Raw genomic sequence first — 72,089 nt, 5'->3', positions numbered from 1 at the left:
ATTCCTGATCAGCGAAAAATATGTATGTCTGTCTTTCTATCGTAATCACTTTAGCCTCTAAACGAATTGAGATAGATCGCCAAAATTATGCATAGAGTCGTCTTTTGTGTGCAGGCAAGTCAATTTCGTTTCGGTCCACGTTTAGGTATAGCTCCCATATAAGGGTACCCCCCAAATTTCAGTATTTTGGGGTTCTAGAGCGCGTTTTTCAACCGAATTCGCTGAAATTTGGTACACTGCGTTTTTATTGGGTACCAAATATCTCCACTAAAAATTATAAATATAAGTTCATTTTTTCTGGTAGCCCCCATATAAGGGTATTCCCAAATTTCGGTTTTTGAGGTTCTTGAGCGCGTTTTTTAGGTGTAGTCCCCATATAACCCCCTTTTTATAACCTTCACCCCACTGTGGTACAGGGTATTATGTCTTTGTGCATATGTTTGTAACAGGCAAAAGGAATCGTATGGTTCCTTTTGAAAATATGCATAGAATCACTTTCTGAGTCGATTTCCGTCCATGTATTTTTGTGACCAGAGTACAGGTCGCATTTATGATCCGATTTATACGAAATTCCCTTATTAGGCCCAAGGACGAAAACTATTGAAATTGGAGAAAATCGGTTCAGATTTAGATATAGCTCCTATATATAGTTTCGTCCGATTTTATGTGAATGATGCACCAAACTACCAAAAAATCGGTTCAGATTTAGAATTTAGCACAGCGTACTGAATTAGGTCCAGACTAATGTCTGCGAAGTTTTGTTAAAATCGGTTCAGATTTAAATATAGCGCCCATATATATTTTCGTCCGATTTTATGTGAATAATGCACCAAACTCCCAATATTTGTCCAATTGGGACAACATTTTGCACAGAGTACTGAATTAGGTTCAGTCTAATGTCTGCGAAGTTTTGTTAAAATCGGTTCAGATTTAAATATAGCTCCCATATATAGTTTCGTCCGATTCGATGTGTTTGATGCACCAAACTCCCAATATTTGTCCGATTGGGACAAAATTTTGCATAGAGTACTGAATTAGGTCCAAACTGATGTTTGCGAAGTTTTGTTAAATTCGGTTCAGATTTAGATATAGCTCCCATATATAGTTTCGTTCGATTTTTTGTGAATAATACACCATACTCCCAATATTTGTCCGATTAAGCAAAATTTGGATAGCGAATGCAATTGAGGAAAAAATGATGTGTGATAAGGTTTGTTGAAATCGGTTCAGATTTTGATATAGGTCTTATATATATTTTCTTTCGATTTTATGTGAATGGTGCACCGAAGGCCCTATGTATTAAATTGAATTTAGAATGATAACAAAAAACAAATGGTTGCTCAATTAGTCCATGGGTTTGTCAGTTTGTTTCAGCTTCACAATAACGTCAAACATACATCGAAATATATCAATGATTGGTTGCGGAAGTCAGAAATCAGTGTCAACAATGGCCAACACAATTATCAGATCTTCACCCTATGAAAAAATCGTTAGAGTATCATAGGCAGCAAAATCAAAACAAATTCAGAAACTGTCAAATATAACCTCTTCCCAAAGTTATGGATGCGAGGAATAGTATATCCAATAGTATATAGATGCAGTTCCTCGTAGGTGTGTCGTTATCAAAAATAATGTTTACGGTTCCGATTACAGTCGACTCCGCTTTACTGAAATGGAAAAAACCCTTAAGAAATTTGAATAATCTATTTTTTTCGAATTTAACGAATATAGATATAGAATATAGATAGAAATTAAAACTGGTTGGCATGTTCATTTCTTATGTGATTTTATTATGAACTGTCTTTTAATGTGCATTACTAAAATGAGCGGCTTGTAACGAAGTCCATCGTCTGCCTCTTGCAATGCTAAGATCTATTTTAAATATTATTTCTTCAATAATATATTATAATATTTATGATATATCTTAGATGGATTGATTTTAAAACCGAACGGAAAATATCGAACCATGTCTTTGAAAATGTTTCATATTACGATACTAGCCGATTTTAAGGCTATTTAACACCTGACTTGGCTGTAATATGCAATATGGGGTTGTGAATGACTAACATACGCCATTGCTAAATCTGTTCACATTTATACATTATTCCTATATAGAACTTGGTTATCATCTTGTAGCCTTTAAATAATCACTTAGAGTAGTTAAAAGTGGACAACCTCCTCAAAAGTTTGTTAATTTTATGGGAACTCGTATTGACCTTTCGATTATGAACGTACATTCTGTAACATATTTTGATACATCCTTGATTCTTGTATATAAAATATAGAAATGTGGAACGGTGTTTTTGGGTTCCTTTCGAAGTTTGGCCGGACAAACTTAACGTCAGATTTATATGTAGTTGACACACACGTTCCATATGTCGGTAATAATCAATAATTAGAGAAAAATATCTGTTGGGGTGGGCTTTGAAGATATTTATTCCTCAATGCAAAATACTCTGTAATTATCTCTCATCCTCATGACTTTCAGTAATGCGGAGTGTTTTCAAAGGAAATTACAATATTTGACTTCAAAAGATATTTCAGTTATCCGATATTTTCAGCTATGCGAAGTTTCACTTATCCGGAGTAAATTGTGGGTGACTAACCAAAATGAAATGGTGCAGGTAATCTATTTCTCTTATCCGATATTTTTCAGTTAAGCGACTTACAGTAAAGCGGAGTCGACTGTACTATCTAAATTTACTTATTTAAAAAAAAAATAAAAATTTTCCATAGAATATTTTTTATTTCAAAATAAATTTTGTGTTTATATTTTTTGCGTATGAAGTGAATAAATTATCTATTTATTTCTAAAAAAAAAATTTCGCTAAAAATTAATTTTTAAAAATGTTACAGTAGATTTATTCAGTTTGTAATTTTAGTTGCTTTAGTTTTGGCCACCACTCTATATTTAAAGGTCAACAACTCCTCATGGGTACTATATTTTCTCCGAAATAGTATCACGAAAATATTTTCGGCTTGGATATTTAACGTTCAGATGGACACAACTTGGCGGATGTTAAACACAAAACGGAACAATTTATGTTCAAGAAATCAATTACTTCGCTGAAAACCACATGCATCGAAGAAAGTTTGACGGGATGGATAGTAGCTAAATTTAATGGTAAATTAGTGTTATTTTACGTCACCCCTTTCTTCACATTGTATTTTCCAAATGTACAGGCCGATTGGTTTGGCTTAGACATTGATGTTGAAAGAAGTTGTTGTCTAAGAAAAGTGAGCGTAAACTGTGAAGATGGCAGACAAAAGTTTTTCTAATTTCGTGTTTTCTTTTTTTTCTTTTCTATTGCCACTTTCCAGTGATAGCAAAAAACCTGGCCCCTGAAATTGGCAGAAGAATGCAATTTTTTGTGTTAGGCAGTGGCGTCTTTAACGGGAGTATCAATTAAAACAATTTAAGAATTCCACTAGCTAATTTTTCAAACATGTGGAGTTGTGGACGACTGCTTTAAATAGACTTGGGTACTATATTTTTCACTACCACGGAGTCATTTATTAGACATACATATTAGGAGGTTAGACTTGTGCATTAATTTCCATAACTGTGACACTCTTTCTACAGAACTTCCTCCCCACTTTTCTTTTGCAATATCAATATCCTCAGCCCAACCTCGTTTTATATCATTTTTCTATTTCGTTAAAATACTTCCTTTCCACATTCTACGCCTCTGTGTTTTTTATCTTTGCCGCAAAAATGCCTGTAGACATCTAAACCAAAAAATCAAAGACAACTTTTTTGTAACCTCAAACCACATAAAAAATCGTTGCCAAAAATCTGTTTACTTTTTCCTAAAGAAATTCAATTATCGAAATCGACAACTAAATTAATGATAAGAAAATGTTTGCGTTTTTTCGAAGTTGACGCAGAAACCGAAATGAAAAAAAATGTAGCAAAGCAAATTGTCTGCAAAAAATCTGGCTTTGACAATTATCGAAAGAGAGTTTTTTTTCATTGAACAATGCAACAAAAAACCAGTGAGCGGAGCAGTATAGTCGGACGGGGCCGACCATATGATACCCTACACATCTTCCATGAACATCTAACTTTCTGTGGCACCACATTCTGAGCATGGGCAATATTTCGCGATGTTTGCACCCTCTTGACCCACTAAAGGTCAACAAATATTACTACTATTCAGTACATTCCTTCTAATTACTTGTCCAGATTCCCTTCAACGTGGGTTGTTTTGTGATGTTCGGCTTTCAACTGTGGACTGTAGATCTACTCGAAAAAGCAAAAAGATACGTTTTCGGTCCACTTCATCCCAATATTAGTATCTGATCATCACCAAAAATTATAGGCGTTGTCCTAGACCATATCTGGATACTAGTGAAAATTTCAAAGCGATGAGCGCTATATTTCCGCCCTCTAGTGTGGTAATGGGTTACTAAATAATATCTGAGTACGTAAGTACCTGTAAACATTTCAGTGTAACTCCCACATCCGAGTACATACGACAATAAAATTGGTATCAATTTAAAGGTCAACCACTCCTCTTGGGTATACTATCAACTTGCCGGGTCTATATCCTTCAGCGGTAAATCTATACGCTATAGGATACAAATTTGGTCATTTTTCACACAAAAGTCAGGGTCCATTAGACCCGCTAAATATTGACCGATCTTTATCAAAACAGGCATGCTTATCTTTTGGCCCGATCCCCTTCTCCGTGCAAAAATTCACGGTGTTTGGGCCGTAATTGCGGCCTCTGGAGCGACCAGAAAAACCGACAAAAATAAAGTTTTTGGTCCATTTCATCCCCCAAGCATGCATAGCCTAATGCGGCATAGTGTTTAGGCAGAGGACTAAAAGTTTGAAAGAATTTTCTAAAAAGCATTACCAGAATACTTATGGGATTTCCAACCTACTGGAGATGGTGATTAATGAGCGGCTGAAAGAACTAAACGTAATGTATGAGGTGAACATAGACAATTTCCCGCTGATAACGATTTTTTAGCGTAGCGGTATTTTAAGCAATTGCAAGACGAGAAAAAGTAAATAGAAATCACTATAATACCAGAATACTTAGTGTATGTTACGTTTAGAGACCTGCTGATGATGGCTTGGGCGAACTCCATAAGCTTCAAATTCCCTCCGTGAACATCATCGATTCATAGGAGCAATATGTCAGCACAGCACTGCAATATCTAAGAACATTATATACACAACTGCCACTGAACACTAACATTCCGCGGGTATTTCCGCCTATATACTTCGCAATAGCTACATCCCTTTAACCGATTAGAGCTTAACAGCTCCTTTTTCCTCGACTGGCATCTTTTCCGAATCAACAGGTAGATCCCCGTAAGTATTTTGGTATAACTCCCACATCCGAGGACATACACCAATATAATTGGTATCAATATAAATGTCAATCGCTCCTCTCTGGATCTTCATCAAGACAGTTATTCTTATTCTTTGGCTAAATCCCATTCTTCGTGTAAGACTGTGTGGTGTTCGGGTCATAATTAATAGGCTCGATAACGACCAGAAAAACAGACAAAAATGAAGTTTGCACCTATATCGGCTAAAGCCTTCATAATATTTAAAATAATGCGGATGCGTTACATGGGGACTACAATACCAAAACGGACCAGCTGTGGAACATGAGAACTACTGCTTCGAGGTAGTCAATAATTTTATATACCTTGGTAGCACCATAATTAAACAAATGTCTTTCATAATTAAACAAAGGTCTTTCAAATTCGAAGAGTAGCGCATAAGACCGACGAGTTTGAAAATCTTTTTAAAGCTCGTCTTATCGAACAAAGGTTCTGACATAAGCCAGATATGTAATCACATCACATTTTCCATACCAATCTTTGTAGGTGTAGTAGCATTTGATGTGCAAAATTTCAAACCTTCATCGGAAATATAATGAGCACTTTCGTGATATCAAAAGACAGACGGACGTGGGGTATCCGCTGAATATTTAAAATCATACACGTGCGACATCTTACGAATAGAAATGTCACTGACCACCGCCATGTTGGCCATTGTGAATACACAATAGTACAAGCTTAGACATAAACCTAACATATTAACAAAAGGTTTTGTAGATGTCGCTTGAGATCACTTCGCAACACCTTGAAATTTAAAATATTCACCTCAGACCAAATAAATTATTTCACTTCGCAGCACCTTGAAATTTAAAATATTCACCTCAGACCAAAAAAATTATTTATCTTAAAAAAAATATTTCAACACATTTATATTATTGCATTAAACCAAATTTTTATTTACATATTATTTACAGTCCGAAACATATTACACTTTCTTCACATCAACCCCCTTAAACAGCTTCAGCAAAACCAACACGGTTATTTCCGAAATCGAAAACAGTGTAATATTTGCCAATGAAGACATCACCCAAAATCCAGAAATCGGTACCCATTTCGGTGAACGAAGACATACACTGGCCATCGACCTCAACAATGTAGGCACTGGGAGGCAAAGTGAAGGTGGTACCACCAATAACGAAGGTGACATCGGGTAAGGTATCAACAGCCGAACAGTCAACATAGTAGGCGCCTTCATCTTCATTGTAGGTGCCACCGATTTCAGTGTTCAAGGTTTCATAGGCGGCAGAGGGGCATACAATCAAGCTGGTGCCGGTATCAGCAATAGCTTGGCAGTTATCACAAATGCTCTGGCCATTGATGGCACCAGAGGTAACTTCGAATTGCCAATAGCCTTGTTGGGAAACGGGAACATAGGTAATATCACCGGTGTACAAGCTGGAATCAACACCACCCAAAATCAATTGACCACCATCGGTAGAGGTACCATCACGGTTCAAGAGGAAGGAGAACATATCGGCATCAACTAAACCTTGCGAATACATATTGTAGAAGGGAGGCACAACATTGTCTTCAGCCAACGATTGATAGGCCATGCCGAAAATACCATCGAAATTGGAATCGGTGAAGCTGCTACCGGGTTCATTCATAGCCTCAGCGAATACTTGATTCTTAATGGTCAAACCTTCAACGGTTACATCATCCTGGGACAAGAAGCCGCTCATACTGCCGGAGCCATAAGAAATGGAGATTTGCTCGCCATTGGCGACATAGGTGCTGGAATCATCGTGATTGTATTGGTTGTGTTTCTTGCAGGCAATATCCCAAATCCAACAGCGGCTAGAGGGAACCCACAAATTGGAGGAGCCAGTATCGAACAACACAACAAATTTCTGGGGTGGTGTACCAATGGTGATGTCACCATAGTAGGCCATGTTCAAGGAGTTTTCCAAGGGTTCATCGGTGATATCACGGCGTTGCCCCAAATGATATTTGGTAGCCAATACAGATTTTTCAGCACGAATATCCTTGGCGGTCTTGACAAAATTCTCATGCTTGTGAATTGGTACACGGACCAATTCGGCACTGGCGATAGCCAAGACGATGGCTAACAAAGCGAAGTATTTGAACATGTTGAGAAACTGTAAAAAAGGAGTTGTATTAGAAATATTGAAATATTGTTTGTAGATTTATTATTGTATTACCTTAGTTTTAATTGAGGTTTTCCGAAAAGAAACAACCCAATTACTATTTTGTATTGTGGCGAATTCGCCATATTTATACCAAAAGGATAATCTATCAAATGTCTGGTATATTTCAGTATCAAAAGAAAGTTTGACACACTTTTCAAGATAATACATTCACAAAAAATGCACTTAAAATCACGATGATATCTAATTATTGTCATAGAGAACAATATGTTTACCATAGCAGACGCCAGATGATAAGATAACCATATGGGAAATTTCGATTTCCCAAAATAATGGGGTCAAATATTGGTTTGTTAAAAACAAATTATTTGTGAAATTGCAAGATAATTATTTTATTGTTTATATCTGCAGTCAGTTTGTGCACTTAATAATCAGGTACTAATTGATGATTAAGTTATATAGGGAATTTTTAATATATTTTAAATACCCTGGATAGATGCAAACATATGAACGCTTGATCCGGATCCTCTGATTACGAAAACCACACATATTTTCTTAATGTGCGAGAATTTTGTACGGCAAATGACCCATCAATTCCACTATTTATACACTACACAACTATGTTGGCAGGGTATTATAACTTTGTGCAGCCCCAAGAGTTTGTAACGCCGCGAAATATTGGTCCTAGACCCACCTTTAAGTATACCGATCGTCATATCTCGATCGTCCGTCCGCCCGTCTGTCCATTATAATTTGTAAACACGATACAGGCCACATTTATGGACCAATCATCACGAAAGTTTGCATGTAGGATGGGTTCTGACCCCTATTGCTTTTGGAAAAGATCCGATAATATTAAGGAAATGAAATGGACCAAAAACTTTATTTTTGTCTGATTTTCTGATCGCTCCAGAGGCCGCACTTATGGCCCAAACGTCGCGAATTTTCACATGTAGAGGGGGGTCTGGCCAAAGAATAAGCATGCCTGTTTTGATAAAGATCGGTCAATATTTAGCAGGTCAAATGGACCCTGACTTTTGTGTGAAAAATCACAAAATTTGTATTCTATAGCGTATATATTTACTCCTGAAGGACATAGACCCTAGAAGCCGATAGTATATCCAAGAGGAGTGGTTGACCTTTAAATTGATACCAATCATATTGCCGTATGTACTTGAATATGGGAGTTACACTTAAATACAGGTGCTTACATATACAGATATTATTCAGTAACCCATTACCACACTATATGGCGGAAATATAGCGCTGATCGCTTCGACATTTTCCATAGGGATACAGGTATGGTCAAGGACAACGCCTATAATTTTCGGTGATGATCAGATAACAATTTTGGGATGAAATGGACCGAAAATTTAATTTTTGTATTTTTTTCGAGTTATAGATCGACTCGAAAAAAAAAACAAAATTGAAAGCCGAACATCACAACACAACCCACTGTGAAAGGAATATGGAAAGGAATATCGTATGGTCGGCCCCGTCCGACTATACTGCTCCGCTCACTGGTTTGTTAGAGCCGTGGTGGGAGGCAGGGCTGCCATATTTGCCGATTTATCGGCATTTTGACGATTTTTCACTCTAAAAATGGAAAATGCCGATTTTCCGATTTTTGCCTCAGAATTGCCGATATTTCAACAATCGACACAAATAGTCTAACTTTTTAATTTAATACGGCGTTACCATACAATCATATAAAATTGACAGCTTTAAATCATTATAACTATCGGCGACTCGCCGCAGCCGTTTTCAATGGCTTAGATATCTGCATTTTTTGTCAGCATTGTACTCTGTCTAGTTTACATTTTACATCGAATAAGGCAAATCTTTAGACTCCGAGTTTAGGGAGTTAAACTTTCCGAATTTTGAAGAAATTTTTGAAAATGCAGAATATAATTTAAAAAGTTTTTGGAAAAAAATTTCCGAAATTAAACGTGGGGACTCCAATTTAGCTTTTCCAGTTTTGTCTAAATTTGTACAAAGAATTATGGTTCTTCCACACTCCACAGCAAATGTGGAACGAATTTTTAGTCAGGTAAACCTTAACAAAACTAAAATTAGAAGCTCGGAATTCAAATTGTTTTAATATCAAAATTGATAATGATTTACTAAAAATGTGTAATAAAAATATGCACTAGTATGTAAGCTATTTTTATGACCTTAATACCACACTGTGTTATACGTAAATCTGAAAGATCTCACTAGTGTACATAATAATTACTATATTTTAGAAAAATCTACATTTTTTGTAGAAAAATTAAACTTTTATGTTATTTTTTTTATACAGAATTGAATTTGTTATCTTTTTTTAATGTAATAAACAATATTGATTTGTTATAAACAAAAAAAAAATATGAATTTATTTATAAATTATATGCTGCCGATTTTTTGCCGTTTTTTAAAAACACAAATGCCGATTATGCCGATTTTTTTCTGAAAAATTGACGATTTTTCATGAAATTTAACTGGCAGCACTGGTGGGAGGACTCCTATTGTAAAAGTACACAATGACTTATCTTCTCTTTTTTGTTTCTTGGGCCAGTGATCGTATAACCACGATTCCATTGAAAGCACGATAGATCTCACAATATTTAATATAGAGCTTTAATACTTCTCACATATACTGATACTATTCCTATAATTATTGATTGCTGTTGAAAACGTTTTCGTGTATAACCCATATAACGGTAACCTCGGATTTCAACCGAATTTTCTGCAATTTTATATTTTTCCTACCAAAAATTTTGAGTATCGGTTCACTTTTTACAGCACCTCTAATATAACGATACATCTCAAATTGCAGTGTTTGGACATATTTAAGTTTATCATGGACATATCATCTTTGTAGGACCATTGAAATAGAGTCGGGTGAAATCAAATTTGTAGTTATTTGAACTAATAAAAAAACCATACACATTCTATTCTGAAATCATTGAAAAATGTCATGTCAATCGGGCAGCTTTGGATTCTTTGGTGCATTTTTTCAATGAAATTGAGCAAAATTATTGATGGGAGCTATATGTCAACATCTGAATATATTTTACAAATCTGAATACGCGCTATTTTAGCTCCAATTTCGAAGTGCACAAATTCGTCCAAATCGGAAAAACGTTAGTTAATTAGTACACCATTTATATAAAATCGGAAATATATATGGAAGGGTATTATGTATTTGTGCATATGTTTGTAACAGGCAAAAGGAAACGAGATAGATCCATGGTTCCTTTTGAGAATATGCATAGAATCACTTTCTGAATCGATTTATGTATGTCCGTCCGTCTGTCTATCTGTCGAATTGGATGAAATTTGGCACAGCTCATTCACAGTCCAATTTAATGTAAATGGTGTACCAAAGTCCCTACATATATTTCATTTGGGCAAGTTTAGAGTCGTTTGTGCACAGTGGGACAGATTTGTGTCAATCGATTTAAAGCAAACTTGACACACGCTATTCGGTATGCTGCACTGTTTAAAATGTAAACTCAATCAGACACCCATTGATTATTTGGTGTATAATTGACATAAATAAGTCGAAATTATATATGGAAGCTACGATATATGTATATCTGAACCGATTTCATGCATACCTGCCAGAGATTAATTTATATTAACTTCAGTACGTTGTGTCAATTGGCCTAGCTATGGATCTTTAATGCACAATTTACTTAAAACCGACGAAAATATATATAGAAGGTGTTCACATCATTCTAGACTTAACTCAATACTCTATGCCAAAATTCGAATGATTTTCAGGGACTTTGGTACACCATTTACCTAAAATCGGACGAAACTATATAAGGGAGCTATATCTAAATCAGAACCGGTTTTCACGAAATTTAGCACACATCATTCTAGACCTCGAAATGGTGTACCAAAGTCACTATATATCTTTCGAATAAAGTCTAGAATTATGTGTGTCATGTTTCGTGAAAATCAGTTCAGATTTAGGTATAGCTCCCATATCAATTTTAGTCGAAATTTTGGGGGTAACGCTATATGGGGACTATCCTAATAAATGGAGCAATATTATTTATTTTCGGCAGTAAGATTTGTTATCCAATGATATCCCATATTCAATACCAAAAATCCTAGAAGTAATAGTAATGAATGTGTATTTCACAGATCTGTCTTTAATATTGCGAGCTCCTCGTGATTTTAACAGACTGACAGACGGACGGACATAGGTGAATTGAAATAGAATTTTATTCGGATCAATAATCTATGTATTTAATGAAGTCTCAGATGGATATACACTAAACTTTATTAAAATTAATAACCCCAGTTCATGACAGGGCCAAAAATACACTTTTTAATATCGTTGAAATATTTGATTTCCGAAGTGGCACCAAAACTTCTATTTAATTACAGAAAACAACAACAAATTGTCTAAAATCCATAATGACACGATGTCTCACGAGTTTCTATAAATAATACGAATAATAGCTTCAGAATACGGGATGAGTAGCATACTTGCCTATATGCACAAAGTTCACCCTATTATTTGGAAATCCGAACCCCCATGGTATATAAGTGCTTATCTTATCGAGCGCTTCTGTTTGGATAAACATTTTCTTCTATAAAACTAATTAGATATTATTGAGGTAGAATGGTTTGTCTTATCATTAAAAGAAATTAAACTTTCATTCGATATAAATTTGTTAAACAATAACTTGATTTTTCTATAAATATAGCCAATGAGTTCCAATTCAAAACAGTAATTGGGGTATTTCGTTTAAGAAAACCACAATTATATCCAAGGTAATATATATTTCAATATTAATTTATTGAATTTCTAATTTTTAACTTCTTATTTTGCAGCGTTTCAAAATGTTCAAGTACATCGCATTATTAGCCATTGTGTTGGCCGTAGCCAGTGCTGAATTGGTTCGTGTACCAATTCGAAAGCATCCGAATTTTGTCAAGACTAGACGCGATGTCCGTGCTGAAGAGACGGTGTTACGTTCCAAATATCATTTGGGTCAACCGCGTTCGATTGTCGACGAACTTTTGGGAAATTCTTTAAACATGGAATATTACGGTGACATCACCATTGGAACACCACCTCAGAAATTTGTTGTGTTGTTCGATACTGGCTCCTCCAATTTGTGGGTTCCCTCAAGTCATTGCTGGATTTGGGATCTTGCCTGCAAGAAACACAATCAATACAATCATGACGCATCCAGTACCTATGTCAGAAATGGTCAACCAGTCTCCATTGCTTATGGTTCGGGCAGTATGAGTGGATTTTTGTCTCAGGATGATGTTACCGTTGAAGGGTTGACTATCAAGAATCAAGTATTCGCCGAAGCTATGCATGAACCCGGCAATACTTTTACTGACTCCAATTTTGATGGTATTTTCGGTATGGGTTACAAATCGTTGGCTGAAGATGTTGTTGTCCCGCCCTTCTACAATATGTTCACACAAGGTTTGGTTGATGCCAATATGTTCTCGTTCCTCTTGAGGCGTGATGGTAGCTCCACGGATGGTGGTGAGTTGATTTTGGGTGGTATTGATTCTAGCTTGTATACTGGCGAAATTACATATGTACCTGTTACCAAACAGGGCTATTGGCAATTTGAAATGACCTCTGGAGCCATTAAGGGTGAAAGCATTTGCGATAACTGCCAAGCTATTGCTGATACTGGTACCAGCTTGATTGTATGCCCCTCTGCTGCTTATGAGACTTTGAATGCGGAAATCGGTGCCACCTACAATGATGAACAAGGTGGTTATTATGTTGACTGTTCTGCTATTGACAGCTTGCCAGATGTTACCTTCGTTATTGGCGGTACCACCTTCACATTGCCTCCCAGTGCCTACATTGTCGAGATCGATGGTCAATGTATGTCTTCGTTCACCGAAATGGGTACCGATTTCTGGATATTGGGCGATGTCTTTATTGGCAAATACTACACAGTTTTCGATTTCGCCAATAATCGTGTGGGTTTTGCTGAAGCTGTATGAGGTGGATGTTGTAAATAAGTGTTATGTTTGGAAAATTTAAAATTAACGAATAAAAAAAAAATAGTTTCTATAAAAAACTTTACATAAACTGGTTTCTGTTGAAAATTTATTTTGCAAAAATATGCCTTTAGTTGAACCCTAAAAAATCGACTCTAAGGTGAATCTTGAAAAATATTCCTTACAAAATGTACGCTTCAAACAATATTCCTTGAAACAAGCTGGGCTCAATTGGACTTAAAACATGGACCTTTATAAAATATTTCTTTATAAAATCTACGATCTTTGGGAGCCTAATAAAATATTTCTTTAAAAATCTAACCTATTTGGAACCTTATTTTATAAATTTACGCTCATATGGACCCTTAAAAATATTTCTTTAAAAAATCTACCCTATTTGGAACCTCATTGGGACCAAAATGCAAAATGCAAAAAAATTAAATAAAAACCAGTGAGCGGAGCAGTATAATCGGACGGGGTCGACCATATGATACCCTACACAACTACCACGGAAACCGAACTTTCTGCGGATGTTTATTCCGAGCCTGGGCAATATTTCGTATTTGCACCCTCTTGCCCGATTAGAGGTAAGCAGCACTTCTTCCTTACACTGACATATTTTCCGAATATTACGAGTATTCAGTACAGCTATTGTCCAGATTCCTTTCACCGTGGGTTGTGTTGTGATGTTCGGCTTTCATTTGTTGTGGTCTATAGATCGACTCGAAAATAACACAAAAAAATAAGTTTTCGGTCCACTTCATCCCAAAATTATTTTCTGATCATCACCGAAAGTTATAGGCGTTGTCCTTGACCATAACTGGAACCCCATGGAAAATTTCAAATCGATCAGCGTCATATTTCCGGCCTCTAGTGTGCTAAGGGTTACTATATAATATCTGAACACGTAAGCGCCTGTAAATATTTAAGTGTAGCTCCCACATCTGAGTACATACGACCCTATAATTGGTATCAATTTAAAGATCAACCACTCCTCTTTAACATACTATCAACTTTTTGGGTCTAGGTCCTTCAGGGGCAAATATATACGCCATAGAATACAAATTTTGTCATTTTTCACACAAAAGTCAGGGTCCATTTGACCCGCTAAATATTGACCGATCTTTTTCAAAACAGGCATACTTTTTCTTTGTCCCGATCCCCTTCTCCATGCAAAAATGAGCCATAATTGCGGCCTCTGGAGCGACCAGAAAATCAGACAAAAATAAAGTTTTTGGTCCATTTCATCCCCTAATTATTAACCGACCTTTTCTAAAAACAATAGGGGTCTTCATTGGCCAGAACCCATTCTACATGCAAAATTTCGTGAAGATTGGTCCATAATTGTGGCCAGTATCGTGTTTACAAATTATAATGGACAGACGGAAGGACGGACGGACACACATGTCTAGATCGACTCAGCTAGTCGAGATATGACGATCGGTATACTTAAAGGTGGGTCTAGGACCAATATTTCGCGGCGTTACAAACTTTTGGGGCTGTACAAAGCTATAATACCCTGACAACATAGTTGTGTAGGGTATACAAATTAAAACTATTTCGTTAAAAAATCTACGCTCCATTGAACCTTTATGAACGTACAAACATCAGTTGGAGCCCAAAAAAATATTTCTGTAAAAAATTTAAGATATAGACACATAACATTTTAAATAAATCTACTCTCATATGGTCCCTTAAAATATTTAAAAAAAATCTACGCTCATATGAACCCATAAAAATATTTCTTTTAATAAACAATCTACCCTTAAAATATTTCTGTAACAAATGTAAGCTCCTCTGGATCTAGAAAATATATCTATTTAAACATCTGCTCTCATTTGGACCTCTAAAATATATTAGGTTGGGCAAAACGAACCCTTTTTATACCCTTAACCACACTGTGGTAGTGGGTATTATGTCTTTGTGCATTTGTTTGTAAGAGGCAAAAGGAATCGAGATAGACCGATGGTTCCTTTTGAGGATATGCATAGAATCAATTTCTGAGTCGATTTATGCATGTCCGTCCGTCTGTTGGTGTTAAATTGTAAATAAAGTGCAGGTCGCATTTATAATACGATTTGGATGAAATTTGGCCCAAGGACGAAATTATCATTATATATCGTTCGATTTGCACGAAATTTGGCATAGCGTACTGAAATAAGTGCATAATTTCGTGAAAATCGGCTGAGGTTTAGATATAGATATGGTGGCCCAAAGTCCCCATATATCTTTCGATTGGCACGAAATTTGGCATAGCGTATTGAACTGAGCCTAGAATGATGTGTGTTTAGTTTCGTGAAAATTGGTTCCGTTTTAGATATAGCTCCCATATGTATATTCCTTCGATTTTATGTAAAGTATGCCCTAAAGACCAACAGTCTGTACGATTGAAAATTTGAGATTAGAATGACGTTATAGTTTGTTTTTTTATACCCTTCACCACACTGTGGTACAGGCTATTATGTATTTGTGCATATGTTTGTAACAGTCAAAAGGAAACGAGATAGACACATGGAATTTCAGAAAAAATATGAGTAGATTTATGCATACCCGTCCGTCTGTCTGTCTGCCTCTAGATGTTAAATTGTAAACAAAGTACAGGTCGCATTTGGATGAAATTTGGCCCAAGGACGAACCCTATTGAAGTTGAAGAAAATCGGTTCAGATTCCGATTTTATGTAAACGGTCCCTATATATCTTTCGATTTGCACGAAATTGGGCATAGGGTACTGAATTAGGTCTATAATGATGTGTGTTAAGTTTCCTGAAAATCGGTTCGGATTTAGATATAGCTCCCATGTATATTCGTCCGATTTAATGTGAATGGGGCACCAAAGTCCCTATATATCTTTCGATTTGCACGAAATTGGGCATAGGGTACAGAATTAATTCCAGAATGATGTGTGCTAAGTTTCGTGAAAATCGGTTCAGATTTAGATTTAGCTCCCATATATATATATTTTCGTCCGATTTAATGTAAATTGTGCACTAAAGACCCAATTTTGTGCCGACCTGCACACAATTTTGTACAATGTACAGAAGTTACTATAATTGAATGTTTTGTACGTTGAAGTGTTTCTGACAAACTCTTTTATATATTTGTTCGCTAAGGACAAGTGCATTTACAGAAAATTTGTGTTTTTCTGTATTTGTATTTAGACTTTATGTTGTGGTTGTTCTGCATGTTCATTGGGATATCCGTGCCTTTGAGATAGAAATCTGTCCCTACCATAGCTTTCGAGAAAATCGTGTTAGATTCAGATTTAAGTTCGCTCAATTGCATGTCAATGTTCCTTCGAAAAGGCGACAAACAGGTATCTGATTTAGATTAAATTTATTTAAATAAAATCGATTTACATAAATTTGTCCCATTGTACGCAAACGACTCTAAACTTGCCCGAATGAAATGAAATTTAGCATAGGTTCCAAAAAGATCGCATATTTAAGTTTGTTCAATTTCATGCCAATATTCATTCGAAAAGTCGGAGTCTATTAGGAGACATGTAAAATATACCCAAAGTTTACTACTTTCCTAAAAGTTTTGTAATTGGTTATGGCTACAGTTATGGTCGTTCTTAGCTCCTTGCGATGTTACGACTGCTAACATGCCAATCAACTTCGATCATTTCTCCGATTTTATCGACATTTTCGACGACCAGCATTTGCGAGGAGCAGCTTTAACATCAAAAATTCCTAAAAGGAATCTACGAAACCAAAATTGCACATAATTGGCTGCGACAGTATCGGAACCATAAATACCATTCACAATATTAGCCGCTTTGCTTGCATTTTCGTCGTTGTTACAGAAAAATCTATCAGTACAGCCATCTGCCGAAAAATTTCTTTAAAGAAACTAATCTCACTTGGTTAAATTCGTAGAAATTTTCATGAAACAATAATAATTAGGAAATGACATAATAAAAAAATAAATTCTTTCAAATGACTATAAATTGCGCAAATTATTTGCATTACAGAAACTAAATCCGACTAAGTCTTGTGCTACATACACCACTTGACATTGTAAAATCACTGCGATTCCGATTTCAGTATTTTTATTGTTTACAAAAATACGAAATAAATATTTTCCAGACAAATAAATCCGATAATTAGTTTGCTCACTTATTACGTTGACAGACTTCTCGTTGGTCATAAATAATCTTTCGTGTGGGTCTTATCTTTCAAGTGTTATTCAATAGCAGATAGTACGAACTAATAATGTTGTGTTATTGTAAAATATAACAACTATGAAATTTACTATCATCGTTTTTTAATGCCAATAGCTTGCTGTGATTTATTATTGATAAAAACAAAAAAACATTAAGTTGGGGTGACAAATACAGTAAGGTGGGGTAGAATGAGGGAAATTATAATGGACGTTAATGTTAGTTGTGAATATGGAGAACACTATTGAATTAATAGTGAAGTAACAGTGTGTTTATATAATAAAAGTATCAAATATGACCGTTTATTTTGAAAGTGATTTAAGTAAATTTAAGGTTCTGTTATAAATATTCGATTTCAAGAAAAGTGTACATATTTAAGGGCACAAACCTACAAACAAAAACCCACTTAACAATATTTTTGAAACAAATTAAATCCAATATCTCAATATTATTATAAATGGACTTAAACCACTTTTAAAATATAAGACTCATATTACTACTGGATTAGAGGAAAATCCAAAAAAAAAATGACAGTTTTCATATCCTCCACAATGATATGTAAAATATATAAAATCGATCGGGAGTTTTGTATAGACGTAATACCAAACTGACTCGAGACAGAACATTTGTTCCATAAGTTGAGGTTAGAAGAGATTTCCAGGCAAGTCGATCTTGTGCGCAGTTTTTCCTATTTAAACCAGTAAGGAAAGCTCAAAAGTCGGACGGGGCCGACTATATGATACCCTTCACCACTATGGGTAGATATAGAAATTTCCCATACATCAGTCGGTACCTAATTCAATACTCTGTGCAAAATTTTGCTTCAATCGGACCAATATTGGGAATATGGTGCACAATTTACTTTAAATCGGACGAAACTCTATATGGGAGCTATATCTAAATCTGAACCGATTTCAACAAAACTTCGCATTCATTAATCATAACCTAATTTAGAACGCTGTGCAAAATTTTGTCTCAATGGGATAAATATTGGCAGTATGGCAATATGGTGCTCCATTTACATAAAATCGGACGAACTATATATAGCATATTTAGATATAAATCTGAACCGATTCCAACAAAATTTCTCATACATCAATCAGTCGGGACCTAATTCAGTACTCTGTGCAAAATGTCGCTTTAGTCGGACCACTATTGGGAGTTTGGTGCACTATTTACATTAAATCGGACGAAACTAACATTGGAACTATATCTAAATCTGAACCGATTTCAACAAACCTTGGCATATAACTTTCTAGACCTAATTCAATACTCTGTGCCAAATTTTGTCTCAATCGGACCACAATTGGGATTTTGATGCATCAATAAATCTAAATCTGAACCGATTTTCTCCAATAGAGCCAATTAAGTGACCTTTGCCACATTTCATCCAAATCGGATCATAAATGCGATCTGTACTTTGTTAACAAAAATACATGGACGGACAGACGGACATGCATAAATCGACTCAGAAAGTGATTCTATGCATATTCACAAAAGGAACCATGGGTCTATCTCGATTATTTTTGCCTGTTACAAACATATGCACAACGACACAATACCCTGCACCACAGTGTGGTGAAGGGTATAAAAAGGGGGTAAAAAGGGGACTACCCCTAAAAGGGGGCGAATATTAATAATTTTTGGGAGGGAGGTTTGTTACCATATACGACTACAAAAAACCAAATTACAAAGAATTTGGTTGAAAAACGCGTTCAAGAACCCCAAAATACCGAAAATCGGGGGTACCCTTATATGGGGGCTACCCGAAAAAATGGACCTATATTTATTATTTATAGTGGAGAGATTTGCTACCTAATAAGAACTCGACGTACTAAATTACAGTCAAATCGGTCGAAAAATACGATAAGAACCCCCAAAATACCAAAAAATTGGGAGTACCGTTATATGGGGACTACCAGAAAAAACTGGACCTATATTTATAATTTTTAGTGGAGTAATTTGGTACACAATAAGAACCCAATGTACAAAATTTCAGAGAATTCAGTTATAAAACGAGCCCAAGAACCCCAAAATACCGAAAACTGGGGGTAACCTTATACGGGGGCTACCCGAAAAAATGGACATATATTTATAATTTTTAGTAGGGAGATTTGCTACCCAATAAGAATTCAAAGTACCAAATTTCAGCGAATTCGGTCGTAAAATGCGATCAAAAGACCCAAAATACCGCAAAATTGGGGGTACCCTTATATGGGAGCTATCCGAAAATATGGACCCATATTTATAATTTTTAGTGGAGAGATTTGCTACCCAATAAGAACTAAAAGTACCAAATTTCAGCGAATTCAGTTAAAAAACGCGCTAAAGAACCTCAAAATACCGAATATTGGGGGTACCCTTATATGGGAGCTATGCCTAAACGTGGACCGAATATCTCCAATTTCAATAGGGTTCGTCCTTGGGTCAATTAAGTGACCTGTGCCAAATATCATCCAGATCGGATCATAAATGCGACCTGTACTTTGTTAACAAAAATACATGGACGGACGGACTGACATGCATAAATCGACTCAGAAGGTGATTCTATGCATATTCTCAAAAGGAACCATGGGTCTATCTCGATTATTTTTGCCTGTTACAAACATATGTACAAAGACATAATACCCTGTACCACAGTGTGGTGAAGGGTATAAAAATCATGTTTCTACATGTTATCTTCCAGTCGACCTTTCCTTCTTATTCTTGCCCTTCCCCTTCTGTGTGAACCATCATCTGAGCTGGGACCTTCATCCATCCTATCCACCACCGTAATCGTTGCAGCTCGATACGTTTGACTATGTCGATGTAGATGGTTTGATCGTGGTTCATTCGACGTCGATATTCACCTTGATATTCAGATCGGCCCTTAGATCTTTTGGAGAATTTTTCGCTCAAACAATCCAAGAGCCAGACGCACTTTGGCTTCTTCTCTATTTGTTCAAAGGACTGAGCATGCAGAAAATTAAAAGTGACTTCTGTAGGCGACTATGTAAATTAGATTGATGAGTTTTTATCTAAGATTAGATACAATTTTAAATCTAAAGATAATTTGATAAAAATTCCTCATACTTATGAACAATTCTGCCAATATTTTGGGTCACTTTAAACAGTTATAGTACCACATATATTTAAATCATACAGAGATCATAAAACATACAAGGAAGTAAAATATGCAAGTTGTGATAATAATACTTTTCAGTACGGACATGTGCTATACCGGACCGATATATCCCATTTGCAACACCAATCATCCTAGGAGTACTAGCAAATGTCTGTGCAATTTCAGAGCTCTATATTAACTTATGAGATCTCAATTGTCATTTCTATAGACGGGCATGAATAAATCGACATAGAATTTTATTCTGATCAATAATATATACCCCACAAAGGGTCTTCGATGAATATTTCGAGGTGTTGCTAACGGAATGACAAATTTAATATACACTCCACCTTATGGTGGAGGGTATAAAAAATGGAGGTACCAGAAGGATTGGACCTATGTTCCTCATTTTTGTACTTGATTTAAGATTGGAAGAAATATTACGATTATATTACAAGTTTGGATGAAATCGATGACTCCCTTCGAAGGTTATCGAAGCCAGCCAAGCCCGCCAGACTGGCAGACGGACGTTTGTAAATCGACTCCAATTTTTTGTGAAACGGATTTGGTCCAAAGGAACATGGGGTCTAAAACTAATATTTCGAGGAGGCACATTTTTGCTGTTTTAAAAATTCTCATGAGCCATAAGGCTGATGGTATAACAAAACGGTTGGCTAAAATACCGAAAAATGAAGGGTACCGTTATATTGGGGTTACACTAAGGTAATATTGCTAATTTTTTGTAGGAAAATTTTCAACCAAATACTATGAAATTCAAAACCGCAATTCAATATACCACAATTTAAGGGGTATGCTGTCCGTCCGTCCGTCCGTCCGTATGTTTTTTTTTTTTTTTTTTTTTGAAATTGCGATATTAGTGATAGGGTTTTGAAATTAAGCACACACATTGCTAGTCATTGGTTGCTATTTCCAATCAGATATATCGGACGACGTTTTTGATTAGCTCCTATTAAAGGTCCTCGTCCCATTTTTTCAGGTTTTATGCGGATTATCCAACCAAAAAACTCCGCAATTTGCTCTTCGATTTTTGGAGGCTGGCATATACAGTGTTTTCGTTTGAAAACAAGTTTTCCGCCCAAAATTTTCATTGAAAAGTGCCCAAAATCAAAAGTGTATGCCCAAAAATTCAAGAGTTGTAAAAGTTTGCAGAGGTTTATTTTTAAATAGTTTGACTTTGTTTTAAAAATGTGTTCTTTGCTGCGGTAAAATGTCCCTCATCGAAATATTCGTTTAGACCCCATGTGTCTTTGTACCAAATCAAATTCGACAATTTGGAGTCCGTTTACAAATGACATAAATAACAATTTTGGTCCATTTTATCCCGTAAATATAATCCGATCACTACAGAAAACTATAGGTTTCATCCGGAACATTAAATATTTTGTAACGTTTGGTAGTGGGAAAAGGTTGGACAGTAATTCCTGTCAATATACATAAATATGTTATTGTATAAATTTAAAGATCAATCACTACTCTTGGATAAACGGTGACCTTCCGCGGTCTACGTTTCTCTGTAATTCATTTTGTCATTTTTCAAAAAAGGTTGACTCAATTTAACCGATATTCATCAATACATGCATGCTTTTTTCTGAGCAGACCTACTTCCCGTGCAAAATTTAGTCTTATTCGGGTCATACTGTGACCAAAATAACATACAAAAATAAAGTTTTAGATCCATTTGAACCAATAGGTGTCGTCTTTGGACCGAACCGAACCAACATATAAAGGGTGATTGGTCCATAACTACAAATTATAATGGACAGACGGGCGGAGAAAAATGTGTAAAACGAATCAGCTAGTCGAAATACATAAGTGGTCCTGGACCAAAATTTCGCTGTTTTACAAATTCTTGGGACTAAAATATTCCTAACAACATTGAGTAGGGTAAACAAATATAGAAAAGATTAAACAAAAGATAAACAAACAGAAATGCCCAAAATCCGCCCAAATTGTACATTTTTTATGCCCACTTTTGGGCATAATTGTCCACTATGTAGAAAATTATCAATATAGGACCAGTTTTGTCATAGCTCCTAAATTTAATATTTTAAAGGTTTAGCCGGATTTCTCCACCGGAGGCTTACATACATCTGTGCTAAAATCATCTGAACATGTATACGCCCTCATTTAAAAGAGCCCATATAAATGTCCCGTCACATTTTTGAAGGTTCAAGCCGCATTTTGTTACCGAATTGACTTTAATATGGGATTTCAGATTACCGGAGAGTGAAAACATGGGTTATGTTTTGCTATAGTTCTCATATAAATGTCCCGACCCACTTTCGATAATTTCTTCACCAAAGTGTCATTTTACTTTTTGGATTGTCATAGTTTTTTGACAAAAGTCGATGTTTTTGACAAATGTCGATGTTTTGACATAGCTAATGCCAAAATGTTCCGCATAGGTAATAATCACCACACATTGTAGGGTATAAAAAATCAGACGGCCGATGTTTACGACGGTTTACTTGGACTATATTTTGTTACAACATTTTGTTTACAACATATCGACATACCCGTCTGAGAACATACTGCATACAACCAGTTTATGCCCAAACTGGTCAACATTACTATTTTTTCACAATTGCCATTATATGATTTCTTATCACAAATCATAATTTTCTACAGCAAGCATACAAAGCTAGGTCAAACAAATTATATCATTGACGTATCGATCGATACACATATAATGTCTATGTCTTTGTGCAGTATAAATAATTATAATAAAAAAATAATTATATTGGTGTAAGAATAATACTGCAGGTAAAATAATCTTTCCCTCATACTAATACTAGTTTATAACAATTTGCTAGCAAACAAATTTTGTATATATTTTTTTTATTTTTGGAAAATACAAAAATAATTGCAAAGTCCAGATATTAATAGAAATACTAACAAACTGTAAAAGAACTAACAGTATTTTCATTTTAATCTATTTTATGTTGAATTTTGATAGATTTGTATTTTTAAAAATAATTTTGGATTTCGCATTTATTTAACAAAAAAAGAATGGATAAGGTTGACAAATGTCTGCAAAAATTTTTGTCAGTAGATAATTATTGATGAATATGACTGACGACATCATTTTCACACAAAAACAATGACAACTGAAGGTGTTGTGAAAAAACCCATTATCAAAATGTTATCTGTGAACAACTTCGCACCCAACATAATCGTACATCTTTTCGGAGCAGTTGATAATTCGACTGCTGATGTCCATATGCCTCCACTTGAGAGATAAAATATTCCCGAAAATAAATAAAATAAATAGAATAATCAACAAAAAATAACAAGCCTTCAAAATATGGCATCTAATAGTTTAAAAATATTTTCAGTATAAATAGAAGTGGATTTTTGGCAAACTAATTTAGTGTGTCCAATAGGCATTATTAGACACAATTTAAACGGTAAGTCTAAAATTAAATTTTAAAAATCTAAAATTAAAAAAGTTCTAAAAATAATTTAATATTTTTTTATTTACATATTAATTTATATTTATGTTCTTCTCCCCAGCAACCATGATGAAATTCTTCGTTTTCCTTACCCTCGCCGCTTTGGCTAGCGCTGAATTGGTCCGTGTACCAGTTCGCCGCCAAGAAAACTTCCAAAAATCCTTTGCCAACGTCAAGGCTGAATTGTCGGTTTTGCGCAGCAAATATGGCTTGCCCACTCCCCGTGACTATGTTGAAGAAGATTTGTCCAACACCATGAACATGGAATACTACGGCACCATCACCATCGGTACCCCACCCCAACAATTTGAAGTTTTGTTCGATTCTGGCTCCTCCAACTTGTGGGTGCCCTCCTCCAACTGCTATGCCAACAACACCGCCTGCCAAAACCACAACAAATACGACTCATCTGCCTCCTCCACCTATGTTGCCAATGGTGAATCTTTCTCCATCCAATACGGTTCTGGCAGTTTGACCGGCTACTTGTCCACCGATACCGTCATCGTCAACGGTTTGACCATCGAATCCCAAACCTTTGCTGAAGCCATGGCTGAGCCCGGCACCAGCTTTGTTGACTCCAGCTTCGATGGTATCCTCGGTATGGCCTACCAAACCATTGCCGTCGACAATGTCGTCCCTCCCTTCTACAACATGTTCGCTCAAGGTTTGGTTGATTCCGATGTCTTCTCCTTCTATTTGACCCGTGGTGGTACCTCCGACCAAGGTGGTGAATTGATCTTGGGTGGTGTTGACTCTTCTTTGTACTCCGGTGATATCACCTATGTCGATGTTTCCGAACAAGGCTACTGGCAATTCGAAATGACTAGCGCTGATATCTCTGGCAACAATGTCTGCTCCAACTGCCAAGCTATTGCCGATACTGGCACCTCTTTGATCGTCGTTCCCGAAGATGCCTACTTCACCATCAACGAAGCCATTGGTGGCAGTGAAAATGATGAAGGTCAATTCTTTGTTGACTGCTCCACCGTTTCCTCCTTGCCCAACTTGGACCTTACCATTGGCGGCACCGTCTTCACCTTGACCCCCGATATGTACATCGTCAACCTTAACGAAGATGGCACCACCTACTGTATGTCTGCCTTCACCTACATGGGTACCGATTTCTGGATCTTGGGTGATGTATTCATTGGTCCCTACTACACCGTTTTCGATTTGGGTAACAACCGTGTTGGTTTTGCTCCAATTGCCTAAATTCGATGTTTTTCATAAGGAAAAAATATAATAAATTAGGCTTTTTGTAGTCTAGAAAAAAATGTTGAAGATTTTTTTTATTTATTTCAAGAAATGGAACTTTTTGTATTCTGGGCAACTTATACAATTTTAAACCCAATATTTTAATTGTTTATCTCAATTCTTTCCTTCAGAAGGTATCACTATATTGCGGAGATACCTAAATGTCTGCCATATACGACTTAAAAATACCAAATTTCAGCGAATTTGGTTGAAAAATGCGCTCAAGAACCTCAAAATATCGAAAATTGGGGGTACCCTTATATGGGAGCTACCCGAAAAAATTGACCTATATTTATAATTTTTAGTGGGGAAATTTGGTACCCAATAAAAGCCCAATGTACCAAATTTCAGCGAATTCCGTTGAAAGCCGCGCTCAAGAACCTCAAAATACCGAAAATTGGGGGGTACACATATAAGGGTGCTACCCGAAAAAATTTACCTATTTTTATAATTTTACCGAATTTCACCGAATTCGGTGGAAAAATGCGATCAAACCCCCCAAAATACCGCAAAATTGGGGGTACCCTTATATGGGGGCTATCCGAAAATATGGACCCATATTTAAAATTTTTAGTGGAGAGATTTGCTACCCAATAAGAACTCAATGTACCAAATTTCAGCGAATTCAGTTGAAAAACGCACTCAAGAACCTCAAAATACCGAAAATTGGGGGTACCCTTATATGGGTGCTATCAGGAAAAGTGGACCGATGTTTACAATTTTTTGTGTAGATATTTGGTTGAAAATTCGGTTGAAAAACGCGTTCAAGATCCCCAAAATAAAAATTGGGGGTACCCTTATATGGGAGCTATCCGAAAAAAATGGACCTATATTTATAATTTTTGGAGGGGAGATTTGCTACCCAATAAGAACTCAAAGTACCAAATTTCAGCGAATTCGGTTGAAAAACGCACTCAAGAAATTCAAAATACCGAAAATTGGGGGTACCCTTATATGGGAGCTATGCCTAAACGTGGACCGATATATCCCATCTTCGAACTTGACCTGCCTGCAGACAAAAGACGACTCTGTGCAAAATTTTGGCGATCTATCTCAATTCGTTTAGACGCTAGAGTGATTACAACAGACGGACAGACGGACATGCTTATATCGTCATAGAATTTTATGCTGATCAAGAATATATATAGTTTATAAGGTCGGAAATGATTATTTCGATGCGTTACAAACGGAAAAACAAAACTAATATACCCTCCATACTATGGTGGAGGGTATAAATGAGGAATATTAAAAAAAAATATTTTTTTTCGAAAATTCCAACAATAATATTAATCATAATTATTGTCTATATATTTAGCGTCCGAAAATAACATTCGCTACCTCTGAAAATTATTTAAAGGCTAAAAATAAAAGTATTTTAATGTTAGCAAAGGTACTTTGTCGGCAGAACAGGCATAGCAACTTTAGAGAGCCATTGGCATGGACTAAATTAAATATGTAATCTACGTGCATATATGTATCAATTTAATTCAAAACATAAATATGTCATTCTGCAATCTATGCAACATTTCATGACAATCGGGCAGACGAGTATGGTGTACCATTTGCATCGAGCAAAACAATGTATGTATTAATCTGTACCGATTTGGAGCAAATTTGATGTGCGTCACACAGTCATAATTTTCGTTATCAAAATCCCCTTCCCTGTGTAAAAATTGGTTATTTTCCAGTCACAATTGTGGTCATTTCATCCCCTAAATGTTTTCCGATCATTACAAAAAACATAGGTCTTTGGTCATAACCGAATCTACATGCAAACTTTCGTTAGAATGTGTCCATAATACGTTTCCCAACTGAATTAGCTGTTATTTTTTGAGATTCGCATTATTAACATTGGCCTATTCTTTAAAGCAAATAAGAACATGGAACATGGCACCCGCAAAATTTCGGTATTTGTACCGGAAGTGGCGGCAAGATAATATAGTTTTTTTTATACCTTCCACCATAGTATGGAGTGTATATTATGTTTGTTTTTCCGTTTGTAACTCATCGAAATAATCATTTCCGATCCTATAAAGTGCATATATATATATATATATTTAATCAGCGAAAAATTCTACGACGATCTACCATATCCGTCTATCCGCCCGTCTGAGATAGATTTCTTTTGTCTGCAGGCAGGTCAAGTTCGAAGATAGATATATCGGCCCACGTTAATTCATAACTCCCATATAAGGATACCACCTACTTTTCTGTATTTTGGGGCTCTTGAATGTTTTTCAACCGAATTCGCTGAAATTTGGTACATTGCGTTCTTATTGGAACCATTTTCAGTATGTTTCAGCGTATTTTTCGACCGAATTGGCTGTAAATTAGTCATTTGAGTTATTATTTGGTAGCAAATCTCTCAATTTTCAATTTTTGGTGTTCTTCAGCGCGGTTTTCTACCGAATTCGATGTAATTTGATATTTTGTGGTCATATATGGTAACATATATGCTTATGAATTTAACTGGCAAAAATAAATCAAGATAAACCTATGGTGAGATTATGCATATTATTATTTTCTGAGTCGATTCATTTATGATCCGAATTTGGCACAGTCCACTTATTTTGCCCAAGGAGAAAAATTAAGAAATTCCGTTAAGATTTATATAAAGCTCCCTTATTTATTTTGGCCCGATTTTATGTAAATGGTGCACCAAACTCCCAAGATGGGTCCGATTGAGACAAAATTTTGCACAGCGCACTGAAATAGAAAATCGATTCAGATTTAGATATAGCTCCCATATATATTTTCGTCCGATTTAATGTATGTGGTGCATATATTACCCAATGTTTCACCGATTACGACGAAATTTTGCACAACGTATCAAATAGGACATTTTGGTAAAATCGAATAGCATATGCCGTGTTTGATTTGCATAATGTTGTTCTTTTGTACGATATCTCAACTAATACACAATTTTCAATAGGTTGACGAAGATATGTGTATGGATTGATTTAAGTCAATTTACATATAGACAAAGCTCACATATTTAATTTAGTCCAATTTCATATGCTTGTAGCATGCTAAAGAAATCGATATACCAATAGTTAATTTTAAGGATAACTTTTTTACTCCATTTATGCAGGTGCGTGCATCTTTTCCCCCTATATTATTGTAAATAATGTACAGGTTCACGAATGAGATGAAATTTGGCACAGCACAGTTGATTGGACAACCATATTAAAATTCATAAAAATCGGTTCAGATTTTAATATAGTTTCCATATTTATATTTTCGGACAATTCCATTTAAATTATGCACCAGCTTTTTATACCCTACACAACCGTCCGACTTTTGAAATTTCCTTACGGGTTTTCCTATAGTTTTTTAATGAAGACATTTTCACATTTTATCTATAACCAATTGCTCCAGTCTCTACACACGTTTTTACAACTGAAATTCATGAAAAAATATTCGAAATGAATCACTTCAAATATTCAGTAGACAATTTTCGTTGTTAAATACCTGACCGCCAATGTATATCTACCACAGTTAGTTTTGTTTCTACAGTGTTATTTTGTGTTTATGAACCTAAAAATTCTTATCAATAAATTATTTTCAATTATGTTGATTTAATTGATAAAATATAGAAGATATCAACAAGTACACCAAATTACCATTTGCTGATATTTTCCATATTCTTATTGAAAGTTTTTCATAATGCTATTCCCTGGGAAATCTCTTTTTCAGAAATCGGGTGATCTTCACAATAAAGCAAGCGTAATTATAAGGACGGGTTTTAATAAGAGGCGCCAAAATTTAAATTTGATGTGATATTAATTAGCTCCTGAATACATCAAGATTACAAATATATTTCAAAGAAAATACTGATTACGCTCTGATATTGTATAAATAATCAGGATTATGTATGTTCGAAATTTACTGAATTCATATATACTGCCTCAGATTTGTCAGAAAAGAGAGAGGTAGAGAAAACAAGTAAAAATACATTTTATATCCTCCATTATGTGGATACTGACATTTATTTGCAATTATGTTACCAACCTAACTATAGTTCCATTCCAGAACTTAAAAGAATCTACTAATTTTACAAGTTTTGCAACTTTTTTACTCGAAAACCGTTCCTGAACCCACAAAACTTGTAAAACATTGGGTCTCATGCATAAAAACGAGCAAAAGCGATGAGTTGAGTCAAGTAAGCAATTGCTCGTAAGTTGAGTTAGATCGAACAGCAACTGCTTTTGCTCAATTTCGTATGCATAAAAATGAGTTCAAACCAATTGCAAATACTTGAGCAAATTGAGATCAAACTTCTAATTGTAATTGAAGTGCAAACATGTCGTCAAGTGGAAGTGAATTAGAAGTAGTAGTAAATACTAATAATAAAATAGAAACTAACGATATATCTACATTTTTAGTATAACAAAAATTAAAGAAAATAAATATTTACTTGAAAAAAGGCAGTTACCAAGCATTAAAAAAATGAAAAAATAAACAATAGAAACATGTGTCAATGAAATGAATTAATAAGCCAGCAGGCATTTTTTCTTATTTTTGTTTTTAAACAAAAGCAAATTCCAATGAAATAACATTAGGGTTATATTATTATGGTTTATATTATTATAATATGTACCATAAGACGGGGCGTATATACGCCACACATCGAAATATTTGTCGAAGACACTCTAAAGGATATGTATATATACATATATTCCTGATAAAGATCAATTATATCCATACCCGTCTGTTAAAACCCAAACATTTGCAAATACTTGGCTAATATTCTTCAATTTTTCATTCCGTTTACAACATCTCGAAATATTCACCTGAGACTCCATAAATGATATACATTGGTGGCTAAACTAAAGCAACTGAAATTGCAAATTGAATTAATGACCCGTAAGTTTTTTTGAAATATAGTGAAAGTTTTTTTTTTTTAAATAAAAATGATTCTATGGAAAACTAAATTGACCCAATTTTGATTTTTTTCTTTTTTATAAAAAATCAAATTTTGCTAGTAACCGACAGCAAAACCGTTATTTTTTGATTACGGCAGCACACCTATGAGACATTGAACATATACGATCCAAAATTTGATCCTTTCCTCGCATCCTGAACCTGAATCCCTTTTGATTTTGCTATCGATGATGCTCCAAAGATTTTTCTATAGGGTGAAGATCTGATGATTGTGTTGGTCATCATAAAACCCGGATTTTTGACTCCCGCAACCAATCTTTGACATGTTTTAGTTTATATTTGGGGGGTTATTGTCAAGCTTCAACACAAAATATTCATGAAATATTTTTCCAAAATCATTTTCTGTGATAAATTATGTTCACAATCACTGATAACTATTCCTTTTAGTGTACGCGAGTCAACTAAGAGGCATGCTCAACAAAAGTTAAGCAAGAGCTCACAAAAGTAAGCAAAAGCTTGTTTTTATGCATATGAAAATGAGAACAATCTCATCCAACATCAATTTCTAAGTTCAAACTGAGCAAGAGGAGATCAAACGTGAGCAGTGAGTAAAAGTAAATACATTAAATTTTATTATGCATACGACAAGCACCTTTTGCTCAAAAAATCGAGTCCGAGCTGAAGCTCACGTTTTATGCATGAGACCCATTGAGTCAAATTTAAGAGAGCACAAAACAAAATGGCGTTCTCTTTGAAAACTTTTTACTCGAGAAATTTGGCCGAGTAAAAATGGTAAACAGGAATGCCTACTTCTGATTGGCAGTTGTGTTGATTTTGAAGTAATGTCGTCTAATATTGAAATATTTACTAGATATTTTGTACTCTGAGAGTGATTTTGACTTTACTCCCTTTTACTAGATTCACTATTAAACCAGTAAGGAAAGTAGTAAAGTCGGACGGGGCCGACTATATGATACCCTTCACCACTATGGGTATATTAAAAAGGAGTATTTACATTAAATTGGATGAAATAAAATATGTGATATTTATCTAAATGTGAATCTACCTAGATCTATCCATAAACATGTCATTCGTTTGTTACAATGGGACACAAGTATGTAAATCGACTTCAAACAAATATAAATAGGACATCCGTTGGGCTATGTCTGTACTTTAAGAACACGCAACTACGTTATTCTATGTCAACCTGGCAAACATGAGGAGTTTCATGCACCATATACTTAAAATCGAGCGAAAATATATATGGAAGCTATATCCAAATATGAAGCGATTTCAACGAAACTTGCCACAGGTTAGGTTATACTAATCTTAGTACGTTTTGTTCCTATCAGCCTATTGGTTCCTTGGTGCGTCAATTACTTAAAATCAATTGATAATACATAAGGAGCTATATCTAAATCTCAAACGATTTTCACAAAACTTGGCACACAACATTCTGGACTAAATTCAGTACGCTATATGTGGACTTTGGTGCACCATTTACATGAAATCGGACGAAACTATATATGGGAGCTATATCTAAATATGTACCGATTTTCTCGAAACTTGGCAGACATCACTCTAGGCTCAATTCAATACGTTATGCCAAATTTCGTGCAAATCGAAGGATTTATAGGGACTTTGGTGCACCATTTACATGAAATCGGACGAAACTATATATGGGAGCTATATCTAAATCTGGACCGATTTTCTCGAAACTTGGCAGACATCACTCTAGGCTTAATTCAGTACGTTACGCCAAATTTCGTGCAGTGTGGTGAAGGGTATAAACAAAACTGGAACAGACCATATATTATACTCGAGGATGTATACTATACTAAACCGATATAAGGGACTAGTTAGAATGCATGCGGTATTGGTCCAGCGACACTAAATGAGTCTAAAATAGATATGTGCAAGGAACTTTTTGTCATACGGCTGTCGTACGGCTGTTGTTGAAATATGTTCAGATTAAGATATAGCTCTCATATACATTCCCGTCAGATTTTAGGTAAATGGTGCACCAAGCTCTTCATGTTTGTCAGATTGACTCGAAATGTTGCGTAGCGTATCATATTGAACTTAGTAAGGAAACTTCAAAAGTGGACAAGGGATGCTTTTAAAATTCTTATTGTAAGGTACAGTCAGATATATACCGGTGTAGACCAGGTAAAACATACGACGAAAACATTAGGGAACTAATCATGTTGGTCTTATATGTATACTGTCTTAAATTTATCAAAATTAAAGATGTGTTCCATAAAGGTATATGCAACTATTTTAATCAATCCATACACATGTCATTCAAGGCGGACTTGTATTTGATGTGTCATTTCTATGAAATCGAACAAAACCATGTAAAAGAGCTGTAAATAAATCTAGTTTTAGAGGAAAATTCGCAAGTGCCAATCGGTATGATACAGTCTTGTCCAATAACAATTAAATCGGAAGAAAATATATATGAGATGTAAACTTACATAATTTCAGTCTCAATTTAGTACGCTAGCGGTTTAGGTGCACCACTTACATAAAATCGGACGAAGCTATATATGGGAGCTATATCCAAATCAGAACCGATTTTACCAAAACGTACCACATATCATTCAAATTAAATGTGCTTTGCAAAATTTTGTGTAAATGAAAGAAATATGGCGATTTTTGTGCACCATTTCCATAAAATTCGGTGAAAAATATATAAGACCTATATCTAACTCTGAACCGATGTCAACGATACTAAACACATGTCATCCTAGACTTAATTCAGTACGCTGTGCAAAATTTAGTCTCAATCGAACATATATTCAGAGTTTGGTGAGCCATTTACATAAAATCGCACGATAATATATATTGGAGCTATATCTAAATCTGAACAAATTTCCAGTACTCCATGCTACGCCAGCTATCCGTCCAAAGTATATGTAATTTGGAACATTATTTTTCCAAAGGATGAACTCACACATAGACCCCATACAAGGAACTCGCCTGATTTAAGGAATTTTGAATGTACACCACGTGGTGGCCAGACATAAAGTCGCAAAAGTAATTTTCCACTCCACAAGAATTTTGTTGTAAAGTGTACTTGATATATTTAAAAAATAGTTATTATAATTTGTTTGCAATGAGTGTGTGCGATTCAATTTTTTTTTATCGGAAACATTGGAATTGATTGATATTTCCTTGTTTGTGCCATGTATCTAGATATAAATGTGAGGGTCAAATTAAAAAAAAAAAACACACCAACAAAAATAACAAAACTTATTACTAATTAAAAGTTGTGTTTATAAATTTTTCAATTACTTATCAGTGTCATCGATCAAAGCGTGGGGTGGAAATCCTCTGGTATTTAGATTTCCAGGGAATACTATTGCATTATGTTTACTTTAATAGATCATCGATTATTTGGAAATGGAATATTTTTTTTTATTTGGTGAATAATAAATACCTTCAAAAAATATTTTGGTATAAAATTCGCCATTTTCGAAACTCAACACCGCAGTTCGACATTCGATTTGCATCGGGAAACACGGTTGAGGAGAATGTCCATTAAAGCAGTTATTGTTCTTTTGGCTTTAGCCCTTGTGGCCGAGGCCAGCATATACCGCATACCCATTGAACGGGTTAAGGTCACCAAAAACAAGGCCAACGAATTGATGAAACTCCGGGCCAAATACAACTTATTGGACACACCCGTCAAGGAGAGTTTGCTGAACTATGCCGATGATTCATACTATGGTCGCATCACAATCGGTACACCTCCTCAGGAATTTTTGATTCTCTTCGATACTGGATCGTCGAACTTGTGGGTTCCTGTCGCTCCCTGTGCCGCAAATAATACTGCCTGCCAAAATCACAATACCTATGATCCCAATGCCTCATCTACCTATGTGCCAAACGGTGAAGCCTTCTCCATTCAATATGGCACTGGCAGTTTGACTGGTTATTTGTTGCAAGACACTGTCACCGTTGAAGGTTTGGTAATTCAAGATCAAGTTTTCGCCGGCGCCACCAATGAACCTGGCAACACCTTTGTCGATGCCCCATTCGATGGTATTCTGGGTATGGGCTTCGTCACCATTGCCGTAGATAGTGTTACCCCACCCTTCTACAACATGTACTCGCAAGGTTTGTTGGGCGCCAATTTGTTCTCCTTCTATTTGACCCGTAATGGTACCTCCACCGATGGTGGTGCTTTGATTTTGGGTGGTGTTGATCCCAACCATTATACCGGCGAGTTTACCTTTGTTCCCGTCTCCCAAGAAGGCTATTGGCAATTCGAAATCACCTCCGGTGTTGTGGCTGGCGTAAACATTTGCGACCAGTGCCAAGGTATTGCCGATACTGGCACCTCCCTCATTGCTGTTCCCGATGATCAATACTTAAATGTACAATCGGCCATTGGTGCTTACTACAGCGATGAATTCAGTTCCTTCATGTTGGATTGCTCGACCATTGATAGCTTGCCCGTTGTCACCTTCAACATTGGTGGTACCAATTTCACTTTGACCGGTGAGGACTACGTCATTGAAATGGAAGGCCTCTGCATGTCAGCTTTCGAAGATTCCGGTGCTAATTTCTACATTTTGGGTGATATCTTCATTGGCAAGTACTACACCGTTTTCGATATGGATAATTTGCGTGTTGGTTTTGCCACAGCTACAAACGAAGAAAACAGTGTTTGTATGACTCAATAATTCATTAGTTCTTAAAATGTGAAAAAAATTTATAATTCGAAAATTATTTTGTCATTAAACAAGGTATAAACGAATTTTTGTTCTGTTTTATTTGTTAGAGATAGTGCCGAACCCACGAGGAACTATTTTATTTTGTCGCGACTAGTAAATAATGGGCGGAATCATATTATAGGGGATATAAAAAAAACCTAGATATATAAAGAAGATTTTTCAAAACGGACGATGAAGAAAAGGCCGATAGGCGTGGCTTTTTTAAAGAATTTTTCTAGACCACCAAAAGGCCGATAGGCGTGGATTTTTTTAAGAATTTTTCTAGACCACCAAAAAGCCGATAGGCGTGGATTTTTTTTAAGAATTTTTCTTAACTACCAAAAGCCCGATAGACGTGGATTTTTTAAAGAATTTTTCTTAACTACCAAAAGCCCGATAGGCGTGGATTGTTTAAAGAATTTTTCTAGACCACCAAAAGCCGATAGGCGTGGATTTTTTAAAGAATTTTTCTAGACCACCAAAAGGCCAATAGGCATGAACTTTTTACAAAATTTTTCTAGACCATCACCAGGCGTAAATTTTTTAAGAATTTTTCTGAACCACCAAAAGGCCAATAGGCATGAACTTTTTACAAAATTTTTCTAGACCATCACCAGGCATAAATTTTTTAAGAATTTTTCTGAACCACCAAAAGGCCGATAGGCGTGGATTTTTTAAATAATTTTTCTAGACCACCAAAAGGCCGATAGGCGTGGATTTTTTAAATAATTTTTCTAGACCACCAAAAGGCCGATAGGCGTGGATTTTTTTTAGAGAATTTTTCTAGACCACCAAAGGCCGATAGGCGTGGATTTTTTTAGAGAATTTTTCTAGACCACCAAAAGGCCGATAGGCGTGGATTTTTTAAATATTTTTTCTAGACCACCAAAAGGCCGATAGGCGTGGATTTTTTAAATAATTTTTCTAGACCACCATAAGGCCGATAGGCGTGGATTTTTTAAATAATTTTTCTAGCCGATAGGCGTGGATTTTTTAAAGAATTTTTCTAGACCACCAAAAAGGCCGATAGGCGTGGATTTTTTAAAGAATTTTTCTAGACCACCAAAAAGGCCGATAGGCGTGGATTTTTTAAAGAATTTTTCTAGACCACCAAAAAGGCCGATAGGCGTGGATTTTTTAAAGAATTTTTCTAGACCACCAAAAAGGCCGATAGGCGTGGATTTTTTAAAGAATTTTTCTAGACCACCAAAAAGGCCGATAGGCGTGGATTTTTTAAAGAATTTTTCTAGACCACCAAAAAGGCCGATAGGCGTGGATTTTTTAAAGAATTTTTTGAGATTTTTTTTAGACCACCAAAAAGGCCGATAGGCGTGGATTTTTTAAAGAATTTTTTGAAATTTTTTTTAGACCACCAAAAGGACGATAGGCGTGGATTTAAAAAAAAAAATATTCTAGACAACCATAAGGCCGATAGTCGTGGATTTTTAAAAAAAAAAATTGTAGACAACCATAAGGCCGATAGGCGTGGATTTTTAAAAAAATTTTCTAGACAACCATAAGGACGATGGGCTTGTATTAAAAAAAAAATTATATACAACCATAAGGCCGATAGGCTTGTATTTTTTTAAAGAAATTTTCTAGACCACCATATGACCGATAGGCGTGTATTTTTCAGAAAATGCCGCATGTCGCTTTTGCTCCTGTTTAATGTACTTTAATTGAAAACACAATAAAAATATATTTTTCAAATGTTCATTTATTTAAGAAATGTATGACTTTTTTTTATATTTTTACTTCCTACCCAAAGCAAAATATGCAATCATATATTTACTGAGCATCAGCAAAACCAACGCGATTGTTACCCAAATCGAAGACGGTATAATATTTGCCAATGAAAATATCACCCAAAATCCAGAAATCAGTACCAATACTTTCGAAAACGGTGGTGCAAACGCCATAATTCTGCAAAACATAATCATTGGCTTCAACGGAGAATTGGCGGCCACCAATATTGAAGTTCAATGGAGGCAAACTGCTAACGGTAGAACAATCCAAAACATAAGCACCATATTCTTCATTGTATTCAGCACCAACAGCAGCTTGAATATTCTCGTATTGAGTGTAAGGTACAGCCAAGAGGGAGGTACCAGTATCAGCAATACCCTGGCAGTTGTTGCACACATTTACACCATTAACTTCACCCGAAGCGATTTCGAATTGCCAATAACCCTCGGATGATACGGGGACATAGGTAATTTCACCAGTATAGTGATTGGGATCAATGCCACCCAAAACCAATTCACCACCATTTTCAGCGGTACCGTCACGAGCCAAATAGAATGCAAAGACATCGGCATCGAGAAAGCCTTGCGAATACAAGTTGTAGAATGGTGGCACAACACTATCCTGGGCAATTTGCTGGTAACCCATACCAAGGATACCATCAAAGGGAGAATAAGTGAAGGTGTTACCAGGTTCATTGGTGGCAGCAGCAAAAACTTGATTTTGAATTGCCATACCTTGGACGGTGACGGTATCTTGAACCAAATATCCTGACAAACTGCCAGAACCATAAGCAATATAGAAAGGTTCACCATTGGCCACATAACTGGAGGAAGCACTTGGATTGTAGGTGTGATGATTTTGACAGGCAACATTATCGGCCGAGCAGGGAGCTACAGGAACCCACAAGTTCGAGGAGCCGGTATCAAACAAAACCAAAAATTCCTGAGGTGGTGTACCAATTGTAATTTTGCCATAGTACGAATCATCGACATAGTTCATCAAATTCTCCTTTTTGGCGACGAAGTCTAATTTGTTGTATTTTCCCTTCAATTTCAACAATTCGTTTTCCTTGGTTTTGGGCTCCTTCACCTTGTACATGGGAATACGGACCAATGCGGATTCAGCCAAAATGGCCAGGCACAACAAGGCAATAACAGATTTCAACATTTTTTTTTTTTTTTTTTTTGGTTTTCGATTTCCTTTCACTTGTGTCGAGACAACAACGAACGATTGGAACTGATTTTTGCATTCACTTGGGTGGTCTTTTATAGGGACTTTGTGTTCTTCTTCAATTCCAATTATTTACCAATAGGGGTTATATTTGTGGGACTTAAGATAGCTTAGATGTTATCGTAAACAAAAGAATTTTGTTGCACTTGAATTGCCTTTAATTATTTGTGCATGTAATGCAAGGCGATAACAATGCCAGACGCGTTTTACTGAACACTGCACTCTTCATATCATTGATTGAATGCAGCGATATATTGCAGCATTTCCGGTATATTGATGGTGTTGGTGATAGTCAATCATAATTTGGGACTAGTGAAATATTCGAAGAATTCGCAGAAAACAACTCCATCTTGGAATGATACTCATACGAAATTTCCAGTAATTTCATATTTGTATACTCTACACAACTATATTGTGACTCTCGAGTGGACCTAAGACTTTGCATACAGAGTATCCATATATTGTGCAATCAAATTTCAATTAAGAAATCGCCACGAAATTTTCCTATCGGGCCTATATATATATATATATATATATTTTTCAATTTTGTTGTTCACATAAAATTGGCCCAAACATTAGGAAATTGTACAGGGTGGCCCAAAAAAGACTGAAGGATTAAAAATTACTGTATTTTTGTTTTGTTTAGATTTGTTTTTATAGATTTTTTATGTTTTTAAATACTTAATTCATGGAGTTTTTTTTACATTTAAGTGTGAAATATAACATCTCTCAAATGGTGTCCATTTTCTTGCAAACAAAAATTCGCTCTTTTAACCGCATTTTCCATTACTGCCCGTAGAGTTTCTGGTTCCAAGATGCTTATTTCTGCTTGAATGTTGTGCTTAAGCTCTTGATTTGTTTGGGGTTTATTGATATACACAACTCCCTTCAAATAGCCCCACAAAAAAATCTGAAGCGGTCAAATCTGGTGAACGTGGAGGCCAAGCAAACTCACAATTTCTGGAAATTATTCGAATAGCATATTGCAAGCGCCTGATGGTCTTGGGGGAGCAGTTGTTGTGCCATTTGAATTTTATACGGAAACATTTTTAAGATCCCGCTTCAAAATTCTTTGCAGGGATGTTCTGGAGATTCCCAATTGAGTACAACGACGACGAGTAGAGACAGATGGATCTTCGTTTACACTCTGTCGTACTGCCTCCACAACTGCTTCATTGTGCACAGATCGATCTCTTCCTTTTCCTGGAAGATCTTACACTCTTCCATGTTCCTCAAATCGGGACCTTAAAATGACAACGATAAATTAGTTGAGTTTTAATAATTGACCTTCCAGAAGAATAACAAGTGAAAAAGCGTTAAGTTTAGCCGGGCCGAACTTTGTATACCCTCCACCATAGATATACTGTCAGGTATTTGAAATGAAAGTAAAGGGAACATAATAAAAAGTGACCTTTCTACAAACTGATTATGTAAACCATAATTTCAGCAATTTTTTGTGAATATTTATACCCTCAGCCTTATGGCTATTGAGGGTGTATACACTTTGATACAGCGAAAATGTGCCTCGTCAAAATATTCGTTCTAGACCCCACGTTTTTTTGGACCAAATCCATTTCAGAAAATTTTGATTTCATCCAAACTTTGCCTATATTATTTATTCCAAACTTTGTTCAAGTTCGAAGATGGGAAATATCGATCCACTCCTTCCGGTACGTCCCACACAGGGGCTAGGCCTAGGCCTAAATCCGGTCTATAGTTCATATATAGTACGTTATCAACCTTACGTTCTATCCTCCGCAGGTGAAATGATTACAACAGAGTCTTAGAACCAAAACCAAAACGCAGAACAAATCAAATAACTATTTTAATATAAACCAGTAAGGAAAGTAGTAAAGTCGGGTGATGCCCTTCACCACTTTGGGTATATTCAACATATGAATGCTAACAGACGTCGAATTCTGCAACCTATACTAAATTTTTCATTTGTTCAGATATAGGGTTGCTTCTTACAATACACTATAGGTAATTTGCCCTGTTTTTGTGGCAAAAATTAATAACAGCGGCTTTAAACGATTTTTTGACTTTTTAAATGATGCATATGTACAAAAAGAGAAAACGCAGCTTTCCACAGTAAAAACCGGATATAACGAACAACGGTTATAAGCAACTACACATATAACGAACAAAGCTAATTCTTTCTCAGATATTTTCATTAGTTGTCTTATACACAACAAACGGTTGAAAACGATTAGGGTAGTAAGTTAAAAAAAATTTAGACCCCGCGATTAGATTTTTAAAGGAATAATTATTACAATGTCGTATGTTTTTGCAGAATGCATTAATAACGATTAATCAGTACCCATTTATACTCCTTAAGGACATTAATATGTAAAAGTGAGATAAATCCATGCTTACTACAGTCGAACACGATTATAGTAAACACTGGATATACTGAACAACATTTTTTCATATGCCACTTTTTTATTTTTAACAAATCCTGAAAAAAAGTGAAAAAATAAATTTTTTGATGGTTTATATTTTAAGGGGAACTCAAGCCCGCCATTTCATGTTCTCCACTAGATTTTTTTCTCATAATCGTTTCTTCGACAAACTATTTGGAGTTTAAGAGTCACGTTATTTCTATCTTCCTATGTCATTCGGTGTATCTTGACAAATGCATGCAAAATAACATAATTTCCTATTTTAATTTGACGTATTCTTCGTCCATATTGTTGTTATTGGCAATTTTACTTGCGGGGACGTTGTGAACAACAATATGTTTCCTTGCTTTTATTTCTTTCATCAAACCAAATATTGAAAATACTATAGTTTTTTATTCTGAAGTTACCTACAAAAAAAAAAACTGATATATCTTGAAAAACGCAAAAATTCGCAATTTGAGACATATTGGAATCAATTTAGAAGGCTTTCATTAATATATTTCAGTTGTCAAAAGATCAGACAAATTTAAACATTTTAGTAAAAGTCTATCTAAAATGACTTATGTGTAAAAAATAGACACATTTCTTTTATTATAGTCAACTACGTAAATTTTTATATATTTTTTATATTTATGCTTTGAATTTAGCGATTTTAAACGTTTTAAAATACGTCATGATTTGTAAAGTTTTTTATTTCTTTAATTTTATTTTCAAAGTTTAGAGTTTGGTAACGATTTTCAACGCTTTTAGACACTTTTACGCAAAAAATCTTACAGATTCGTAAAATTTGACATGTTTTCTTTTTAATGACATCAAAAATGACTTTTACCCCAAAAAAACGTCCAAATTACCTCTAGTGCAATGGGACAAAATTACCAAAGCTTGGGAGAAAATATATATAGAAGCTATATCCAAATCTGAACCGATTTCAAAACTTTCCACATTTCAAAACTTTAGTACGTTGTGCAAAATTTGTGTAAAATCGGACGAAAATATATATGTAGAAGCTATATCAAAATCTGAACCGATTTCAATGAGAATGGCAGAGATTAACTTATATTAACTACAGTTTATTGTACAAAATTGTGTGGCAATCGGACAAACTTTGGGTCTTTAGTGCACAATTTACATAAAATTGGAAGAAAAAATATATTGGAGCTATATATAAATCTGAACTGATTTTCAGGAGACTTTACACACATCACTCCAGACTCATTTCAGTACCCTATGCCAAATCGAAATATGTGTGGGAACTATGGTACACCATTTACATTAAATCACGAAACTTAACGTGCACTATTCTAGACTTAATTAAGTACGATGTGCCAAATTTCATGCAAATCGAAAGATATATAAGGACCTTGTTACACTATTTACTGTAAATCGGAAGAAAATATATATGGGTGCTATATCTAAATCTGAACCGATTTTCAGTAAACTTAACACACATCATTTTGGACCTAATTCATTTCGTTATGCCAAATTTCGGCAAATCAAAAGATATATAGGGACTTTGGTACACCATTTACCTTATATCGGACGAAGATATATATGGGGCTATATCTAAATCTGAACCGATTTTCAGGAAACTTAACACACATCATTCTAGACCTAATCCCATTCGCTATGCCAAATTTCGGGCAAATCAAAAGATATATAGGGACTTTGGTACACCATTTACATTAACTCGGACAAAAATATATATGGGAGCTAAATCTAAATCTAAACCGATTTTCAGGAAACTTAACACACATCATTCTAGACCTAATCCATTTCGCTATGCCAAATTTCGGGCAAATCAAAAGATATATAGGGACTTTGGTACACCATTTACCTTAAATCGGACGAAGATATATATAGGAGCTATATCTAGATCTGAACCGATTTTCAGGAAACTCAACACACATCATTCTAGACCTAATTCATTACGCTATGCCAAATTTCGGGCAAATCAAAAGATATATAGGGACTTTGGTACACCATTTACATTAACTCGGACAAAAATATATATGGGGCTATATCTAAATCTAAACCGATTTTCAGGAAACTTAACACACATCATTCTAGACCTAATCCATTTTGCTATGCCAAATTTCGGGCAAATCAAAAGATATATAGGGACTTTGGTACACCATTTACCTTAAATCGGACAAAGATATATATGGGAGCTATATCTAAATCTGAACCGATTTTCAGTAAACTTAACACACATCATTCTTGACCTAATCCATTTCGCTATGCCAAATTTCGGGCAAATCAAAAGATATATAGGGACTTTGGTACACCATTTACCTTAAATCGGACGAAGATATATATAGGAGCTATATCTAAATCTGAACCGATTTTCAGGAAACTCAACACACATCATTCTAGACCTAATTCATTACGCTATGCCAAATTTCGTGCTAATCGAAAGATATATAGGGACTTTGGTACACTATTTACCTTAAATAGGCCGAATATATGTATATGGGAGCTATATCTAAATCTGAACCGATGTTTCCCAATTTCAATAGGGTTCGTCCTTGGGGCAATTAAGTGATCTGTGCCAAATTTCATCCAAATCGGATCATAAATGCGACCTGTACTTTGTTAACAAAAATACATGGACGGACGGACAGACGGACATGCATGCATCGACTCAGAAAGTGATTCTATGCATATTCTCAAAAGGAACCATGGGTCTATCTCGATTATTTTTGCCTGTTACAAACATAGGCACAAAGACATAATACCCTGTACCACAGTGTGGTGAAGGGTATAGAGAGGAGGTTATATGGTGACTACGCCAAAAAGGGTGCGAATATTAATAATTTTTAGTAGGGAGATTTGTTACCATATACGACTACAAAATTTCAGCGAATTTGTTTGAAAAACGCTCTCAAGAACCCCAAAATATCCAAAATTGGGGGTACCCTTATATGGGGGCTACCCGAAAAAAGGGCCTATATTCATAATATTTTGTGGAGAGATTTGGTAACGATTAAGAACTCAAAATACTAAATTACAGCCAATTCGGTGGAAAAATACGACCAAAACCCTCAAAATACTGAAAATTAGGAAGTACCGTTATATGGGGGCTACCAGAAAAAGTGGACCTATACTTATAATTTTTTGTGGAGACATTTAGTACCCAATAAGAACCCAATCTACCAAATTTCAGAGAATTCGGCTGAACCCAAAAATACCGAAAAGTGGGGGGCACCCTTATATGGGGGCTATCCGGAAAAATTGCCTATATTCATAATTTTTTTGTGGAGAGATTTGGTACCTATTAAGAACTCAAAATACAAAATTACAGCCAATTCGGTGAAAAAAACGACCAAAACCCTCACAATACTGAAAATTAGGAGGTACTGTTATATGGGGGCTACCAGAAAAAGTGGACCTATACTTATAATTTTTTGTGGATACATTTAGGCTGATAAGGGAGCTATGCCTAAACGTGGACCGATATATCCCATCTTCGAACTTGACCTGCCTGCAGACAAAAGACAACCCTATGCAAAATCGTCGACTAGATCGTTTAAGAATATATATACTTTATAGGGTCGGAAATGAATATTTCGATGAGTTACAAACGGAATGACTAAGTTAAAATACCCTCCATACTATGGAGGGTATAAAAAATTCAATGATTTTGACGTGTTTCTGCACAACATATGTATCCATGATTTATCTCCACAAAACAGTAAATGGCCCGCAAGAGACAAAAAATTATTAAAAACAAAAAATATCGCCCATGTGCTGCATTTCGAGTTTGCTCGAATGTGAAACATTTTCCCAAATTTGGTGTGCTCCATTCCGAATTCCCAAAAAAATATTGGGAATATAATTCGAGCACATATAGCCTTGTGGATTGAAAACGAAATGAGATCGTACGTGTTTTTCTGAGCACGTACAAGTTAAAAAAGAACGCTGAAGTAATATTTAGCGTGTTTTTACAATATTTATTTAAAAAATAAAGTATTTACATTAGTTTTTATAGTAAAATTAAAGAAAATAAAAAAGGGCTCATTTTATCAAAAACATCGCGTAACATTTTTGAGATCAATCTGGAAACTCAACCACCATATGATCAAAATAAAAATAGAATCTATAAAAAATCTACTTTTAAGATTTCCAATAATACTTTTAATAAAATTTCTTGCAGATGTGTGCCCTTTATTATATCGATGTTGACAAGATCCATGCTCCACTTGTTTAAAGGGCGTCATCAAAAATGTTTCTAAAGCGTAACCACTGTCTCCCACAAGCCAACTATTTTGCATACCATTTCCTCTTTTGTTAATGCTGTCTAGCTGCACTCATATGTCAAATAAAAGCATCATGGCTGGATCCTGGTCCGCAGCTGTCCACAGCTTGCACACACACTTTGTCTTCCAGGACTTTCATTACTCTCCACAATATTTTACACATTGTTGTGCGATCAACACTTATATTTGAATCATTTGCCACTACCCTCTGAAACCCACCAACAGCCAGAAATCTTTGCTGCTAACTGCAGGCTTTCGGGAATGGTACCCTTGTGTATGAAAGGACCAACTTTTCTCAAAATATCCATAAATGCTTATATTAACACGTTCCAGTATCATTAGACTTTTTCTGCTAGAAATAAGCCAGCAGACATATTTTTTCATAATTTTGTTGTTAAACAAATTGCAAATTCCAATGAAACATATGTTTTTTTATTGAACACATTTCTTAACATATTGAACACAGCTATGCTTTCGAGCCGCACTTTCGCTCGAAATTGAGCACACCATTTTGCACAACATGGGAATTTAAAAAAGTATGGGAATTCAAAAACTCTCGGAACATGTCACATGGGCGTATATATCCATTTTTAATACTTCAGTCTTTATTGGGCCACCCTGTATATGGGGGGAAAGGGAACCGGCCAGCCGAACTTTTTATACCCTCCATAATGTAGCGTGTATCCTAAACTGTGGGAAAATGAAAAACCCAATTAAAGATACTCAGACTGAAAAACTGGGCTAGGAACATCAACGTACGAAACATTAAGCGGAAACTATGTATGGGATCGATGTAAAAGTTATATTGAAAACTTTCTAAGAATAATTTTTTATTCACCAGGAGTCCAGATCAGTTTTGACTTAATGGGTAGAAAAATAAACAGTAGACTTTGAGCATGACATTTTGCATTAAGTTCCGATTATGGTTAATTATCGAATCCATGTTTTTATAATCTGCATTAAAAAAACTCAGTTGATTGGTAACAAGTTCGTTTAGGTTCTTATTGAGTATATACATAATTGTCCACTTTTTGCAACCGAATGGTATATTTTTAAATCCTGGGCGATGTTAAAACAGCTAACATGCCTGTCAACTTCGATCATTTCTCCAATTTTTTTCGACTTTTTCGACGACCGGCCTACCTGCGCGAGGTGCATCTTTAACATCAAAAATTCCTGAACGGAATCTACGAAACCAAAATTGCACATAATTGGCACATAACACCCCGTAACTCAGAACTGAATGCACCAAACAAAATCTATCGGTACAGACATCTGCCGAAAAAATTAAGGATTTATTTTTCCCCAAATTAATATTATTTTCATCTTATAATAATCTGTGGAATTCCACATTTCCAACGAAATATACCAGTTATGAGTTGGCAGATGTTTATTTGTCTAAACCTCTTAAAAATGTCAAACACTCTTCAGTTTGTAGGGTTTGATATAGTAAACAGTTTATCTGATAAACATTGCACTTGAAATGGTTATCAGTTCTTGTAACTTATTTCCATATAAATATATTATGAATGTACTTTATTGTCACCTGGAAACTATAGAAACAAATGAAAGGTGAAAACATTCTCAAACATAAAAAGCATCATTGTGACATTATTGAGTTTGCTAATTTTTTTACGATGGAGAATTTTTGGGAGAAAAGGAGAGAGGAGAAACTTATTTTCAGAAAAAAGAAGAAAGAACATGAACCAGTCGGACTGGGCCGACTATATGATACCCTTCACCACTTTGGGTATATTGTACATATGTATCCTAACAATTGCATGTCTATGTTCCCTCTTTCTCCAACCTATCCTAACTTTAATTTCATTCGAGCAGATTTAGAGCCGCTTGCGTAACATGGGGAGAATTTATGGAAAATGATTTATAGCAAATTTGATACACGCTATTCGGTACGCCGAGTTGTTAAAAATATAATCTATATCTGGGAGCTATATATAAATCTGAACCGATATCCACGAAATTTTACACACATCGCTTTAGACTTAATTCAGTACGCTGTGCCAAATTTCGTACAATTCGAAGGATATATAGGGACGTTGGTGCATCATTTACATAAAATCGGACGAACATATATATGGGAGCAATATCGAAATCATTCTAGACTCATTTTAGTACGCTAAGCCAAATTTTGTGCAAATCGAAGCATATAAAGGGACTTTGGTGCACTATTTACCTAAAATTGGGCGAAAATATATATGGGAGCTATATCTAAATCTGAACCGATTTAACGCACATCGTTCTAGACTTAATTCAGTACGTTATGCCAAATTTCGTGCAAATCGAAGTATATATAGAGACTTTAGTACACCATTTACCTTAAATCGGACGAAAATATATATGGGAGCTATATCCAAATCTGAACGGATTTTCACGAAACTTAACACACATCATTCTAGACCTAATTCATTACGCTGTTCCAAATTTCGTGCAAATCGAAACATATATAGGGACTTTGGTACACAATTTACCTTAAATCGGACGAAAATATATATGGGAGCTATATCCAAATCTGAACCGATTTTCAGGAAACTTGACACACATCATTCTAGATCTAATTCATTACACTGTACCAAATTTCGTGCAAATCGAATGATATATAGGGACCATTTACATTAAATCGGACGAAAATATATATGGGAGCTATATCTAAATCCGAACCGATTTTTCCCAAATTTAATAGGGTTCGACCTTGGGCCAAATAAGTGACCTATGCCAAATTTCATCCAATTCGGATTATAAATGCGACCTGTACTTTGTTTACAATTTACATCGACAGACGGACGGACGGACGGACATGCATAAATCGACTCAGAAAGTGATTCTATGCATATTCTCAAAAGGAACCATGTGTCTATCTCGTTTTCTTTTTGCCTGTTACAAACATATGCACAAAGACATAATACCCTGTACCACAGAGTGGTGAAGGGTATAAAAATGTGAGCGTGAGCAAATCGTGATGTACATGAGTCAGAATGAAGTCCGGAAATTTTACCAACGAGTAAAACACCAAATCGAAGGTTTTGGTGCAGGCTCATCATCATGTAGAGATGAAGAAGGAAACCTGGTGACAGATACAGACAGCGTGCTGAGGATATTGAAGGAGCATTTTGAAAAGCTTCTGGTATCAAATAGTGACGGTGAAGGAGATATCCCAGAAACTATTTAGAGATGACGGTATAGAGTGTATACCATCTAGCCAAGAGGTGATCAGAATAGCAATCAATCGGCTGAAGAATAATAAAGCAGCAGGTACCGATGGTTTATCAGCCGAACTATTCAAGACTGGTGATTAGATGCTGGAGCATGCACCAGCTGATTAGTACAATTTGATTAGAGGAATTCATGCCCAATGATTGACACCTCAGACTCCTGTCCCTTGCACAAAAAAAGATACAAGACGACATGTGCCAACTATAGAGGAATAAGTATCCTTCCCCTCGCATATGGAGTGTTATCCAGTGCGCTGTGTGAACGATTGAAGCCAATGGTCAATGACATTATTGGGTCATACCAATGCGGCTTCAAACCTAGTAAATCCACCATTCACCTCTATGCTAAATCCTGGAAAAGATCCACGAAAAACACATCGACACATTCCACCTATTCGTCGACTATAAAGCCGCATTCGACAGACCTGCCTGTTCAGAGATATTTAAAGCCATGTCTGCGTTCGGCATTCCTGCAAAATTAATACGGCTATGCAGGATAACTTTAAGTAGCACACGATCAGCAGTTAAAGTCAAAAAGGACCTATCGGAGCCCTTCAATACCGAACGAGGATTCAGACAAGGTGACAGTTTGTCGTGTGACCTTTTTAACATCCTGCTGGAAAAGGACATACGAGACGCAAAGGTGACCAGAAATGGCACTCTGTAAGAGATGTCACTCTGTATACCAAACAACACATGTTACTCGCCTACGCCGACGACATCGATATAATGGGTCGAACATTGCGAGCGGTAACAGCCACATTTGAAAAAATTGAGAAGGAGTCTGCCAAAGTGGTTCTGGCAGTAAATGACGGGAAGACCAAGCTGATGGTATCAACGCCCAAGATGTCCAGTAGACTCGGACCAACTGTGGAACTACAGCTTCGAGGTAGTTAAAGATTTTATATACCTTGGTACCGACATAAATGAAACTAATGACATCAGTTGTGAAATTCGGAGAAGGATAGTGTTGGCCAACAGATGCTACTATGGTATAAGTAATCAGTTTAGAAACAATACCACCTCCCGCCAGACCAAACTCACACTTTACAAGACGCTGATACTACCCGTCCTGTTATATGGAACTTAAGCATCGGCATTTGTGCAAGCACATGAGGCAGCTCTTGGGTTGTTTAAGAGAAAAATTCTCCGAAAATTCTATGGCCGATCTGCATCGACGGTGAATATGGGCGTCGAATGACCCACGAGCTTTACAATCTATACGCGGACATCGACATAGTCTTATCGAGCTGCAGCGACTACGGTGGCTAGGCCATGTTATGCGAATGGATGAGAATGCCCCAGCTCAAAAAACATATAAAAGCGAGTGTCGAATGACCCACGAGCTTTACAATCTATACGCGGTCATCGACATAGTCTTATCGAGCTGCAGCGACTACGGTGGCTAGGCCATGTTATGCGAATGGATGAGAATGCCCCAGCTCAAAAAACATATAAAAGCGAGCCTACTGATGGGAGCTATATTTAAATGTGAACCGATTTCCACGAATCTCAGCACACATTCATATAGACTAAAATTGGACGAAAATATATATGGGAGCCATATCTAAATCTGAAACGATTATCACGAAACTTAACACACATTATTCTAGACCAAGTTCAGTACGCTATGTCAAATTTCGGGCAAATTGAATGAAAAGTAGAGCTTTCGTACACTATTTACGTAAAATCGGACGGAGATTTATATATAAAGGTGAGAATCTGAACCGATTTTCACGAAACTTAAATCACATCAATCCAGACTTTATTCAGACGCTATGCCAAATTTCGTTCAAATCGAAAGGTATATAGGGACATTGCTACACCATTTACATTAAATCGGAGGAAATTTTCACGAAACTTAACACACATCATTCCAGACTTAATTCAATACTCTGTGCCAAATTTCGTTCAAATTGAAAGATATATTGGGACTTTTGTGCACCATTTACAATAAATCGGACGAAAATATATAAGAGAATTATATCTAAATCTGAACCCAATTTCAAATAAATGAGCTGTGCCAAATTTCATCCAAATCGGATGATAAATGCGACATGTACTTTGTTTACAATTGAACACCAACAGACGGACGAATATTGGGAGTTTGGTGCATCATTTACATAAAATCGGATGAAACTGTTTGTGGGAGCTATATCTAAATCTGAATTGATTTTATCCAATTTCAATAGGTTTCGTCCTTGGGCCAAATAAGTGACATGTGCCAAATTTCATACACACTGGATCATAAATACATGAACAGGCGGACATGCATAAATCGACTCAGAAAGTGATTCTATGCATATTTTCAAAAGGAACCATGGTCTATCTAGGTTCCTTTTGCCTGTTACAAACATATGCACAAAGTCATAATACCCTGTACCACAGTGTGGTGCAGGGTATAATCATTGTTTTGCTGATGCCACCAATGAACCGAGCTACACTAATGTTGTAACACAATTCTACAATATGTGTGCCCATGGCTTAGTTGATGCCGATGTTTATACCCTTCACTGTGGTACAGGGAAAAGAAACGAGATATACACAGGGTTCCTTTTGAGAATATGCATAAAATCACTTTCTGAGTTTATTTATGCATGTCCGTCCGTCTGTCCATGTATTTATGATCCGATTTGGGTGAAATTTGACACAAGTCACTTATTTGGCCCAAAGACGAAACCTGTTGAAATTAGAGAAAATCAATTCAGATTAAAATATAGCTCCCACATACAGTTTCGTCCGATTTTATGTAAATGGTGCACCAAACTCCAAATAGTGGTCCGATTGGGACAAAATTTAGCATAGCGTACTGAATTAAGTTCAGATTAATGTTTTGTTGGAATCGGTTCAGATTTAGATATACCTACCATATATAGTTTCGTACGATTTTATGTAAATGGAGCACCATACTGCCAGTGTTTGTCCGATTGAGATAAAATTTAGTGCCATTTTATGTAAAGGGTGCATCATATATCCTGTTCTTTTTCCACGATATTTTTTTTTTTTTTTGTCCGATTTTATGCAAAAATTGCAAACGGAGGAGCCTATGTCTGTAGGCTTTACATGAAATATTGCATAGCGTATTGGATTGAAATAGTTTCAGGTTTAAATATAGAATAGAATGGTATCATATAGTCGGCCCCGTCCCATATTTGAACTTTCCTTACTGGTCTACTTTTCTATTATTATAATATTTTGATTCATTCAAAATATTACAATTCATATACAATTACTTCAGGCCGGGGCCTTTAAAATTTAATTATTTCAGAATTCAAAAAATCTATCATCTATTTGAATAGTACTGAAATGCAATTAAATGGCTATCTGGATTTTTGCTGTTCAATATACCAGTTTTGGGTTGGCCGACGTTTTTTTTTTAATCTAAACCTCTTACGACTGTTAGAAACTCTTCAGACATAGGGTTTTAAGATTGCAAATAGTTCATCCGATACACACCCCAAACTAATATGATGACACTTGAAATAGTTATCATTTCTTGTAATGATAATGAATGCACTTAATGCCACATGTGAACTAAGTAAAAATTCAAGAGTGTAAAATTCCTATTGACTGATAAGCTAAGCCATATAACGTGTCTCTATGGAGAAATTGAAAATTTCTCGAGAAGTATATAAAGTCCATGAAATTGAAAGCAAAAATCAGTTCCAATCATTCGTTGATACAAGTGAAAGGAAATCGAAAAACAAAATGCTGAAATCTGTCGTTGCTCTGTTGTGCTTGGCCATTTTGGCTGAAGCTACGGTGGTTCGTGTTCCCATACACAAGGTGAAGGAAATGAAAACCAAGGAAATCGAAGTGATGAAATTGAAGGGCAAATACAACAAATCCGATTTCGTCGCCAAAAAGGAGAACTTGATGAATTTTATGGACAATGCCTACTACGGTAAAATAACAATTGGTACACCACCTCAGGAGTTTTTGGTTTTATTCGATACTGGATCCTCGAATTTGTGGGTTCCTGTAGCACCCTGTTCACAAGGCAATGTTGCTTGTCAAAATCATCATGCCTATAACCCAAGTGCTTCCTCCAGTTATGTGCCAAATGGTGAACCCTTCTCCATTGCCTATGGATCTGGCAGTCTATCGGGATATTTGGTTCAAGACACTGTCACCGTTGAAGGTTTGGCAATTCAAAATCAAGTTTTTGCTGCTGCCACCAATGAACCCGGCAACTCCTTTACCTACTCCTCATTTGATGGTATTCTTGGTATGGGTTACCAGCAAATTGCCCAGGATAATGTTGTACCACCATTCTACAATATGTTTGCCCAAGGTTTAGTGGATGCCGATGTCTTTGCATTCTATTTGGCTCGTGACGGTACCTCTGACAATGGTGGTGAATTGATATTGGGTGGTATTGATTCGAACCACTACACCGGTGAGCTGACCTATGTTCCCGTTACAAATGAGGGTTATTGGCAATTCGCAATGGCATCGGGAGAAGTTAATGGTGTAAATGTATGTGACAATTGCCAAGGTGTTGCTGATACCGGTACCTCTCTCTTGGTTGTTCCCTTCCAACAATATGAAAATATTCAAGCTGCTGTTGGTGCTGAATTCAATGAAGAATATGGTGCTTATGTTTTGGATTGTTCTACCGTTAGCAGTTTGCCTCCATTGAACTTCAGCATTGGTGGCCGTACATTCTCCATTGAAGCTAAGGATTATGTTTTGCAGAATTATGGCATTTGCACCACAGCTTTTGAGAATATCGGTGTTGACTTTTGGATTTTGGGTGATATTTTCATTGGTAAATATTATACCGTCTTCGATTTGGGTAACAATCGTGTTGGCTTTGCTGATGCTAAGTAAATTGAGTTCGACAATTTGGTGAACAGAAACTAATGTGTAAAGACATACATATATTTTACAAATAAATAATTTCGTTTCATATTCAACCAAATTTCTTAATTATTTTGAATTTTTTGCTATTATTATACCCTTCACCACACTGTGTTGCAGGGCTATATGTCTTTGTGCATATGTTTGTAACAGGCAAAAGGGAACGAGATAGGAACTTGGTTCCTTTTGAGAATATGAATCATATTCTCAGTCGATTTTAGCATGTCCGTCCGTCCGTCAGCCCATGTTAAATTGTAAACAATCGGTTCGGATTTAGTTATAACTCCCACATACATTTTTGTCCGATTTATGGGGAAATATGCACCAAAGTTCTTATATATCTTTCGATTTGCACGAAATTTGGCATAGAGTATTGAATTAAATCTTGTTTCGTGAAAATAGCTTCAGATTTAGATATAACTCCCATATATACATATATATATATATTTGTCCGATTTAATGTAAATGATGCACCAAAGTCCCTATATACCTTTCGATTTGCCCGAATTTGGCGTAGCGTACTAAATTGAGTCTGGAGTGATGTGTGCCAAGTTTCGGTAAAATCGGTTCAGGTTTAGATATAGCTCCCATGTATATTTTCGTCCGATTTTAGGTAAGTGGTGCACAAAAGTCCCTTTATATCCTTCGATTTGTACGAAATTTGACATAGCGTACTGAATTGAGTCTAGAATGATGAGTGGTAAGTTTCAAAAAAATCGGTTCAGATTTCGATTAACTCCCATAAAAATTTTAGTCCGATTTTATGTAAATGGTGTATCCTTCGGTTTTCACGAAATTTGGCATAGCGTACTGAATTTAGTGTAATATAATGTGTGGTATGTTTGTAAGGATGCATTTGTACAACATACCCAAAGTGGTGAAGGGTATCATATAGTCGGCTCAGTCCGTCTTTACTACTTTTCTTACTGGTTGGAGTTTTCATTGTTGTGTTCATAGTCTATAACATGAGCAGAAGGCCAGGGAGTGTATGTAGAAGAGCTGAAGCTCGAGAATAGTTTTAGATGTAGATATTTCTCTAGACTTTTGTTCGGTATACTGTGAGGATAAAGCTCCATGACAGATGATTAACAATTTGTTGTCATATTTAACCATAAGGAAATTCTTCAAGATGCGATTATACCATTCAAAATTTGACATTAAAGCTCAAAATACAGAAAATTAGGGATACCATATATGGGGATTATACAAATAAGTAGACCGATATCGGTCATTTTCGGTAGAATTATTTGAATAGCAATAGGAATGAATACCATTATCGGTTTCAAGTGCAAATCTCAAATGATAGTCAATCCATTCAAAACATTTTAACACGTTATTCTGTACATACATTGTACAGAATAACGTGTTAAAATATGGACCAATATTGATAAATTTTCGAATGAAGGTTTGCAAGCTAATAAGACACCCAAATACTAAAAAATAGTAAATTCGGTTGAAATCGCCTCCAAAATATATTTGGGATAACGTTATATTAAGGCTACACAAAACCAATTCAATAGTCGACCGGGCAGATTATATGATACCACCACTTTGGGTAGATACATAAAAATATGATCATATGCGCAATATCCTGTACATAGAACAAACATAAAATATTTGGGAAATTAAATATGTAATCTACATAGATATTTGGACCAATTAATATCATTAAGTTTTAGGCCGAAAGATCATTCATTTAAATGTTTTTATTTATCTCCCTTTCGAGATGAGCTATGCGATCGAAGTTGCAATGAAAAGGAAAGCAAGAGAAATACTACATTTCCACTCTTTTCAGATCAGATTTTTTTTTTTTTTTTTTTTTTTTTTGTAGTGACGGACTTTTTTCCATTCAAACCACAACAATTTTTCTTCTATGGTATACAACTGCAAATACAAATTTCAGCAGATTACATAGTGTAGGAATTAGCGAATATAATAATTATTAGGGATATGCCAAATTAATGATCGACATATGTATGTCAATTTCGAACCCAAAATTTTGTTTTGTATATCAATTCTTTCCTTCAGGAGGTATAATTATATGGGGAAGATGCCTAAATGCTGACCGATATATTTTACTATCGTCAGGTTCGAGTTTTTTTTTATCATGATTTTCTTAGAAAGCGGAGTGATTACAACTGATGGCTAAATCGTCTTCGAATTCCATAATTTGTAGGGTAAAATTGACTATTTCGACTTTCCCCTGCAGTATGGTAGAATACGCCTATATGGGGAAAACCCCTACACACGAAACTAATCAGCTAACTATTTTTATATAAGAAGGGGGTTATATAGGAATTACCTCAAAAAGGGGCGAATAATAATAATTTTTGGTAGGAAGATTTTTTACCATAAGCGACTACAAAATACCAAATTACAGCGAATTCGGTTAAAAAACGCGCTCCAGAACCCCAAAATACCGAAAATTGGGGGTATCTTATGGGGGCTACCCGAAAAAATGGCCCTATATTTATAATTTTTAGTGAAGAAATTTGTACCATTGTACCAAATTTCAGCGAATTCGGTTTAAAAACGGACATAAAACCCCCAAAAGACCGTAAATTGGGGGCTACCGTTATATGAGTGCTACCAGAAAAAGTGGACCGATATTTAGAATTTGTAGTGTAGACATTTGGTAACCAAAAAGAACCCAATGTACCAAATTTCAGCGAATTCGGTTGAAAAACGCGCTCAAGAACTACAAAATCCGAAAAAATTGACCTATGTATATTTATACAAATATATGTGGACAAATTTGATATATCATATATCTATTCTATTTACAGGGAGAATCGAACCAAATTAAATATGTGATCTACATAGATATCTGGACCAATTAAAATCATTAATTCATCATTTGTATGAAATTGACCAAAGTTATATATGGCAGCAACGATGGCATACACAGTTTGGTATTCTGCAGCACAGTGAACTGTCCAAAATGCTATCTCAATCGGAGAAACGTTAATTATAGGAGTTATATTTACATCTGAATATATTTATACCCTTCACCACACTGTGGTACAGGGTATTATGTCTTTGTGCATATGTTTGTAAAAGGCAAAAGGAAACGAGATAGATACATGGTTCCTTTTGAGAATATTCATAGAATCACTTTCTAATTTTATACATGTCCGTCCGTCCGTCTGTCTGTCTGTCCATGTTAAATTGTAAACAAAGTACAGGTCGCATTTATTATCCGAATTGGATGAAATTTGGCACAGCTAGTCTATTAGGCCCAAGTACGAACCCTATTGAAATTGGGAAAAATCGGTTCAGATTTAGATATAGCTCCCATATATTTTCGTCCGATTTCATGTAAATGGTGTCCCTATATATCTTCCGATTGGCATGAAATTTGGCATAGCCTTCTGAATTGAGTCTAGAATGATGTGTGTAAAATTTCTTGAAAATCGGTTCAGATTTATATATAGCTCCCATATATATGTTCGACCGATTTAATGTAAATGGTGTACCAAAGTCCCTTCGATTTGCACGAAATGTGGCATAGCGTACTGAGTAAAACCTATAACGATGTGTGTTAAGTTTCGTGAAAATCGGTTGAGATTTAGATATAGCTCCATATATATTTTCGCCCGATTTAAGGTAGATGGTGTATCAACGTCCCTATATGTATTTCGATTTAGCCGAAATTTGGCATAGCGTACTGAATTAAGTCTAGAATGATGTGTGTTACGTTTCGAGAAAATCGGTTCAGATTTAGATATAGCTCCCATATATTTTTGCCCTATTTAATTTTAATTTTGCACGAAATTTGACATGGCGTCTAGAATGATGTGTGTAAAGTTTGTGAAAATTGTCCTATTTGAAGACCCTAAGTTTGGCAGATTGCCACACAATTTTGCACAACATACTAAAGTTTGTGTAACATAACATGTGTCAAGTTTTGCTGAAACCAGTTCGGATTTATTTTGCACAACGTACTTAAAATAGTTTAGCCAAGTGTGTGTCTAGTTTTGTTGAAATCCGTCCAAATTTAGTTTTATCTCCCATATAGTTTAGTCCGGTTTTAAGTAGGACCCAAAATATATCCATTAGGAACAAAACGAACATATATTAGTCTAAATTAGTTTATGATCTAAGTCAATTCACATTTAGATAAAGGTCACATATTTTATTTCATCCAATTTCATGTAAATTGCCCTTCTGTTAGGATGCATCTTTTAAAACACCCATAGTGGTGAAGGGTATCATATAGTCGGCCCGTCCGACTTTACTACTTTCCTTACTGGTTTATAAAATCAAATACTCAAAATTCCATCCAATACAAAATTATGCATACAACATTCAATTCAATACGCTGTGCAACATCTTGTCTCAATCGGAGAAACCTTGGAAGTTTTTTGCACCATTGACATTCAATCAAACGAAATGTTGCAAAATTTCCATAAAATTAGACGAATCTATAAATTGAAGGTATATCTTAATCTGAACCGATTGCAAGGAAACTTCACAAATTAAAATGTACCTAGTTGTGCAAAATGTTGTCTCATTTGGGCGAACGTTGGGAATTTGTTGCCCGATTTAAATGAAAATATATGTGGGAGCTACCTAAATCAAAATTTCATTTAAGGGATTTCATTATGTTAAGCCTTCAAAACCCGGAACCACTAAAATACAACCACTTCGTTGGGGAAATGATATGCAATTTTGCTAAGACAGATTACAATAAGAATCTTAGGAACATCTCTTGTATGCATATACTCAATATACCCCCTAAGAACATTCTGTTCCGATATTTCATATCAGAATTCACGGTCTTATCATTAATGTAATACCATATCATAATCTAATATATACTGTTATAGAGGCGAACATTATCATTTTCGCCAAAAAGTATGCATTATTTCATGCAAGAATCCGGCCGGCCGAATTTTAAATCTTTATCTAAAGTTACCTTAATTAGAAACAAACTACCTTCGATGATAAAACCAGCATTGTTATTCGTTTGTCACTTTCGATGAATATCAAGCAGCTAATCATTTTTATTCGCACGTCCGTTAGTTTCCGTTAAACCACTTATGATATGTCAAATTTTCCGCCGATTTTTTTTCGTCACAACAAAATATGACAGAAGGCTGGCTATCTCTAAAAGAAGTACTTGACAAAAAAAAAATCGATCAATTCATAACCACCGAACAGACACTGTATATAAAAGGAAACGTACTGTCACAACAAATCATTCACATACAAAATGTTGAAGTTCGTCGTTGTGTTGTTGAGTGCCCTGCTCTTGGCAGAGGCCACTATCGTTCAAGTTCCCTTAATGAAAGTTAAGGAAACCAAAAACAAGGCCAATGAATTGCTGAAATTGAAGGCCAAATATGGCGGTACCCCTAAGGCCAGAGAAGCCGTGACTGAGAAACTCTTCAACTATGTCGATGATTCTTACTACGGCAAAATCACCATTGGTACTCCTGCTCAGGAATTCTTGGTTTTGTTCGATACCGGCTCCTCCAATTTGTGGGTTCCTGTAGCTCCCTGCTCCTCGGACAATCAAGCCTGTGAAAATCACAATACCTACGATCCCAGTGCCTCTTCCACCTATGTTGCCAATGGTGAATCCTTCGCCATTCAATACGGATCCGGTAGCTTGAGTGGTTATCTTGTCCAAGACACCGTCAATGTTGAAGGTTTGGAAATCAAAAATCAAGTTTTTGCTGCTGCCACCAGTGAACCCGGTGATACCTTTGTCTACTCTCCCTTCGATGGCCTCATGGGTATGGGCTTCAAGGCTATTTCCGTTGACGATGTCACTCCCCCATGGTACAACATGATCCATCAAGGTTTGGTTACCGACAAGGTCTTCTCTTTCTACTTCACCCGTGATGGTACTTCAGATGATGGTGGTGTTTTGGTTTTGGGTGGCAATGATCCCACTCACTATACTGGTGATTTCCATTATGTTCCTGTCTCCGAAAAGGGTTACTGGCAATTCGAAATGACCAGCGCCCACGCTAATGGTGTTTCCTTGTGTGATCAATGCCAAGCTATTGCTGATACTGGTACCTCCCTCATTGGTGTTCCCACCGATCAATACGAAGCCATTCAAGAAGCTATCGGCGCTACCTTCAGCTATGATACCTATGAATATATGTTGGATTGTTCGAACATTGATAGCTTGCCCGTTGTTACATTCGAATTGGGTGGTGGTACCTTCACTTTGGAAGGTTCCGACTATGTTATCCAATCGGACGGTCAATGCGCCTCAGCTTTCGAAGATGCTGGTACTGATTTCTGGATTTTGGGTGATGTCTTCATTGGCAAGTACTATACCACATTCGATTTTGAGAACGATCGTGTAGGTTTCGCTTTGGCTGTATAAATGAAGTGGTGAATAATATTCGTATTTATAATGAAATTGCTATAAGGTAATTTTTTATGAATATAGAAATGTGAAATAAATCGAAAAATATTTAAATATAAAAAATTGCATTTTTATTTTGAGGTTCAGGGTATTTGGGGCAAGTTTGGTTTAAATTCCATAGATTTATAAAATATTAAACTCTAATCAGGATGTAATCTTTCTTGGACTAATATAATTAATCCATTCTTCGATATAGATCCCATATAATCGAATTCATCACCGAGACAAGAATTGGGTTTAGAATGGAGTATGTGTATACACCTAAAAATTAATGAATCTTTTCATAATTTAATTCATAGTTTAGTTTCATCCACATTGTAGATGTACCTCGCTTAGGCTATAAATAAAAATAAATTTAATCATGAGAAAGCCACAATTTTTTTCGAAAAAATTAAAATATGTCATTAATATCAACATTATTTTCCTACTTTGATATACTTTACCGCTATTTGCATCATATTTTCCTCTCTCTCTCTCTCTCTCTCTCTCTCTCTCTTTTAACAAAAACAAGTGTATTCCTCCTAAAAAACGCTTCCATCACTCATTGTTCGGCAGTGTTTTGTTTATGTGTCGTCCTCCACCTCTCACTACACTTGGTGACAATCGCAATCGTCTGACTACTGTTTCTCTTGCTCACAACCGCCGTCTTTCCACTGACTCTGTTGGTTAGTTTTGCATTACATTTTTATACCCTTCACCACACTGTGGTACAGGGTATTATGTCTTTGTACATATGTTTGTAACAGGCAAAAGGAAACGAGATAGACACATAGTCGATTTAATCATGTCCGTCCGTCTGTTGATGTTAAATTGTAAACAAAGAACAGCTCATTTATTTGGCCCAAGGACGAACCCTATTGAAATTGATGAAAATCGGTTCAGATTTAGATATAGCTCCCATATATATTTTGGCAGAATTACATGTGATCGGATTGATGTTAGTCGGTTTAGATATATATCACATATTTCGGTTCGTTCAATTTCATGTCAATGTTCCTTCAAAAAGGTGACCTCTGTTAGGATACATATGTAGAATATGCCCAAAGTGGTGAAGTCGGCCCAGTCCGACTATACTTCTTTCCTTACTGGTTTTATTTATTTTAGACATTGTTACAGACCTCTGCATTGTCATAAAATTCGCATATGTGTTTTCCAAATTATTTTGATAGCAGTATCAAACAAGTGCTGTTACGAGTTACAAGCCCAAACGAATGTTTAACATTATAACAGGATCCTTCAATGACACAAGACAAGAACCATCATAACAAGAAACGAGACGAGACTTAAAGTAGAAGGAAACATAAAACCAAAAAAAAAAAAATATATTAAAACGACAAAAAATTGCTATGCCATAGAAAACCCCTCGCCACCATCAAACCCCATCCCACGACGGCCCGTTCTATGCACCGGATTGACTCGGAGGAATCAACTTCCGACCAAGGGCTGTCAACCCAGCAAGTACATGTTCGTGTATTTTTTCAACTTGGGAGATACATTAACCGGAATGTTTGCTCCGGATTCTTTTGATCCGGGATTGAGACAAACCCCGACCATGGTTCTGCTCAGTTTTTCACAACAGCATCTACCACAGATCGACATCGATACTGAAGCAACGATGCCAGCAAAAGAGAGTCATACAGGTCGATCTCACTTTTGTCGCCAGTAGCTAAGATACTTGAGGCTTTACTACTCCCCAGCATTCGTGTTGCTACTCAGTTGCTGATCATAAAAATGGGTTCCGGAAGAAGATAGTACAACAACAGCTTTGCACGCCAGTTCCACACATATAACGGAAGGACTCAACCAAAACAGGTCGTGTACGTACCGTCAGTCACGCTAAGCTGTTCGAGGACATCGAGAGAACAACCCTCCAGCCATGTTTGAAACGCCAGTTGACGTGGAATTTAGAGACAGACAGTCGAAGACCCAAAAAGTTAAACAGGGTGTTCGCCAAGGAGGGGTGATATCTCCGAAACTGTTTAACATCTACCACTCTGGATTTCCACGGCCACCGGACGTCATAAAGATCATAACATACGCAGATGATTGTACGATCATGACGTCAGGACCCAAAATTGATGACATTTGCGAGAGGATGAACCACTATCGCGGGGATATTTTCCGGTCGTGGAATATGGAATATGGCCAAATTACCCCAAGGTTCTAGGGGTCACATTCGATAGCCTTTATAAGTCGTCCGCGCATGCCACAGCTATTTGCCCGCCCACGATAGCTGCAGAAGAGCAGCAGCTACTTCGACAAGCCAGAATGGTCTTGGCACAATTAAGATCAGGATGGTGTAGTTGCCTTAATTCATATTGGGCACGAATTGACGGTGAGGTCGATAATATCTGCCCGGCAAGTGGTAATGGTCCACATGACACACTACATCTATTCAACTGCCAAGCCAAACCCACTCACCTAACCCCATATTGACTTTGGACACAACCGATACAGGTCGCAGCCTTCCTAAACTTGGAGTTAAAAGCAGACAACAACAATCTGATAAGAAACCGCTATTAAAAGTTTCATGAATTGAAATCATAAAATGCAGAAAATAGGACATTGGCAACATTTTCTGAACAATATTCATATTATATACGAATTATTTTTTCTGTGTAACTCCCATAATATAAACGGAAAAGATGCGACAAAAATGGTACATCTGCACGTTGAAAGGTAAAACATGTAAAAACGACGTTAAGTTAGGCCGAGGCGTACATGGGGTCGATCGGAGCTATTGTATTGGAGTTATGCCAATGAAAAATTTCTGCCGACAAAAAATTAAATATCAATTGAAAAATTGGCCATGAACCGAAAATGTTAACACCCGGTAGTGAACAAAGAAAAAATTCGAGGTTGACCGGCATGTTAGCAGTTGTAACATCGACCTGAAGCTAAAAATCGACCATAAAACTGTTTTAACCCATTTACAATTGAGGAGAGGTGTCGTGTTCCACCAGGACAACGGTAAGCCACACACATCTACATTGACTCACCAGAAAATTCAGGAGCTTGGTTGGGAATATTTATAACTTGGCACCAAGCGATTATCATATTTTTCTTGCATTACAAAATTTCCCAAATGATAAAAAAATATAAAGTACAGAGCAGGACTTCTATGAGAGAGACATTATGAAGTTACCTTTAAAATGGCAACAAATCATACAACAAAACGGTGTATATTTAGCCCAAATCGCACATTCCGAAGCATGTTAAATAAAGTATTATAATTCATATAAAAATAACGGGTTTCTTTCTCCCAAACCTAATATATTTAGGACCTATAATTCATCCAAACATAGATACCAAAAACAAAAAAAAAAGAAATTGCTTTGAAAATAGTTCCAAACTTCTGAAATGTTTTAAAATGAGTCAATAACGTGATATGTTTTCAAATAAACAAAACCGTGGACCGAGAGGGTTAAAAGCTCTACCTGAAGTATTACAAATTATTTTTCCAATCGAGAATCTCTATGAGGTCTTCTGCCCATAAAATACCACTAGAAGATATTTTGTACAGAAAAGGTAACGTCATTTTGAAAACATATCAAACCGTGGACCGACATGGCTTATTTTCAATATCAAAGATCATAGGGAATACATAAATATCGTTGCAAATTTTAAAGCACTATCTGGAATACAAAATTGACTTTGAATTATTTAATGCTATAAAGAATATTTAGAACTTTTTGGTATATCTACAGTATTTTATTTTTCCAGATATTTATATACCATAGATCTAATTACGCAGGGTACAACAATTTATTACTCTCTTGCCCGGGACTCATAATAAATCTGTTCTTAAGAATTATTGGAATTTTATTCATTGTTTATTATTCAACATTATTTATTTCTTTTATAAAATTTCCAAATCATACAATATCATGTATTGATTTATTTAGCTAAAGCAAAACCAACACGATTATGTTCAAAATCGAAACTGGTATAGTATTTACCAATAAAGACATCACCCAAAATCCAGAAATCGGTACCAGCATTTTCGAAAGCCGAAGCGCATTGGTCATCAGATTTGATAACATATTCGGATCCTTTCAAAGTAAATCTTCCACCGCCAATGTAGAAAACAACTTCTGGCAATTCATCAATTTTCGAACAATCCAACATATATTCATAGGTATCCTCACTGAATTTGGCGCCAATAGCCCTTTGGATTTCTTCGTATTTATCCGATGGCACACCGATGAGAGAGGTACCAGTATCGGCAATAGCTTGACAATGGTCACACAAACGAACATCCTTAACGTGAGCTTCATCCATTTCAAATTGCCAATAACCCCTTTCGGATACAGGGACATAATGGAAATCGCCGGTATAGTGACGATCATCATTGCCACCCAAAACCATAACACCACCATCATCAGAGGTGCCATGACGGGCCAAGTAGAACGAGAATACATGATCCCTCACCAATCCTTGGTGGATCATATTGTACCATGGTGGTGTGACATCATCAACAGCAATTGCCTTAAAGGCCATACCCATAATACCATCGAATGGAGCATAGACGAAGGTGGTACCAGGTTCACTAGTGGCAGCAGCAAAAACTTGCTTCTTGATTTCCAAACCTTCAACGGTCACTTTATCCTCGACAAGGTAACCACTCAAACTTCCCGATCCATATTGAATGGCAAACGATTCACCGTTTTCGACATAGGTAGATGAGGCACTTGGATCGTAGGTGTGATGATTTTCACAGGCCTGATTGTATTCTGAGCAAGGCTTTACAGGAACCCACAAATTGGAAGAGCCAGTATCGAACAAAACCAAGAATTCTTGACCAGGAGTACCAATGGTGATTTTGCCATAATACGAGTCATCCACATAGTTGAAGAGTTTCTCCTTGACCAATTCCCGGCTTTCAGTAGCAATACCATATTTGGCCTTCAGTTTACGCAATTCATTGGCTTTGCTTTTTTGTTCCTTAACTTTGGTTAAAGGAACTTGAACGAGAGTGGCCTCTGTCAAGAGCAGAGCACTTAATAATACCACAAATAATTTCAACATTTTCGTTTGAATTGTTGTGTTTTTGCAATGTTGCTGCTTTTATATATAGTCCCGACGTATGATCATATCACAATTTTATTCTAAAAATTGTGTCAAACAAAAAGAAACTGTTTATTAGATAGCATTTTTTATACTCGTATGTACAACAAAATGTCAAGAGGATTCATCACAATCGGAATGGACATATCATAAGTGTTTAGACCAGACTAATGTTGTAGCAAATGATTAGATTTGATTTTGTATTTTGAAAAGAGGCTCTAACGCGTTTTTTATCAAAATAGATTTATTGATAATACTAACAAACAAAAACAATGTAGGACTCCCACGCGCCCTATTTCCTTAGAGTTATTTTCAATGGTATATTTCTGAGGGTTAAAAAAGTTATTTTTTTCAGTCTAAGGGTATAAGTGTGACGTGTCATAGAGCCCAAAGTGCACAATTTCATGATCTAATTTAGACCAGTAAGGAAAATAGTAAAGTCGGACTGGGCCGACTATATGTTACCCTTCACCACTTTGGGTATATTCTACATATGTATCCTAACATACGTCGCGTTTTTGTTATATATCTATATCTGTACCGATTTCAGGGAAACTTGCCAGAGACTAATTTAAATTACTTCAGTACGTTGTGTCAATCGGTCTAGCTTAGACTTAATTCAGTATCCTATACAAAAATTCGCGCAAATCGAAAGATATATATGGACTTTGGTGCACCAATTACATAAAATCGGACGAAAATATATATATGGGAGCTGTATTTAAATCTAAATCGATTTTCACGAAACTTAGCACACATCATTTTAGCCTTAATTAAGTATCTATATCTAAATCTGAACCGATTGTCACGAAACTTTGCACACATCATTCTAGACTTAATTCAGTACGCTATGCCAAAATTCGAGCAAATCAAAATATTTCCAGTGACTTTAGTGTATCGGGCGAAGCTATATATGTGAGCTATATCTAAATCTGAACCGATTTTCACGAAACTTTGCACACGTCATTCAGGACCTTATTCATTACGCTGTGCCAAATTTCGTGGAAATCGAAAGATATATAGGGACTTTGGTACACCATTTACCATAAATCGGACGAAAATATATATGGGAGCTATATCTAAATCTGAACCGATTTTTCCCATCGGTTCGTCCTTGGGCGAAATAAATGAGCTGTACCAAATTTCAGCCAAATCGGATTATAAATGCGAACTGTACTTTGTTTACAATTTAACATGAACAGACGGACGGACGGACAAATAAATGCACAAATCGACTCAGAAAGTGATTCTATGCACGATTATTTTTGCCTGTTACAAACATATGCACAAAGACATAATACCCTGTACCACAGTGTGGTGAAGGGTATAAAAAAGTATTTAAAATAATTTTACTTATAAATGCTCTGTTGCACAATTTGCAAGACATTTCTATTATTCGAAATTTATTTAGAATTATTCTTAAAATATTGAGTTGTTTAAATATAATTGAAACTGCCCAAAAATGTGGAATCGCAAGCAAATATTTCTATGAGATGTGTTCATATTTTCTCTCATGCGACATTGAGGCCTGGCACTATGTTATCATTACTTACCGCCATCTATATTTGAACACTAGCACTTATGGGGTTGTAAACTATGATTAGCAGAGCAGACAACCACTAAATCATTAACAGCATGACTCAGCACGAACTAGCAAAAGGCCATCCTTATATGCAGTGACGAGCAGAAATGAGTACATGCTTGTACATTGGACACTTTTTACGTCATAGAAATAAAAATATAAAAGCAAATTCCAAAATTTTTGTTGTATTTTATAAGGTATTTCGTACCTAACAAATCAACCTAAAGTTAAAGATTTTAACTCTTTAATTTCTAAGAAAAAACAGAAAAAAGTAAATCAACTCCAATGTACTCACTTTTGCACTTTTGAACAAATTTGCAGAATTTGAATATTTTTATTATTTATACCATAGTTTTATATTTTTAATGCATCATTTATGCAATTTGACATATTTTCAACCAATTTTAGTGCAATTTCATTGGAATTATTCTTCCAATCACCTCAGATCCACTACCAAAGTTCGTCTAAATTATTAGGGGCTGATTGGTACTGTCCCACCTCCCTCTTTGCGATTGGCCTCAAATTATCGTTCGGATTGAAGTCGAAACTTTGTGCTGACCACTGTGTTAATTAAAAATTTTGCTCACGAAGATATTCTCTCACGAATTTTGACGTATATCTTTGATCACCGTCCTGCACATAATAACTTCTTCCACATGGCAATTCCTCAACCGTGCTTCACATTGGACCTTTGAATTAGTTTTCATCACCAATAATGCTTATCGTCGGATTGAAAACGGTTGAATTTGGATTCGTCGGACCCAATCACACGTTTCCAGTCGACCACAGTTCAACTTTTGGTCTAGTTGAAAAGTCTTTACCCTTATTTTGCAGTTTTTTCCTATAATACAGGTTTTTAGTCTTTTTTTAATGCTGCTATATCCAATGTCGGGAAGGGCTCTTCACGCCGTTCAATGACTAACAGGTTTGACGAGTATTTACGAAGCATATTTTGGTGTTAAAACTTATCAAATTACATTTCCCTTATCATTAGACGTGGGTCCACACATCTTATAAGCGGTGTACGACCTCTAATTTGAGGTTTGGGAACAACGGAACACAGTTTTTGTACCCACATGACCAATAATTGACACAATTTAAGTCCCTTTGCAATTTCCAGGGTAGAACAGATTTTTCCGAATGTCCTCTTCAGCGGTTATTATATATATTTCTTCTATAATTCTTATTGTTAGTTATTTATTTGATTTTTGTTCAAAACTTTGTACAAGTTTTTAGTTAACGGGACTTAAATGATGTAAAACTTATACATTTTCTTAAAAAAAACTAACGAAAACCAAAAAAAGATTTAAAAAAACGTGATTTCACATTCCTTTTCTGCACGTTATTAAAAAAATGCAGACATGCAAAAGTGAGTACATTGGGGTTGATTTCGTTTTCTTTATTTTTTCTTAGTTATTTATAGGAGTTAGATTTAGAGTTAAATTTAGGTTGTTTCGTTAAGTACAAAATACCCAATAAAATGCAACCAACATTTTTGAAATAGCTTTTTTAGTTTTATTTTTATGACGTAAAAAGTGTCAAAATTTAAATCTTTAATCTCAATCTCTATTATTTGGTGCACAATTTGCATTTTTTTTTTTGCATTTGCAGTAGCACAGCGTGGAATTTGGCAATTAACATCCTTCAAGTTACAGGGTACAAAAAGTTCGACATGACCGAAATATGTATTTCCTATCTATGACATTTACCTATACTAATCCTAGTAAACAACCATGCTAATTTCGTTTTTCAAAAGTAAATAATCATGAAATGTAGATGGCCCCAAGATAAAAAGTTGCATGAGTTCACTTTTTTAATGTCGTATATAGAAATTGTGGTATTGTGGAAACAAATTGTGGATTCAATTTTTATGGACTTTGGTTGCTGAAAGCTGGATTTTTTTGATGCAAAGAAAAATGCATAAGAGTCTCTTTCTAATAAAACATATTATATCAATTTTATCTACAATAGTCCAGTTTAATCACTTAGTGTATGTTTTTCCTAATTCGGGATATATTTTCATTGGTTTTTGAAAAACAAACAAATACTTATCTTATAATCCGTTTGTTTTGGAACAATTATTAGAAATAAATGTTGGTAGCATCTTGACTCACGACTATAAAAAAAGTCAAAAGTTCAAAGGAAAATTCTTCTCTTGACAGAGGTCATTCTAGTTCAAGGTTCCTTAACCAAAATTATGGAACAGAAAAGCAAAACCAATAAATTGCGTAAACTGAATGCCGAATATGGTGTTGCAACTCTTCAATTATGAGGATGACTTGTATTATGGTTAACTTACCATTGGTACTCCTTGTCAAGAATTCTTGATTCTATTCGATACCGGTTCTTTCAATTTATGGGTTCCTATTAAACCTTGTTCTGAATTCAATTAGACCTGTCAAACTCATCGCGCCTAAGATCCTGTGTCTCATCTACCTATGTCAAGAACTGTAAATCATTTGCCAACCAATATGGATCGGGTCGTTTGAAATCAAAAAGCAAGTTATTGCTGCTGGCACATTGAACCTGGTATCACCTATGCTCCATTCGATGCTATTATAGGTATGGTATTTAAGACAATTGCTGTTGATGATGTCACACCACCATGGTGCAATATGATCCACCAACGATTGGTGAGTTCTACTTGCCTAGACCTGGTACCTTTCTCATCGGGGTGCTATCGGATAAATACGAAGAAATCCAAAAGGCTTTTGGGCCCTAATTTAGTGACGAATATGAATATATGTTGGATTGTTCGAAAAATGATGAATTGTCTGATGTTGTTTTCAACATGTGCGGTGCTTTGAAAGAATCCGATTATATTATCAAATCTGATGATCAAAGTACATCGGCCTTTGAAAATGCCGGAAATGCGGATATATTATACCAGTTTCGATTTTGAACTAATAAATTAATATATGATGGGAAATAAATATTGTATGATCTTGAAAAATAAATAATTGAAATAAAGACCGAGCCATTAGAACATATTCGAGTACAATTCTTAATAAGAGATTTATCATGGGTCCAAGACAAATAAATAATACAATGATTAACCCTGTGCAATAACATCCAGAATATATATAAATATCTGAAAAAATACATGAGGTATTTTTAATACTTCACATAGATCTGTAATTTTTATACCATCCACCATAGTATGGAGGGTATATTAATTTTGTTATTCCGTTTAACTCATCGAAATATTCCTTTCCGACCCTATAAAGTATATATATTCTTGATTAGGGTAAAATTCTAAGACGATCTAGCCATGTCCGTCCGTCCGTCTGTTGTAATCACGCTATCTTTTGAAGGAATTGAGGTAGGGTGCTGAAATTTTGTATAGGTTTGTCTTTTGTCTGCAGGCAGGTCAAGTTCGAAGATGGGATATATCGGTCCACGTTTAGGTATAGCTCCCATATAACAGTACCCCCCAATTTTCGGTATTTTGGGGTTCTTGAGCGCGTTTTCAACCGAATACGCTGAAATTTGGTACATTGGGTTCTTATTGGGTACTAAATGTATCCACAAAAAAATATAAATATAGGTCCACTTTTTCTGGAAGCCCCCATATAACGGTACCTCATAATTTTCAGTATTTTGGGGGTTTTTATCATATTTTTTCCACCGAATTGGCTGTAATTTAGTATTTTGAGTTCTTAATAGGTACCAAATCTCTCCACAAAAAATTATAAATATAGGTCATTTTTTTCGGATACCCCCCAAATTTCGGTATTTTGGGGTTCTTGAGCGCGTTTTTCAACCGAATTCGCTACATTGGGTTCTTATTGGGTACCAAATATCTCTACTAAAAATTATAAATGTCGGCCCACTTTTTCTGGTAGACCCCATATAAGGGCACCCCCAATTTTCGGTATTGTGAGGTTCTTGAGAGCGTTGCGGAGTACAAGTATGTATTGCGGAGTACAAGTATGCGGAGTACAAGTATGTATGTACCAATTGCGGAGTATGAAAAACTAGGTCCTAAACATATATACATTTTTCAACTTCCTTCTGTCTTCGACGGACAGAATATCTTCTAGTTGTCTTCTACAGACAGAAGATCATATAGGGTTCTCCTATGAATAGAATAACTTCTACAAGCCTTCTGAAAACAGAATACATGTTACAGGTCTCTAATACACAGAAGACCTTATAGAGATTTTCTATAGACGAAGACATTTAAATGGTCTTACAAAAACAACAAACCTTCAGCAGGTTTTTTATAGAGTGACAACATTTCTGAAGAATTCACTAGACGAAAACCTTCTATCGATATTATATACATATATGTATATGGGCAATATTGCCAATTTTTTAATATTCCATTTTCAAAAAATCTGCTTTTTTGTTTTTGTGTCACATCAATGATTTTTGGTACACATATAGAGAAAAATGTTCTGACTCCGAAACCGTTCGCGATCAAATTTTTGGTTGATGCGCGCAAATGTTATCGAGGTTTTAATTTTGGGCATAAGAAAAAAATCTTAAAATTACGCCGTTTATTATATTGACCAAAAACGTTGATATATATCTTCCTCCGTAAAATAAGAATATGAATATATTATAATAATCACGATAAAGTTGCACATATTCGCGAAATATGAGAAAAATAAAAAATATATAGCAGATTACATCAATATTTTCATTATATTAATGACATACACACACCTAAAAATTAATTTAAAAATATCTACATAATCTAAACACCATGGTGAATCAAATGATATCAAAATCACACAAGTCCGTGTAGCGGTTTCTAAATCAAAGCGACAATAAAACAAGATATTGAGGAAAAATATTTGTTTTTGGTTCGAAAAAATAATGTCAATATTTATTTTTTTAATTGTATACAAGAAATTTCAGAAAAAAATGTTGGGGTCATTCTGCTATTTTACCCGAATTTCGCCGAAAAATTGACATATATATTAATAATCACTTTTTGTGTATAAGTATACACCTTGCGGATTATATCAAGACCCTTCCTATAAATCTTAGAATTCTATAAATAGGAATAAATCCTAAAATAATATAATATTTTGAAATATACATTTTAAATTGCGTGTAAATCGCGTAATTCTCAAAATCATTTGATGCGCATGCGGTTTGCAGGAAGTACTGAAGTTTATCTTCCAATCCATATATATTTTGCGAAATTTCATTTGACGGCTAAGATGTGCCGCACGTTACATTGAAGTACCCAAAAAATTGTAAAACGCGAATAATTTCCGAAAACTCCAGATGCCATTAACGCGCATCCGATTTCGGTGTGCACCCTAAAAAAATACATCGATCTATACCGATTTCAATGTGGTCCATTAAGAACCATGGATGTGCCAGCTCACACTATTTTTGAGATAAATTGCGTCTAAATCGCGTAATTCTCAAAATCATTTGATGCGCATGCGGTTTCCAGGAAGTACTGAAGTTTATCTTCCAATCCATATATATTTTGCGAAATTTCATTTGACGGCTAAGATGTGCCGCACGTTACATTGAAGTACCCAAAAAACCGTAAAACGCGAATAATTTCCGAAAACTCCATATGCCATTAACGCGCATCCGATTTCGGTGTGCACCCTAAAAAAATACATCGATCTATACCGATTTCAATGTGGTCCATTAAGAACCATGGATGTGCCAGCACAATCTATTTTTGAGATAAATTGCGTACATCTCTCTTTCGGCTGAAGTTTTTAAAGTTCTCTTTTCGAAAAAGATCAAAATCCGTATGAGGTCATTTATTGAAGCGGAAATGATACACAGAAAACGCAAATAAATCCGCGATATTTTCAAAAACATTTTTTGCCAAATTTCGTGTTTTTGGAAGGCCAGTTCCCGCCGTTCTAGTAGATGGATTTTCACGAAGAGGATTTTATATCATCCGAAACGTAAAAAACCTTATTGATCGCGGGTACTCATATCATTCAGTTGACAGATCTAAAAATTTGGCCCGAAAAATAGGTTTTTTAGAAATTTGATCGCACAAAATTCGCACCTTCGGATGAGTATTACTCTGAAGCTGTACATACTACATACACAAAATACATATCAAATTACGCAGATTCGCGACTACAATAATCTTATAATCAATTTTTATAAATTCCTGTTTGCGTATTAAAGCTAGAAGCAAAATTAAAAAAACACTCAAAATCGAGCTTCAAAATGTCAGCATCATTTAAAGGTAGATGCAGTTAAAATTTTTAAAAATGATACATAAGGGCCGTAGTCCCCATTTTGTTGGCTTCTAGTTTTATTTTGACACGAAGACCATGC

The 72,089-nt window shown here is 35.7% G+C and overlaps 8 protein-coding genes and 1 pseudogene across 8 annotated transcripts; 6 read left to right on the top strand and 3 right to left on the bottom strand.

The window, feature by feature from the left end:
* Nucleotides 1–6,295: 6,295 nt before the first annotated feature.
* Nucleotides 6,296–7,454, bottom strand: LOC133322546 (lysosomal aspartic protease-like). Its single transcript, XM_061531532.1, has one exon. The coding sequence runs from the start codon at nt 7,452–7,454 to the stop codon at nt 6,315–6,317; it is 1,140 nt and encodes a 379-aa protein (XP_061387516.1). The 3' UTR covers nt 6,296–6,314.
* A 4,860-nt stretch (nt 7,455–12,314) lies between these two features.
* Nucleotides 12,315–13,472, top strand: LOC133322548 (uncharacterized). The gene has a single exon (XM_061531534.1). It carries the CDS (start codon nt 12,315–12,317, stop codon nt 13,452–13,454), a length of 1,140 nt encoding a protein of 379 aa, XP_061387518.1. The 3' UTR covers nt 13,455–13,472.
* Nucleotides 13,473–24,118: 10,646 nt separating this feature from the next.
* On the top strand, nt 24,119–25,430 carry LOC133322550 (lysosomal aspartic protease-like). Its single transcript, XM_061531536.1, has 2 exons — nt 24,119–24,145; nt 24,252–25,430. Exon 2 carries the CDS (start codon nt 24,257–24,259, stop codon nt 25,400–25,402), a length of 1,146 nt encoding a protein of 381 aa, XP_061387520.1. The 5' UTR covers nt 24,119–24,145; nt 24,252–24,256; the 3' UTR covers nt 25,403–25,430.
* An 8,434-nt stretch (nt 25,431–33,864) lies between these two features.
* Nucleotides 33,865–35,019, top strand: LOC133322544 (lysosomal aspartic protease-like). Its single transcript, XM_061531529.1, has one exon. The coding sequence runs from the start codon at nt 33,865–33,867 to the stop codon at nt 35,017–35,019; it is 1,155 nt and encodes a 384-aa protein (XP_061387513.1).
* Nucleotides 35,020–36,836: 1,817 nt separating this feature from the next.
* On the bottom strand, nt 36,837–37,963 carry LOC133322553 (lysosomal aspartic protease-like). The gene has a single exon (XM_061531540.1). The coding sequence runs from the start codon at nt 37,960–37,962 to the stop codon at nt 36,838–36,840; it is 1,125 nt and encodes a 374-aa protein (XP_061387524.1). The 5' UTR covers nt 37,963; the 3' UTR covers nt 36,837.
* Nucleotides 37,964–51,621: 13,658 nt separating this feature from the next.
* On the top strand, nt 51,622–52,747 carry LOC133322551 (lysosomal aspartic protease-like). Its single transcript, XM_061531537.1, has one exon. It carries the CDS (start codon nt 51,622–51,624, stop codon nt 52,744–52,746), a length of 1,125 nt encoding a protein of 374 aa, XP_061387521.1. The 3' UTR covers nt 52,747.
* Nucleotides 52,748–57,991: 5,244 nt separating this feature from the next.
* Nucleotides 57,992–59,137, top strand: LOC133322549 (lysosomal aspartic protease-like). The gene has a single exon (XM_061531535.1). The coding sequence runs from the start codon at nt 57,992–57,994 to the stop codon at nt 59,120–59,122; it is 1,131 nt and encodes a 376-aa protein (XP_061387519.1). The 3' UTR covers nt 59,123–59,137.
* Nucleotides 59,138–63,055: 3,918 nt separating this feature from the next.
* Nucleotides 63,056–64,192, bottom strand: LOC133322552 (lysosomal aspartic protease-like). Its single transcript, XM_061531539.1, has one exon. The coding sequence runs from the start codon at nt 64,190–64,192 to the stop codon at nt 63,062–63,064; it is 1,131 nt and encodes a 376-aa protein (XP_061387523.1). The 3' UTR covers nt 63,056–63,061.
* A 3,354-nt stretch (nt 64,193–67,546) lies between these two features.
* The window catches only part of LOC133322543 (lysosomal aspartic protease-like), a 4,653-nt pseudogene continuing 110 nt past the window's right edge, over nt 67,547–72,089 (top strand).

Source organism: Musca vetustissima, unplaced genomic scaffold (assembly GCF_032173495.1).
Source record: "Musca vetustissima isolate MV318-11 ecotype Yass unplaced genomic scaffold, APGP_CSIRO_Mvet_v1 utg15419, whole genome shotgun sequence".
NCBI lineage: Eukaryota > Metazoa > Arthropoda > Insecta > Diptera > Muscidae > Musca > Musca vetustissima.
The sequence above is the reverse complement of the archived record's forward strand: the minus strand, read 5'-3'. Positions and strand labels throughout refer to the sequence as shown.

Excerpts from the sequence above, each read along its gene's own strand:
- LOC133322548 (XM_061531534.1), top strand. The coding sequence starts at position 12,315 with ATGTTCAAGTACATCGCATTATTAGCCATTGTGTTGGCCGTAGCCAGT.
- LOC133322546 (XM_061531532.1), bottom strand. The coding sequence starts at position 7,454 with ATGTTCAAATACTTCGCTTTGTTAGCCATCGTCTTGGCTATCGCCAGT.
- LOC133322550 (XM_061531536.1), top strand. The coding sequence starts at position 24,257 with ATGATGAAATTCTTCGTTTTCCTTACCCTCGCCGCTTTGGCTAGCGCT.
- LOC133322549 (XM_061531535.1), top strand. The coding sequence starts at position 57,992 with ATGTTGAAGTTCGTCGTTGTGTTGTTGAGTGCCCTGCTCTTGGCAGAG.
- LOC133322544 (XM_061531529.1), top strand. The coding sequence starts at position 33,865 with ATGTCCATTAAAGCAGTTATTGTTCTTTTGGCTTTAGCCCTTGTGGCC.
- LOC133322551 (XM_061531537.1), top strand. The coding sequence starts at position 51,622 with ATGCTGAAATCTGTCGTTGCTCTGTTGTGCTTGGCCATTTTGGCTGAA.
- LOC133322553 (XM_061531540.1), bottom strand. The coding sequence starts at position 37,962 with ATGTTGAAATCTGTTATTGCCTTGTTGTGCCTGGCCATTTTGGCTGAA.
- LOC133322552 (XM_061531539.1), bottom strand. The coding sequence starts at position 64,192 with ATGTTGAAATTATTTGTGGTATTATTAAGTGCTCTGCTCTTGACAGAG.